The following is a 72089-nucleotide window of genomic DNA, read 5'->3' on the forward strand; positions in this document are numbered from 1 at the left end:
ACATAACTTTTTGTAAAAAGAGGTATCCCCAGGGGGTTGAATATTCAAGATTAACTTTATTTACATGAAAACAATGTAATTAATGCATGATATATATTTATCTAAATCAATCTTTTTTCTTCTTCTTTGAGTATACCCCAATCACTCAAAATTATCTTCGATAAGTTGATCCATGATGCCTCATCTTGTCTCTTCTTGCAGGAAGATTCACGGATAATTGAAAGTTTGGTTCTTTTGAGGTCTTTTGGTTTATGATGGTTTTGTATTTGGAAAGACAAATGTGTGACTTTTGAAGTCGTGTATATGGTGGAATGTTATAAACCAATCAACTCTACCCAAGAAGGTAAACGTCTGGATTTGGTGTCTCAAAAACAGGTAGAGACATGACTTCAGAGTCTCAGATAAATGTATGGTCAAGATTTGGTTTTAGTAAGGGTTAAGTAATTGGCATTGGATGGGATATGGAAGGTATAATTTTACCACTTGCCAAAGATCTATAATTCTTGAAAAAGAATATTTAATCTACTTGATATTAAAAAATTTCAAGATTAAAATTTAATTCCTTACTCATAACCATAAAAGCAACAAATTTTTTTATCACAACAAGACAGAGAAAGGAACAAAAACATGTTCAAACAAGATACTAAAAATAGAAAGTACTACAGTGGTATATAACAACTTCCACTTGTTTATTTAGCTTTCTCTATAATTCCTCGAATGTTGGGCGTGTACTTGGCCCAGGATTTTCATCCTTATTTTGCCCCCCATTTCTTGATCATTTCTTGTGTCAAGACTCCCTTGTCAACAAGCGTCTCTATTTATTTTAACAGTGACCAACAATTCCTTGTTGAATGCCCAAATACTCCCAAGTGAAAATTAAAAAAACTATTTTGATCATAGCAATGGGAATAAGGCTTTGGTGACACTTTCACCGATCTTGGTGTAATATATTGACCTTTAACCAAATAAGGGTACATATCTGAGATCGATTCTTGAAACACCTTCAGAGTTTTTCTCGCTCGAGAGATTTTCACTTTCCTTGATCGTTCTAAACGACTAAATGCTCCCCTGTGATCATGGGGGCTCTGGATGCTCATTTCAGCTATAATTGGGGTAGTATTCACCAGACTCCTTAAGTTGCCCCTTGGGACCAAATCTTGAAGATGTCTTGAATTACCATGCTCCCTAATAGGTTCTTAATCATTAGAAAATATCGCTTCGAACTCATCATTTCATTCAGAATCTCATTCAAAGCCTTCACAGCGGGATCCTCTAAGGGTTTCTCTCCATGGATCATATCATTCATCATGTCCATTAACGTGGTCATTTGTTCTTTTGAATCAGCCTGAAACTTTTTTGCATGATTAGTCATTTCTTGTTGAGTCTAGATAAGTTTCTCTTGCAGTTTCTTGATTCTACCAACCCTTGCTAAAATTTCATTCATGGCTCTTATCCTTCTTTAGGAAGATCAAGTTAGCTCCAATTTGATTTTAGAAATCCTGTCATGGAATCCTCCACGAATTATTCCCATGTTTTAATGATTAAATGCATGTAAAATGGTTTAAAACAAAATGTAATTATGCAAATATGCAAATGCAAAAAATGAAAATGTAAATACAAACGTAAAAATACAAAGATGCAAAATGCAAATGCAAAGATGTGATTGTAACAATAAGAATGCAAATTGTGCAATACAAAAGCAAACATAAAAGTACAAATGCAAAATGAAAATGCAAAGATGCAAAATGCAAATGCATGTATGAAAAGGTGTTACTCAAGAGTGATCATCTTAAAGTAGATTTCATTGAACACAAAAGTTTCGGTGCATCAAACAAAACTTTATATATAGGGGACAGCTTTTAGTCCTAACTTCAACAAAACTTTACATATAGGGGATAACTTTCTCATTTTCTTCTCTAAAGCCAAGTTAGTCTATCATCTTATGGGCCATATTGCTTGTCTGGACTACAGCTTCTTCCATGATATTCTCTTTTTCCTTCATCTTCTTGTGTCCATTCTCGGAGTTACTCATTTTCCCTTGTAAGAGAACCTTTTTGTTCAAGAAGTTCTTGGACAAGATCTTCATATATGTTGCAGTTCTTTTTTAGTTTGGTGACCCCTGTTATCCACTCTTCTGGGGTATTTCCTATGCCAGCATTTTGAAAGGCTTGGTTGAACTTTTGGAAATCTTCACACGTGATGCTCATCTTTGTGCTCAATTTCTTGTCTTGATCCTTCAAATAACATGCTTGAGCTTCATAAAAACCTCCTTTATTCTAAATGCCCTGACTGATACTCTTACCGTAGAATGCTTTTGGTATCAATCTAACAGGATCTTTGTGGAGTACTTTTGGTATTAATATAATAGGATCTTTGTGTGCATCGCTCTCTTCTATCCGTGAAGTTTCCTCAGGATCTCTTTCATTGGCTGCATCATATTTTGTTTGATCATAAAACTTTTTGTCCATTTATGAAAACTTTTCAATTTGATGAACAGTCTTTCAAGTCAACACCTTTTGGTTATTCCATGATCATGTAATGCAGACAAAAGAAACAAATTAGAGCAATGTAAAAAAATAAAATAATAAAATAATAAGAAAAAAATAAAATGGTTAGTACCAATTAATGGAAAGAAAAGATTCTATCATGGTATATAATATATCCTAACCTCATGCTTTCTAGTTTCATGCTTTGTTGGGAAAAATTAACCTAACCGCATGATTTATAGTTCGCATGTATTTATTCAGGAAAAAGAAAAAAATCAAATAAAATAAAAGCTAGAGCTTATTTCTCCTTTGTGTTCACCTATAGACAGGGTTTCAACATTGTCTTAGATCAGGAGAATTTCTAAGGTTTATTATATGCAGGGTTTCAGTTCTAAGAGTAAAGGTACTCGAATTGTCCTTACAGACTTAAGCGGATTGAGTTCAATTCGAGGGGACACATTTCCCTATGCCTGACATGCAGAATAAATTCTCAAGAAGACATAGAGCATATGAACCCCGAAAGCTACTTGCTAGGTCTAACACGGAGAATAAATTCTCACTAAGACGTCGCTTTCACTTCCACTTAAAAGGGACAAGCTTGATTATAAAGCTTATGTTATGCAATGCAAGTGTTGTGTGTGAGGAGAAATATTCAAACCTTTGAAAAACAAATATAAAATGAAATTTAATATCTAAAAATAAAATAAAAACATTAATAAAAAATATAATAAAATATTATGAAAATCATAAGTAATAAAAAAATTTGACAGAAAAGAATTATAAATTAAATAAATATGAATTTTTAATTTCTAATTGATAGAGACAATTTATAATTGATTTTAAAGCTTGACCAATCCCCAACGGAGTCGCCAAGCTGTCGTAACCAGTTTTCGCCCGAGTATGAATTTTTACTTGGCGGGAAAAGTAAAATGAATAAATAAATGATTTTAAAAAATGTTTTGGGAGTCGTCGTTGACCTATTTGGGTTAGGTAGGTCAAATATCTAAAAACAATCTTTTAAAATAGTTTTTAAGAAAACATAATTTAAAAGATAAACTGATCTGCGTATAACCAAAAAACTTTAGTAGTAAAAAAAATGATTCGTGGTCAGTTACGTTTAGGGAAGGATTAACACCCCTATAACGCCCAAAATTGATACCCATTAATTATTAATTGTCTCTATTATTGGAAATTTAAGAATTCAAAAATATATTTAATTCATAATCCTATGATTTCAAATTTATTAGTATAATTCCAAGAAAATATATTAATTTTTATAAATATATATTTTTTATATTTTTATAAGTAAGATATTTATTTACTTAGAAATATCAGAAAATGACTTCTAGTTGCTTTAAGACAACCCCTTTCTTAATATTAAAAAATAAATAAATATCAATAAAACATTTTTCTAAAAATAATTAAAAAAATAAATTATATATAATTTATAAAAGTAAGATATTTATTTATTTAAAAATATCAGAAAATGACTTCTAGTTGCTTTAAGACAGCCCATTTCTTAATATTAAAAATAAATAAATAAATAAAAACATGATTAAAATAATATATATAAAATTAAAGCAAATATGTATATTTTATAAGCATGATATTTATTATTTTTAAAATACCATAATAGGACATTTAGTTATTTTAAGACTGCCCTTTCTGAGTATTTAAAAATAAAAAAATATTATTATTTAATTAAATTATGAAATTATTATATTTTATTTCATAATAATATTAGTGAATAAAACATAAATAATAATAAACAAACAAATAAATAAATAAATTACTAATTTAAACATATTAAAAAAATAAATGATAATAAAAAATATAATAAAATTGCATTAAATAATGACTAAAATAAAAGAAATTAAAACTGTGGAATTAAATAAAAAATAAGAAAACTTATAGTAAAAATTAAAATAAGTGATTAAAATATAAAATATTAAAATTAAAGGACCTAATTCGAAATAATATAAAATATGAGGGTTATAGTGTAATTTAACCTAATTATTTATTCGGGATTAACAAATAAACTATTAAAAATTACAATGTCTAAATTTGTTATTTTACATAAAATATATAAAATCATATTAGTGACTAAATTATATAGAAAATAAAATTAAGAGACATAATTAAAATGATTATAAATTGATTTTAGTGATCAACTCGTAAAGTTACAGACTTAAAGGGATTGCGGAAATGGTTGTTCCACTTTGGAAATTACACAGGTACCCCTAATCAAAACGACGTCGTTTTGATGAGGGTATAAATACCCTTTAATCCGACCCCCTAAGCCATTTCTTCTCATTTTCTTTCTTCTCTCTCTCTCTCTAAGGAGAGATTTCCTCTCACTTCTCTCTAAATATTTCTCTCGCTGGAGAGAAATTGATCACCGGTCGGCTGCCTTGCTCCGGCGCCGGCAGCCACCGTCGCCCACCACCCACGATTGCTGAAAATTACAATATTGACCCAAATCAAACCTCTTTCGACACTAAGGCCGAATTCGGCCTCCCCTTTTCCTATAAATCCCCCAAACCCCGAAGATCTAGGTTTTATTTACCTTCGATGTTTATCTCCGGCGACGTTTGGGCTCTCTGAGGGCTAACGAGGCGTCAAGGGTAAGGCTTTTGTACCTTTTCTTCTTTCTTTCTTTTCGAATGATTATTTTTTGGTGTGATATTTGGGTTCTTATTTGTTGTTTGGTATTATTGGGGTTGTTTCTGCCGTTCTTGCTCTCTTGTTGCTCTCTGTTCTTGGTGGTTCTTTGCTGGCAGGGAATCGGTGGCTTTTATAGACACCACCAGGGATGCCTTCGGACCGGTCGCAAACAGGAGTTTCGATGAGTCACCAAACTTGTGGTGACTCACCGAAGAATGGTGACGCGTGTGCGGCTTGCAGCGTCTTCTAGACCCTTCGGTTGGCGTCGTGGCAGCGGGTAGAGTGACGTTGGAGGCGACGGCCACGTGGTAGCAGAGGAGGGAGCGACGTGGCCCTAGGGTATCATAACCCTAGGGTTTCATCTGGATGTCCTTGGACTGTTGGATCTCACAAGATCCAACGGCTGTTGTTTGTTGGCGGCTGAGGCATGAAACACAAACGCTAATCGGGTTTAAGGTTTCCTTTGGGTCGATTTGGGTTTATGGGTTATGTAATTGGGTCGGGTTCTGGTTTGGGTCTGTAATAATAATAATATTAATAATAATATTATTATTATTATAATTAAAATAATAATAATAATAGAATAATAATAAATAATAATAATGAATAAAATGGAGAAAAAACTGATGTCTACAATAGTGTTAATCTTCATCATCACATAGAGAAAAACGAAACTAACAAGCGTCGATTCTTCAGTCACAGATTCGAGGGTCGAACATAAGAAGAGAGATTCCCTCCATCTCCCCATAAAAAGTAAAAGAAAGATGAAGATTGCAATTCCGGTGTCAAAGCACTCAAAACTCTTCCTCCCTAAACCCCAATCGGAATCTTACATCCTCACCCGTCACCTCTCCACCGAGACTAAACCCCAACAACCTCCGCAAGAGGATGATTCAAAAATCAACAGAGCTGTTCAACTCCTCCTCCAAAACCCACATGAAGAGTGGCCCTCCAATCAACACCTGCAGTCTCTGCTCTTCTCCTTCATCATCTCCTTTTTTTTCTCTACAATGTTACTCGCAACCTTGCTTCCTCTGCTCTGGCCCTTAATTTCCTCAAACACCTTCAACAAAACTCCCCTTCTCAAATCACCCATTTCCTCTCTTACCCATTCCAAGCCCTTGTCGAGCTAGCGGGTCGAGAACTCGATTCTGGGTCTACGTTATCCAAACTGTACCGAGCTTCGAAAGAATGGGAAATTCCTCTTACTGTCAACGCTGCCGCGATTTTCATTCGGTATCTCGGGAGACACAAGATGGTGGATGAAGCTGTTGTACTTTTTAACGAACTTGACCCTTCTCTTAAAATCACGCACGTTCGTAATGTGTTTATTGGTGTTCTGTTGAGAGATGGACGTTTCAAAAACGCGCTCCATGTGCTCGATGAAATGCATCAACCATTATCAGAGGTTCCGCCTGATAAAATTACTGGTGATATTGTTCTGAGCGCGTTGTTGAAGGGAGATAGGAAAGGGAACAACTTAAGCGAGGAAGATATCATTAAGTTGGTTTTAAGTTTTGGGAAACATGGTGTTTTTCCAAAGACGTTTTGGCTGACCCAAATGATTTCTAGGTTATGTAGGAGTGGGAAAATCAATCAACCTTGGAATGTTTTGCATGAACTGCTGACACTGCGAGCGCCCCTTGAAACTCCTCCTTTCCATGTACTTTTGACCGGCTTAGGGTGGAGTGGAGATATTAAAAGAATGAACACACTTTTGGCTGAGATGAAGGAGAGCGGTATTCAGTCCGATGTTGTAACTTTTGGGATTTTCATTAATCATTTATGTAAGTTCGGGAGGGTCGATGATGCAATGGAGGTGTTAAACAAGCTTGGTGAACGAAGCAGGAGCAACGGTGTTTCAATTTCAGCTGATGTTGTCTTGTATAATACCGTGATTAATGGACTTTGTAAAGTCGGGAGGCAAGAGGAAGGGTTGCATTTGATTGGACAGATGAGGTCGATGAAGGGATTGGAACCTAATATTGTTACTTATAATTGCTTGATTGATGGATTTTGTAAAACGGGAGAGATTGAGAGAGGGAAGTTGTTGTTTGAGCAGATGATTGAAGAAGGGATTTCACCTAATGTGATCACTCTTAGTACATTGATTGATGGAATGTGCAGACATGGGATGATTAATAGTGCACTAGAGTTCTTCAATGATTTGCAGGGAAGAGGGTTGGAAGGCAATGCAGTTACTTATACCACCCTAATTACAGCTTACTGCAATGTCGACCATATTGCTAAGGCAGTTGATCTGTTCGATCAAATGTTAACAAGAGGATGCTCTCTGCATCCGAAGGTTTGCTACAGCTTGATCTCTAGTTTGTGCAAAGCTGGAAGGATGGATGATGCCAGCAATGTTTTGTCGAAGCTAAAAGAAGCCGGGTTCCTCCCCGACATTGTATGCTACAATTCGCTTGTTAGTGGGTTCATTAAGGAAAACATGGTAAATAAAGCTTATGATATCATCAAGGAAATGCTGGAAGCAGGGATGAAGCCTGATAGCGTCTCGTATAACACTTCGATTACTTATTTTTGCAAAACTGGGGATTTTGAAATTGCCGGCGAGGTGATGAAACAGATGATTAACCAAGGTGTCATCCCAACTACCGCGACGTATGGAGCTCGAATGGAAAGATTGAGAAAGCAACAAAGCTCTTCAACGACATGATTTCCGATCACAGGTTCCACCAAACACTCTGGTATATACCAGTCTTATAGAATCTCTATGCAAGAACAATGACATCAAAGGTGCGCTCTCTGATGGATGATATGAAAGCAAAAAGGGTGAAGCCTAATACCACCACATACAACGCAGTGCTCAGAGGCCTTAAAGAGAACAATTTGTTGGAAAATGCATATGGATTGATGGACAGTATGATTGAGAATGCTTGCAATCCAGATTCTATAACCATGGAGAATTGGAGATCCTCAGGGAGTTGCTTTCTGGTGTTGATGGATCAAAAAAATTAAAACGCTTCGTACAAAGAAGGGTTTCTCCCCTTTAGTGCGTTGAATGGCTGCAAATTATAAGGATTGTCTTTTGGCCTTGTTTTGATGAATTGATTCAGAAGATTGCTTTCTTTTTGCTTTCAATGTACCATTTTTAAATACTTGAGAATAACTGAGGTTTCTTTTGTCAAATAACCCATTTAAGTATACAAAAAGATGGTCCTGAATCATCCCAAAACTCAATCTTCGTTTCCAGTAAAAAATAAATAAAAACTGTAACTTAACCTAAAGACTAGAAACAAGAAACCAACTCTTTTTTCCTCTGCAAGACTCATTAATGGAATCCTATAAATTACAGAATAAAAGCATTGTTGGCTTAGATTCTACCAAAAAGGGTATGACATGTACATGATTTTTTAAAGGGTAAACTGTATAAATAGTCTCCAAACTTTTAGGTTGCTTACATTTTGGTCACTCAACTTTTGAAACATGCAATACAGTCATCAAACTTTTAGTTCGTTTTCATTGTTACCTCCCGTAACTCCCTTTCTTCTTCGTCTTATTCTTCAGTAAGATCCATGGCTATGGGTTGATTCAAGTAAATAGTTTTTCTTCCCCCACCCCAACCAATTCTGTCTCTATAAAAACAAGTAAAGGTAGAGAGAAGAAAAATATCGTTCAGAGTGGAAAATTCCAATTGGCTTTCATTTTCTCCCTTTGCCTTTTGAATACCATCTCAAATTTTTTAATCTTCTTTGAACAATGAACGTCTTGTCAAATAGCTTGCTTCCCGGTCCCGGATTCACCTTACTCTTTCTCCTCGCTTCTTCTTATTCATAGTTCAACTCATTCTGCAGTTCATCGCCTTGTTTTATCTTCTGCAAGTGTAATTTTCCCTTAAAGATTCGTTGGCGTAAAACTTCAGAGCATTTCAATAGTTTCCCATTCATCCCGGAAACATTATAGTTCGCCAGCGAGGAACTCGGTTTCATCCCGGAAACTATGTCGGGATCGAGAAAGATCACACCCTCTATGCTCTCAAGGAAGGTTGTGTGAAATTCGAGACGCATAAGCTTAGCGGGCAAAAATGGGTACATATTGAACCGAAGGAAGGACATGTCCTTCGCCCTCTTTATGCAACTGCTGCTTCAGGAGCTGAAGACGGCCACGTAAGGTTTGTTTGCTCCATACTTTGTTTAGGCAATCAAGTTTGTGTTTTCCCTGATGACCTTTGATATTCGACTATCAATTGTATGAGGATTTTTGGAGATGCAAATTAAAAGAACCATGAGTTTTGCTCTCCCATGTTTTGATTATAACATGGTTCTTGTTTCAGTTCCAAAAAAAAATTATCTTCTATTTGATACGAAATTGGACGACTTTGTTGCTGTAAACCATCATTAGGTATCCTAGCTATATACTCTTTAAAGTTTCATTTTCCTAGCACCAATTCTTTCTTTAGAGTTTATACGATTTTCTTTTTCCTTGCTTGTTTGGCTTTATTGAGAACAAGGCGAGAAACTAATGGAAATATACAATAAGATAAATGAAAATAGTACTCCAAGGGGAAATTTCTTGTACGCATCCCAAGTTCTTGCTTCAAATTCTTCCCCGTATGAGAGAACAAGCAGTGGCTCCAACGTGAGTAATCAGCAAACTCAGAGGCCTTACTGATGATGAAGAAGAAAGGGAGTTAACCGCAGTTAAGTGTCACGGCCTTAAAAATTAAGGGGAGGCAACGGCAGGGATTTCACTGGAAACGAACTAAAAGTTTGATGACTGTATTACAATTTTCAAAAGTTTAGTGACCAAACTGAAAGAAGTCTAAACGTTTGGAGACTATTTACATAGTTTACTCTTTTTTGAATAAATTACACATTCAGGCAAGTTTTAGACTCTACCGGCGACAGTAGCTGCCCTGTTAGCAATCAAAGAAAGGTCAAAACTTGCCGGGAAATTATCGGAACAACAATCTCCGGCGACCATTTCAGCGATTCCTTCTAAACCCTCGAAGAAATCATCACTCACTGCCGTGTCCATCCCAAACTCATCGTTCCTTTCATCCTCGACCAAATCCTCTATGTTGTCCACCTTTTTACTTTGAACCACAACCCTTTCATCCAAGTAGACGGAGGTCGCCGGAGACGAACTATTGGCGGGTTTATCAGAGGAAGGTTTGATCGAGTCACCGGCGGCGTCCGTTTGTGGAACGAAAGGCTTCTGGCGGGTGCTGCCGGAGAGTGAATTCCTGTTCGTCGGAGCAGGGTGGCTGTGTTCACCGGCGTACGTGACAATGAAGAGATTGGGGTCGGATCTTTATCTTTCCACTTGTTTCCGAGCCAAACACCGCTTTGAGCTGCTACATTTGTAATAGCCCCTGTTATACAAACCAAAAGCATTAATTGAATGCAGAAACAAAAACCAATCTTTATTACTATGATCAAATTGAAGAGACAAAACCACATGATTTACCTTGGATAAGGAGAGCCTTTAACGGGTTTTTGACCATATTTTCTCCACGCCCACACATCTGAACATAGACCCTCTGCCGGAATTTGGCAAACCCTTTTCAGCTGATTCTTTCTGTTAAACAGGAAGCAAAAAATTTCAACATAATCGACAAACAACAGATCCAACTATTGAGCTGGTTATTTGAAAATAACTAATTTTAATGCTGAAATTTACCTTCTTTTACATCGAGAATTATGAGAACTGTGAGTCCTACAAGTGCTACTAGCTTTTGTATCAACGCTTGTAAGAGAGACAGCTTGTGACTGCTTAGGCTTATGTTCTTGCTGTTGTTTCAGTTTCATCTGCGAGGGGAGAGGCTGAGATTTGGGGAAGAAAGGCTTGTGAAGCTCATGCAGTTCCTCCATATCATTTATTGCTTCGAACTGATTTGGGAAAGACAATATTTGGCCCTGAAAAGGTTCTTGACTGGACAAAGTTGAAAACCCGGATTGAGGGTGCAAATCCGCCATGAAAGAGCTGTCTGCGGCACCACCACTGCCTCTGGTTGTGACGGTAGCGCAGCCTCTCACCACAGCATGCAAATCCCAATCAACATCCATGAGTTTTGTATCCTTTTTTCTCTCTGTTACTGACGCAAAGCTCAGAAAAGGAAAAATGAAATCTTCAGCTGGCTCTCTGAAAAGATAGAGAAGAATGTGAAGACAAAACAAGGCGCTGAATTATGATTGTTGTGGAGATAGGGTGGTTTGTATTTGTGTGGGCTTTTGCGATTATTCATATATATAAAAGAACACGAAAAAATTAAAATTAAAATTAAAATTAAAATTTATAAAGAAAAGGAAGGGAGGTTGACAAATTAAGCATCTTAAAGCCTTATCGTTTGTGATTTGTTCTTTCTATAACTTCGTGATTCCGACATTGAAAACGGGGTTGACTTTTGAATAATGTCAAAGGATTTTTAATTGTGGGGGAGTATACAAAGTCCACGCGGTCTGTTCTTTCCATTTTTTTTTTTTACTTTTATCCCTTCTAGGTGTCTCCTCGTGAATTGCCAACAAAAGGGTAAGAAACATAAGAAGAAGAAAAATTACATTATATAGATGACCACTCAACTATTTCGTATTTTCATTTTAATAATTATATTTTGATTTAATCAATTATACTACCTAATTATTTAAATGTTATAATTAAGTCATTGGCTATTTACTTTTAGCTGATAAGTTAATGGAACAGTTAAAAAAAATTAGTATAGTTACACATTTAATTCTTAGTGTTTACATATTAAATGATCACCTAACTATGGGATTAGTATTAATATGACCACCATTTTTAAGATTTCGTCAATATGACCATGTAACTATTAAATTGATTTCAATATAGTCACCTACCGTTAACATTTAACGGAAGTACTGATAGTTAACAAAATTAGTATAATTATACATATAGTCCTTATAACTTATATATTCTCTCATTTTGATCCTAATTTTAATTTAATTTAATAAATTTAATTCTTTAATAAAATTATAATACATGTCACCGCATGATTAAAGAGTTTTTTTTTTTAATTTTAATCTAATTAATTTAATAAATTTTCAATCCAATAAGAATAAACAACTGAAGAATTTATTTTACCGATCAAGAGAATCAATTTGGGTCTCAAAGGGGGCCTTTATATGCACTAAGCCGTTCCCCATATTTGTTAATATCATATGAAATTATATAAATTGTTAAAGTTTAGACAAAAAAAAAACTAAAACAACATAAATTGGAATTTTAAGCAAGATCTATTAGAAAATAATCAAGTCTTAACTTATTTATAATTGGTTTACGATTTTAATATTTTTAATTAAATTTATTTTTTCATGTATATTTTTAATGATTATAGATATGAAATCATTAAAAATAATTTAATATTCAAATCATATTTATAAAAAAAATTAAGATTCAAATTATAAATTTATCTTTTGATTTTAAATTGTGTTCCGAGTATGTGAAATAGAGTTTTAAATTTAATTTTAAATATGATTTCATATATATATATATATATATATAATTATTAAAAATAAATTTAATTTAAAATATTAAATCAAATTAAAAATAATCTATTAGAGTTATTTTAGTGATTTAAGTACTATTACATCTCTAATTGGGTCAGGTTTAAAACCTCAATTATCCATTTTTATTTCTTTTTTCTATCATTAACTATAATATGTAATATATAAAATGTTGTGATTAAATCTCAAATATTAGATTTAGCTTATTGGTTGAGGTATGCTTGGTTCATAATAGATCTTGGCTTCAATTAGCTTTTTTCTTTTCTAAACTTAAACAAGTTATACGAATTATGTATTAAGGTAATAACAAATGGGGGAAATGACTCAGCGAATGAGGCGTGCAAAGGCTCATTTTGAGAACCAAGTTTAATTCCCTAAGCTATAAAAACACACCCTTTAATTATTTTTTTCTTCATTTCAAAAGGTGTGTCAGCTTTTAACTGGATTAAAAGTTTATTAAATTAATCATATTAAAATTAAAAATCTCTATAATCAAGTGTTGACATATGTTACATTAGAGAATTAAATTTGTTTAATTAAATCGAAATTAGAACAAAAATAGAAAATATATAAGTTATAAGGACAAGATATGAATTATACCACTTTTGTTACTATCATGTCAACACTTCGATAATTATGATTAATAAGTTAATCATATTGATGAAAATTTTAAAATAATGATGACACCATCCTCATAATTAGATGGTATCCAAGTAATTTGCCTTTCATTTATTTAGTTTAATAAAAGTTTCTTCGTGAACCAGGGTCATCGACGGCCACTCCCCTCTCTTTGACAGCGCCCCCACGACGACCCATGACTACACACAAATGGACATAGCTACGCCCATCACTAACACAGTGACTTTGCTCCACCCCGGCGAAGGCTCAAGTTAACCACCGCAACCTCCCGGCGATGGCCAACCATGACAGCAGACAAAACTGGACTCACCAACGGCTTATAATCGAACCAACAACCATCGGCGGTGATGACCACCACGACAGTCTCTCTCACCGAACAAAATCCCTCATTTTTCTTTTCAACTCCAATGAACCAAACAAAAAGAAAAATTACCTTGCAAATATAAAGAGGGAGGCTACCAATACAACGACGACACACGATCCAACAGAGAAAACAGGTGCGGCGGTGATGGCAACAGGACCCAAGCAACAACGACACCTTCTCCTTTATTCCCTTTCTGGTTCACGCAAAAACCAATGAAAACCCTTCCTTTTTTATTTGATTTATTTCCTTTTTCTTAATTTGCTTTGTTTTCTTTCTTTCTTTATGTTTTAAATTAAATAAATTAAAAAAAATCTCCAATAAAATGCTGATGTGTTAATATCTTATTAAAAAATTTAAATTTTTAAATTAAATTAAATTAGGATTATGTTGATAAAATATGTTAATATTAAAAACTAAATATATAATTATATCAAATTTTTAACAGTCAAGTTATTTCATCTATTAAAAGTTATCAATTAATGACTTAATTAGAGTATTTAAATAATTGGATGATAATGAAATCAAAATATCAATGGTTAAAATGATAAGGAGCAATAATTGAGTGGCCACCCATAAAATTTACCTTAAAAGATGTAATGATTGTTATTTTTAATTTTTTAGGGATAAAATTAGAAAGAAACTTGAGTATGAACCAAATAAAAAGACTTAATATAAAAATATTTAAAATATATATTTTTATATAGGTGTTTAAAATTTTCTCGTTAATGTAGTCTTTTAACATTTTCGATGTTACGATTTTAAGTATATAGTTTTTAAGATTTTAAAAAAAAATTACTAAAAATCAATTAATCAAAATTTGATATGACATGTTTATAAAATTTTAAAAATTTATTTAAAAATTAAACAATATTATATATATATTTTTTTAAAAACTCTAAAATTTCTCTAAAATCACAAAAATCTTTAATACTAAAAGCTTCAATTTCATTCATCGACTAATCATACCGTTGTTGTTCCTATCGCCAACCGATTCAAAATATGATTAAATGTGGATTATGTTCCTGATTTGAAGAGTTTTTGTATTCAAAATATTGGTTAAATTTCTTTAATAATTTTTTGGGTCTATATTAAATGTTTACGGTTTTAAGAGTTGAGATCCACGAAAAATCTAACAGGGATTATGTTCTTGATTTAAAGTCCCATGCAATCACCACCGAATACCTCTCTCTCTCTCTCTCTCTCTCTCTCTATGTATATATATATACTTACTATTAATAACCTATGAAAGAGTTTATGATAAATTCTTTAAATATTATTTTGGCCTGTGACTCGACTCGTGATTTGTTTATTAAGATTCACACGTTTTTGAAGAGAAAGAAATATTATGCTCATGTCATCTATATTTAAAGATAATTTATTTTAGTACTTCATTTACAATTTGTTTTCTTTTTAAATTTTGCATGATACATTTAATTTTTTTCGTTCGTCCACAATTGATTGATTAATGCTATGAATCTTTATTTTTAATTTTTGAGGGGACAAATCATGTGAAAGAGATCATACAAGGGGCTTGAAAACCTAAACGACAACTTTAAGACTATAATTTCGAGGTTTCGAATGGATGATTGACTCAATCTGAGGATGATGATGAAAGGACTCAAATTAAAGGCATGTTGAGAATAAATAAATCTACTTGGTTGTTACGTTTCAACCTATGAGGTCATATTATCTAGATTTATTGCCTTTATATTCATGTTTAATATCACGTGATTTTATTTTACAAAGACACATATGTTAGTTCTATGTAAAAGGGATACATTTTTTTGTCCATAATATTTGAAACCTTTATAATAAAAGTGAGAAAATTTATGGATGGTTAATTGAAAAATAGTGTGACAGAATAAGAATGCATGTCTATGATTGGTTTTGGAAAAGGCTTGGTATTTAAGTGCGCCTAGTGTACCACCTCTCTTTTTCATAGACCTACCTGGTGCACTATTTAGTTCTATGCTAGCTATTTTTCATAAAATACTATGACAAATATACACAATTTGTAACTTATAGAAGAAGTTAAAAAAGTGAAAATTGATAATGTGATTAAGATAAAAGTTTTGGTCACAGTAGTTGAGTTGTCAATGATCTTTTTTAAATTCAATAATTGACTAATATGATATTATTAATTTAGACGCCATAAGGTTAGAGAATGAGTGAGAAATTGGAAATAGTTCTCTATCCTATGAATGATATAAAATGTAATGTGTATAAAACGAACCCTTGATTTTATAATTTGTGTTGTGAAGCATATAAATTTATTTGTATGAGAATGACTATTTATATTGCATGAAACTCATATATTTTTTTCTCATAGTTTGGAAATCTTGGATGATATATGTGAAACCCTAGTGTTAAAAATTATTAAAACTAATAAAAAGATATTATTTGAGTATAAATCTTTTTACGTAGAAAATTTTAGTATTAAATGATTCTTAAAATAGCTCTCTTAGCATAATATTAACAAAGAGTTAATGAAAATAATGTTTGAATTCTATTTGGAGAGTTTTTATACTTGACCTGGCATCTATAACACATTTAGAATCCAATCCTAGATACAGAAAGAAATTTTAAGTATTTTCTTAAAAACTTAAAGTTTATAATGATTTAGTGATTATAATTTATCCAAAAATATCCTACAGTCTTGAAAGGATATTATGATTGTTTATTTGATAATACATCGATAAACTTCTTTTAGTGGTCATGTGTTTATCCTGGATAGAGCAGGTTTTGTAAAAAAAATTGTAAAAAAATATTTTAGTAGCCTACTGTGAAGTCTTAGATGCTAAGTCGAGACTTAACTAGGTAAGAGGTTGAATGCCTAAAGAATCAATCTTGTTGAAAATTCTTAAAGAGAGAAAAATCTTTATCCAGTATGATTTTACGTGACTTATATAAATGGTTTAAGAAAACTAAGCCTACAATAAAAAGATAAGGCATAAGCCGATAAGATAAAATGATAGTACTTTGAAGTATATAAGGATTAATGATAATTTATATAGATTCATTAACTTAAGAGTTAAAACGAAAAGTGATTCATGATTTGTCGAGGGAGATAGGTCTTAAGCCCATTTGATTGAAGAATTCATGGTGGACATCCAACTTAGTCAAACAAAGTCATAGAAAGACTCATAGCGTACATTTTTACCTATCCATATGGAAAATATTGTACAGTCTTAAGGATGAACTTTTTCTCATAATGGATTTATAGCCCAAGTTTTGAGTGATCCTTGTGAGAAGGACTTGATGAATTAAAAGGATGAGCTTTACACTCTCAATGAATTCATAGCCCATAATTTGGGTGATCCTAATGAGATAGACTAGATGCATTCACTAACTTCAGATGTTGAGTTTTAAGCTCTTAATGAGTTCATAGCCTATGATTTGGGTGGTCCTTATGAGAGGGACTTGATGAATTCACTGAATCTTAAAAAAGAGACGATGAGCTTTCTAAATGCTCTTAATGATTTCACATCCCTTATTTGAGTGGTCTATATTGAGATAGACTTGATGAAATCGCCTATGTAAATGTGAAAAACTATAAAATTTCTATGAAAGATATTGGGTTGTCTTTCTAGATCACTTACTAGCATCCCTAAGTATATTGCATAAATTGATTGATATATCGTGGAACTCAATTGGATCTAAGATTAGTTGTGTGTCATAAGTTTACTCTTATTTTAACAACTTCATTCACTTGTTAATAGAAGGTTTGCTAATTTCACTATGTAATAGTTCAAATCTAACATATATTAGTACTTAAGTGACTAATTTCATTGTTGCTCTTTTCTTGTTTTCAATAATATTTTTTTATTTGCTTTATTGGGATTGTTAGATAATGAAAATAATTAAATAAAAATAAATATCTTTTATAAAATATTTTTCTATATTTGGAAGATATTGAAGAGTGTTTGAGATTTTATGATAACCACCTCTACTTATTATTGATTAACCCCTTACTTTTCCTTATAAATATTAAACTTGTAACACCCCAAATTAAGGGATAAATTTTAGAAATGATAAAATATTGAATTTAAGTGATATTTTGGAAGAAATTGAGGATTAAATTGTAAAATCACAAAGTTGGCAGACCATTTTAGGAAGTATAGGAAATTCAGGGACCCAATCTTGAATTTACCCATTTTTCGTATGTGTTGAAAAATAAATTCCCCTCCCCCTTCTATTTTCCCAGAATGCTTCACTATTTCCTCTCCCCTTTCAACTACTTTGAGCTTCGATTTCTCTACCGTCCGGCCATCGTTCGTCGATTCGAAACCACCATCGTGTTCGTTGTTGACCGGTGAACAAAACCCGTCAAACTTCTCATTGTGAATCGTTGCCGTTCGCCATAAAATTCAACTCAAAGTTTCAAAGTTTTTAAACTCCACCACCGTGAAAATCGTCGATCGTTGCTCCGTTTTCGACACCTCCCGCACCATCGTGTTCCTTGCATCGTTCCGAGTCCACCGGTGCCCTTCTTGTCTCTGTCGTCGTCGGTGCGTGAGGGAGGTGAGGAAGTTAAAGTTTCTGATGTTTCGGAATAAAGCTCTACGTCGTTCAAAATTGTGAATCGAGCTTGGTAAGTGTCTCAAAATCCCTTAAAATAATTTTAGAAAATTTTATGGAATTTTTTCGACCCTCTACAGCCATGCACGCGCCCCCACGTGCCACCCCTGAGAGTGGGGAAAGTCTACTGCCTAGTGGACTGTTTGGAATGGGCCTGCCCGACCCGCTTGACCCGACTGAGTCAACTCGTGTTGAGTTAACACGACTGAGTCAACTCACTAGGTCAACTCATTGACTTTTACCGAGTCAACCCGTTGACCATTGACTTTGACCAAAAAGTCAAAATTTTTGAAAAGTCATATTTTATATTTTCAACGTCCTGAGTCTGATTCCGAGGACTGTTTCACCACATTCGAATCTGGTAAGCTATTTTTTTTACTGATTTACCAACCGATTCGATCTGTTTTTCGCAATTAAGATTCGTTTTTGATGAAATTTATGTTGTTATGTATCAGAGGAATTATTGGAAGTTGAATTAAAGATCAAGGGTGTTCGAATGAAGTTTAAAAGGTCGATCAGTATGACAAGAAAATCAAGGTAATACATTACTACCTCTTTGTATGCTTTATAGAACATGTGATAATAGATAATTGCATGGATGTATATGATTGAACTATTATGCATGTTTGATTATGGATGAACTCGAACTGATACGATTTAAGTGATAAATTAATTAAGACTCCATTGAATTACAAGTTCTGTGATTAAGTGATAAAGGAATCGATCCTGAATATGTAAATTATAATTTATCTCATTAAAGGTACTTGGATGATAAATTATGAGAATACTTCGATTAGGTAATATTTCGAAAATACCATTATGTTGTAAAAAGACAAAAATTGACTCTGGAAGTGGGAAAAGAACTTTTTAAAGACGTATTGATTTGATGAAACTACTAATGTGCATAGAAAATGCTAGTTTTCTTTAGAAAATCTGGATAATCGATTTCTAAACCCAAGATGGCTTGTACAAGATACTAGAAGTTTGAATTAAATAATAAGATCAGACATAAGGAAATAATTGAAATAAATTGGATATGTAAAATGACCAAAATACCCCTATAATGGAAATGACCCAAGAATATCACCAAGCCCAAGAATGAATAGATATCCTCAAACTTTTGAATGACTAGAATAACATCGAGCACTAAAATAACCAAAATACCCTTATGGAATAGACTAAGTAAATGTCTTGGATTAGTTAAGGAATCCAAATAAACATGGATGTTGTACTACCCTTAAAAGTTATGGAACATAGCTTAAGCCAGTGACCAACGCTAATGTTATGTCAGTACCTAAATGACATAGATACCACTTGAATCTTCGTTCGTCTCCTCAAGTTTGGATCGATGATAATTCTGGAATTACTCTACTCAACTCAACTCTAGAGCGCATTCAATACTAAGAAATGAATATTTGTTAGACAAATCAGCCACGAATACCAAATTGAACTGAACGAAAGTATAATATGTATCTGAAATTCAGAATCGTCCGAATTACTCTGGAAAACTCTGAAGTAACCATGATATACTTGACTAATAAATGAACTTAGCAACATTAATGATTGAGGATTAAGTAAATAATTTAGATAAGTCTGGAAACTCTAAAGAACTCACATGATGTAATATCTCTATGAGTTATAAACCATAAATCAAGTAAGTCAGTATTTCTTGATGCCGTTGAAATGTGGAAATGAAATAAAGATCTATGGAATATAGGTTTGTCTCCTTAATACATATTCACGATGATTCTATAGATGATATATGGATAAGAATTGTTGGTATTAAAAAGTGAATACCCTGGAAGGACAAAGAATTGACAGTCGATAGACATCAGTTCTGGAGTTGTTCGATAATTCGATCGATCAATATAAATAGTAAGTGTTTTGAATCTTCGTTTCTCTATTATCAGCTCAAATCACTCCGGTTATATATGAACACGTTAGTAACTCAGATGCAAAGGATTCTGAATACCCCTGATTATTGAGTAATGGAATCACTCTTAATAAATCTGAATCTAGAATTTATTCTGTATAAAGGTTCTTGAACACCTTCCGGATGCACCTGAATTATAGTGGGAGTCTAAAGTATCAACCTTAAATGTCTAATTAGATCCATTAGTAATCGATTCCCTTTAATAGGATCTTGTTCTTGGAATTCGATCAACTTACATCAGTTTTATGTTGTCCATTTTGATAACTACCCTACATCTCTGATAAATACTTGGATCCTCTAGTGTGTTCCACATATACTACATGACGGTTTTATATGTTTTGAAATGAGTTTTACCGAAATTATTGATTTACTGGTTTATAAACCATGACAACATGTTATATATTTTCTGATTACGGTTTTCACCGAAAAATATTAATTATTCCTGATTTATGACATCATGGAATCTACTGGTTTTATGAACTATGGTTACTTGAAATATATTATCGGGTTTCCTATTTTCACTGGAAAATATGATCTTGATAAATCACATACTGAATAGTTTTATGAGACAATACCCGATGTTTTGAATACAATTTATTTTGATATCTGATTTACCACATATTTCTGGCATGGCTTCTAGTTACGGTATTTTTTTACTTGATTTCTAAATATGAAACATTTTCATATTTTAATGGATTAATTACATTTACCGCAGGCTCCTTTGCTGTGTGCAAGGGTAAGCCTTACAGTTTCCTCATGTTTCTTTGTTGTGTGTAAGGGTAAGCCTTACATTTTCCCCCAGGTTCATGTACCGTGTTCAAGGGTAAGCCTTACAGTTTCCTCAGCTTCCTTTGCTGTGTGCAAGGGTAAGCCTTGTAGTTTCCCCCAGGTTCCTTTGTTGTGTGCAAGGGTAAGCCTTACAGTTTCCCCCAAGTTCCTTTGCTGTGTGCAAGGGTAAGCCTTACAGTTTCCCCCAGGTTCCTTTGCTGTGTGCAAGGGTAAGCCTTACAGTTTCCCCATGTTTCTTTGCTGTGTGCAGAGGATAAGACCTTACCATTTCCCCAGGCTCCTCTGTTTTGTGCACAGGGAAAATATGTTTTAAACTACTAATGTTTTAAAAAGATATGTATATTTTCACTGGTTTTACGGGAACACACTAATAACCTATTTTGATCTCTGAAACTCAGTCATCCAAAATATTTATCTGAACTAAAAGCTCACTGTTTGTTACTACCTGAAATATCAGTAGGATCTCCGCTCAACAGAAAGATCTGTAGATGTTTGAACTAATAAGAAAATATATGTTTATCTATATCTGCACATTCTTCAGCATCATCTGGTAGTTATGTATTACTGAGCTTTCCAAAGCTCACTCTGTTACTCACCTTTTCAGGTTAAAAGAATCGTACCAGTGCATTTATCAACATCAGTAAGGGAGTTTCCGGTGTTGCTTGTAGAGTATGGTACATGTGATTAGGGGGTATGTAGATTGTATTTTGTTTTATATATTAGTCTGAAAATCTGTTTTATTTCTGAATATTGGAAAATTTTACTTTTGTATTTATAAATGATTTTATGAGTTTACATGTTTTAATAAAAGTTTTAAATTTTCCGCTATTTTTACGGTGGGTCACTCCGGTGTCCCTAATGTGACACTCCAGATCAGATCGGGTTACCCACATCGGTATGAAGGGGTTACGTTTAGTGCTATCAGAGCCAGGTTGAGTCAAATTTTTCATGATAGACCGACCGGTCGAATTTCAAAAGGTGTCAGATCAGTACATGCCCTAGAATACAATCGTACCCCTCTGAGCCGAAACTCCAAGGATGAGTCCCTCTCTATAACGAGCTAACATAAGTTTTCTATCCATTAGGGCTCTACCATTGCAAAAAACAATACCAGTAACGTCTGTCTAAATTTTGTAAAATACCTTACTAATAATGTGAGAGTTACTCAATCGAGAAATTCTAAGCTAACTCCGGAAATGAAATTGAGATATGTTACAACTCTATGAATCTATTCTCGTAACCAAGGCTGAATTGATTCCACAAGGATAAATTCATTCTGATTTTTTTATTAGAATAAGGGAGAGTTCTAATGAGAATGTATACTCAACTGGTTAAAGATTAGTAGAGGACACGTACTTCTGTAGAAGTTACTTGAAGATATGAAAAAACTGATGGAAGTTCCATTTATGCAATTATGTGATATGAATAAATTTCAATGATGAAATTATTTTAAGGATGAAAGAATTATCATACCCCAATTTAGGGGCTAAATTTTAGAAATTATAAAGTATTGAATTTAAGTGATATTTTGGAAGAAATTAAGGATTAAATTATAAAATCGCAAAGTTGGCAAACCATTTTAGGAAGTGTAGGAAATTCAGGGACCAATCCTAAATTTACCCATTTTTCTTATGTGTTGAAAAATAAATCCCCCTTTACCGTTTGTTTTCCAGAAGGCTTCCACATTTCCTCTCCCCCGTCAACTACTTTGAGCTCCGATTTCTCCATCGTCTGGCCACCATTCGTCAATCCAAAACCAGCATCGTGTTCATTGTCAACCGATGAACAAAACCCCTCAAACATCTCGTTGTGAATCGTCGCCATTCACCGTAAAATTCAACTCAAAGTTTCGAAGTTTTTAAACTCCATCGCCATAAAAATCGTCGATTCATCATCGATTGTTGCTACGCTTTCGACATCTCCCGCACCATCTTGTTCCTTGCATCGTTCCGAGTCCACCGGTGCCCTTCTTGTCTCTGTCTTCGCTGGCGCATGAGGGAGGTGAGGAAGTTAAAGTTTTCAATATTTTGGAATTGAGCTCTCTGCCGTTAAAATTGTGAACCGAGCTTGGTAAGTGTCTTAAAATCCCTTAAAGTAATTTTAGAAAATTTTGTGAAATTTTTCCAACCCTCTACGGCCCTGCACGCGCCCCCACGCACCACCTCTGAGAGTGGGGAAAGTCCACTGCCTGGTGGACTGTTTGGAATGGGACTGCCCGACCCGTCTGCCCGACCTGCTTGACCCGACTGAGTCAACTTGCGCTGAGTTAACTCGGCTGATTCAACTCACTTGGTCAACTCGTTAACTTTGACCGAGTCAATCTATTGACCGTTGACTTTGACCGAGTCAAACCGTTGATCGTTGACTTTGACCAAAGAGTCAAAATTTTCAAAATGTCATATTTTATGTTTTTCGATGTCCTGAGTTCGATTCCAAATTCCGTTTCGTAAAATTTGAAATCAGTAAGCTATTTTTTTACTGATTTACCAACCGATTCGATCCGGTTTTCCTAATTAATTTTCATTTTTGATGTAATTTATGTTGTTATGTAACTGAGGAATTATTGGAAGTTGAAATAAAGGTCGAGGGCATTCGAATGGAGTATAAAAGTTCGATCAGTATGGCACAAAAATCAAGGTAATAGATTACTACCTCTTTGTATGCTTTATGAAACATGTGATAATGGATAAATGCATGGATGTATATGATTGGACTATTATGCCTGTTTGATTATGGATGGACTCGAACTGAATAATATTTAAGTGATAAATTAATTAATACTCTATTGAATTACAAGTTTTGTGATTAAGTGATAAATGAATCAATCCCGAATATGTAAATTATAATTTATCTCATTAAAGGTACTTGGATGATAAATTATGAGAATACTTCGATTAGGTAATATTACGAAAATACACTTATATTGTAAAAAGATAAGAATTGACTCTGGAAGTGGGATAAGAACTTTGTAAAGACATATTGATTTGATGAAACTACTGATGTGCATAGAAAATCCTAGTTTTGTTTAGAAAATCTGGATAACCGATTTCTAAACCCAAGATGGCTTGTACAAGATACTAGAAGTTTGAATTAAATAATAAGATCGGACGGAAGGAAAGAATTGAAATACATTGGATATGTAAAATGTCCAAAATGCCCCTAGAATGGAAATGACCCAAGAATATCACCAAGCCCATGAATGAATTGATATCCTCAAGTTTTGGAATGACTGAAATAACGTCGAGCACTAAAATAACCAAAATAACCTTATGGAATAGACTAAGTAAATATCTTAGATTAGTTAAGGAATCCAAATAAACATGGGCGTTATACTACCCTTAAAAGTTATGGAACACAGCTTAAGCCGGTGACCAACTCTAATGTTATGTCAGTACCTAAATGGCATAGATACCACTTGAATCTTTGTTCGTCTCCTCAAGTTTGGATCGATGATAATTTTGGAAGTACTCAGCTCAGCTCAACTCTAGAGCGCATTCGATACTAAGAAATGGATATTCGTTAGACAAATCAGCCACGAATACCAAATTGAATTGAACGGAAGTACAATATGTATCCGAAATTCAGAATCGTCTGAATTACTCTGGAAAACTCTGAAGTAACCATGATAGAATTGACTAATAAATGAACTTAACAACATTAATGATTGAGGATTAAGTAAATAATTTGGATAACTCTAAAAACTCTGATGAACTCACATGATGTAATATCTCTATGAGTTATGAACCACAAATCAAGTAAGTCAGTATTTCCTGATACCGTTGAAACGTGAAAATGAAATAAAGATCTATGGAATATAGGTTCATCTCCTTAAGATATATTCAGCGATGATTCTGTAGATGATCTATGGACAAGAATTCTTGGTATTAAAAAGTGAATACCCTAGAAGGGCAAGGTATCGACAGTCGACAAATATCAGTTCTGGGAGTTGTTCGATAATCTGATCGATCAATATAAATAGTAAGTGTTTTGAATCTTCGTTTCTACTTTATCAGCTCAAATCACTCTAGTTATATATGAACACATTAGTAACTCAGATGCAAAGGATTCTGAATACCCCTTATTATTGAGTAATTAAACACTCTCAGTAAATCTGAATCTAGAATTTATTCTGTATAAAGGTTCCTGAACACCTTCCGGATGCACCTGAATCATAGTGGGATTCTAAAGTATCAACCTTAAATGTATAATTAGATCCATTAGTAATCGATTACCTTCAATAGGATCTCGTTCTTGGAATCCGATCAAATTACATCAGTTTCATGTTATCCATTCTGATAACTACCCTGCGTCTCTGATAAATATTTGGATCCTCTAGTGTGTTCCAAATATACTACATGACGGTTTTGTATGCTTTGAAATACGTTTTACTGAAATTATTGATTTACTGGATTATGAAACATGGCAAAATGTTATATGTTTACTGATTACGATTTTCACCAAAAAATATGAATTATTCCTTATTTATGACATCATGGAATCTACTGGTTTTATGAAATATGGTTACTTGAAATATGTTATCAGGTTTCCTGTTTTCACTGGAAAATACGATCTTGATAAATCACATACTGAATATTTTTACGAGACAATAATCGATGTTCTGAATATAATTTATTTTGATATCTGATTTACCACATATTTCTGATATGGTTTATAGTTACGGTATTTTTGTACATGATTTCTAAATATGGAACATTTTCATATTTTAATGGATTAATTACCGTTACCGCAGGCTCCTTTGCTTTGTGCAAGGGTAAGCCTTACAGTTTCCTCAGGTTCCTTTGTTGTGTGCAAGGGTAAGCCTTACAACATTTTGCATCAATACTTTTTTCTAACAATTATAACCTCAACCCCCAAAATTTTTATAAATCTATAAATTCAAACCCTAAATCCCAAATCTCTTTACTTGTGGGATATGTGGGACTACGATGGTGGTCTATAAATGAGTGGGTGATCTTCGACAATAATGATGGTCAACAATATGATTTTAGGAATATTTTTTAAATTTTTTTAATTTTAGATATTTTCTAAATAATAAGGATATTTTTTTAAAATAAGAATTTTATTTTTATAAATAAAGGAAATTAAAATTTAGATCATAAGTCACAAATTAATTGGTTGACTGCTTTTAAATAGATTTTCTTACAATCGTGATAGATTATAAATTTAAAATGATAAAATCAAAAACATTAAGCACTTATACTAATTGGAAAATTTTAGATACCTAAATGATAAAATAGATATAGTTTGATTTATTATTTTTATGTTAAACCAAATACAAATAAGAAAGCAATAAAATGAATTAAATATAAACAATAAAGAAACAAAATGAATTAAACATAAATAATAAAGAAACAAAATGAATTGAATATAAATAATAATAAATAAATTTATATTTAAATATAAATGAATGAATATTTTTAAAAATATATGTCAGTATGAAATTCTTTAAGGAATTGAAAGAAGTCATCTACTATTGGCGAGAACTTTTTTTTTATAAATAGTCTTCTTTTAAATAAACTGAGAATAATTTTTTTTAAGAATCAAAAGTATCATTAATTACCAACGATTTTATAAATTATCATCACTTACGTACGATTTTGATGAGAAAAATCATCAAAAAAAACATATATTTTCTATTATGTCCTTGTTTTCTCTTTATTTTATCTATTCGCATAAAACACCAATGTTGTTTCCATTTTTTTCATGTAAAGCCAAGAAAAACGAAAAACTTGTCACATAGCAATTCTATTTAATTTTTCTGACAATGACCAAAACATAATATTATGTATGATTTAAAAAAATAATTAGATGATTAAAATGAAATTGTAAAAATAGATGAGTGACCAAATATGTAGTTTATCTTAAAATTTATTGAGAGAACCATTTCATCGAACATAAAATACCGAAGTTTTTGAAAGAAAATTGATGATGAGTGAATTTGAGTTAGGTTTATATTTTGGAAAGAAACTGAGTATTCTTGAAACCCAAATCTTTAAGTTGCTAATTATGGTGAGATTTGGATTATTGATATGACGTTTAGTAACAATGGTGTTTATCGTGAAATTCGAAGCTATCAAGGAAGATCATGGAAGGAGATATTCCAAAGAAGAATGTTTACTTGTAGATTGAAGCGTCAAAAAACCTTATTTAAAGTTTCGGTAGCTCGGAATTGTATAGTGTATAATTCTATATGTCTGTACGTTTCAAGCTTTTGATTAGCCCTTCCATAGTCTAAATGATGATATAGGTGTGTTATGAATTGAGGGGTGAGTAGATGAATTTGACCCTTATTGAAAATTTAAAATGATTATATATTTAAGATTTCTCTATATATTTTTTATTAAAAAATTATTTTTATTTCTTGAAATTTTATAAATTCATTCGTTTCCCTAACATAAAACCTTATTTCTGATTCACTACGTGTTTCGAACCAACTCCACGTATGAAATATGTCGCGACTTTTTTTATGTGAAGTATACTATATTGATAATGGGAAAATATGCTATACGACTAATTTATGGAGATTCTTTAGAAGGATACATAATTGAATGCTTATATGCTATTTGTCGTATATGCTTTACATAATATATGATAAGTTTGCCAGTATTATTATATGTTGTTTAAATTAAATGATATGTTTCACACATTCTTGATATGAAAATATTTGTGTATGTCTATATGATATAATTAATTTTAAACCTAAATTCATTTTTAGAATTTTAGGATTCATAAAAAATGAAATTCGAAGTGTTTTAGGCTAATTTATGTGATATTATATTTTTTAATATATTTTATATAAAATCTATATTAACTGTCACGAACACTCAAAATATGTTAAGAGAGGGGTGAATTGACCTTTCAAGATTTTGATGTGAACGTAAACGAAAAATAAAAGTTTGCACAACAATTTTAGAGTTGTTCGATTTCTAAATCAAATCTACATTCACTACCTAAGCATCTACACCAATGATTTCTCAAATTCACTAGATTTACTAACCTTTGAGGACAAAACATAACCTTATAGCAACACATAAAGTTTATACCCCGAACCTTGCTTACACTCTTTTCACAAGAAGAAATACAAATAAAGTAAATTAAAGAAAACTACAAATGAAAAATGTGTTTGCAATCAATACGCTTTCACCCAAATCATACTTGATCAAAATTAAATAATGTAGCTCACAAGTATGTTACAAAGAATATGACAAAATTAAGCACAAAAGGCTTCTTTGATGTTGATGCGTTGATTCAATATTGTTCTTGTTGTTCTTAAGATGTTTTGACTTTAAATTTATACATTCTCTATGAATTCTACATGTATAAAGCCATTGAGGATTATTATAGCAGAAACATATAACCCAAAATAACATTTAATGCATAAGATATCGGTATTTTGATGAAAGAGATAGATTTTCAAATAATTTGATTATTGTAAGAAAGATATCAATCCTTTAAAGGAATGAATTGATCCTTTTCATTGGGATCGATATTTTCCTCAAAGGATCGATCATTTGGTAAAGGGAAAGATCTATGGTTACTGGAATCCAAGGGATCAATCATTTTTTAAGGATCTTGATCCTTTGGTCAAAGGGATCGATCTTTATACTAAAAAGATCGATCCTTTAAGCCAAAATACCTTGGAAACTCAACTTTAATGCACGAAAATGATCGAGTATGTTTTGAAAGGTTCGACTAAGTTGGAAAACATTTAAAACAAATTTTCAAGTTAATTTGGATTTTGAGTTATTTTTAATAAATTTTATAAATTATTTGGTATATCAAAATATTAATTTCACAATCTCCTCTTTTTGATATAAAAAACTCTTTAAAATATAAAATATCATCTTTAAAAAATAATAAATGAATTTATGAATTTGTAAAAAAAAATTAAACTCCAATTTTAATTTTGAAAAATATTTTTTCAATTTATCTTTACTTCTCCCCTTTTTATTATATAAAAAATAATCCACAATGTTAGTAAAATATAACAAGGAGATAAAATAATATAAACATAAACCTAGAATTACGAATAAGCATAATAAGGCAAAAAAATATCAAATACATCATGGTACTTTAATAAAGATAAATAAAATTCATACAAGATAAAATATTCAAGTAAAATCCATAAAATATCAAAGAGATAATATCCAAATAAAAAATATCCAAGTACCAAATACTAAGCATAAAATCAAAGGTTCAAATGTAGTAAAGTCTAAAAATAAGAAAATGGAATGCATGCACTATTTATGACGGTGAAAAAGGAGAGAGAAAATTTTTCAAGCTAACGTTGGATCGCTCGAACCTCCTCGCCAAGATTATCCTGACGATGTTCAATCGCATCAAAACATGCATCAACATGGGATCGAAGAGATCTGAGAGATTGCATACTGACTCATGAAAATCACGAAGAGAAAACTCGAGAGGAAAAAAGGTGACTCTATTGCCCATAAGGCACATATCGAGAGGAAAATGGCTTTTTTTCGTTATCATCATCGGTGAAAGAGAGGTTAAAAGTTCAGACGATGACATCGACAATGATGGTGATGGTTTCAGGTTGCTTATGGAAGAATATATCAGCACCGTTGCTTAAAGAAGATGGCATTTTCTTGGAAAATTTCAGGTTGATTGTGGAGATGGGAGTAAAATAGATTTCTGGAACGACCATTACACGGAATTCTCTTCACATCGATCAACTTTTTCGAGAATATTCCGCATTGCATAACGTAAGTCGGGCAAAGTCAGGGATTTTGGAGCTTGGATAAACGGTACCTAGAATTGGAAAATTGAAATTAGAAGACCTCTTTATGAATGAGAAATCAGAATGTGGAATGATTTCTTCAACGTTCTGAATAGAGTGCGTTGTATGCATATTGTGAGGATCGACTGTCATGGGCAGGATCTTCAGATGGTATATTCTCGGCAAAAAAATATTGCTTATTAGTTTCTTGTAAAGAGTCAGTAGAGGATAGTATTTGGAAATTTGTTTGGGCTAAACTAGCTCCGCCAAAAGTTGAAGCACTGGTTTAGAAGGCAGTCCATCAGAGGCTTCCCACTCTGTCGGAATTAAAGAAGCAAGGTGTTATTATGGATGAAGCTAATGCGTGTTTTTTCTATAACATTGAACAGGAAACTCAAATCATTTTTTATTCCATTGTCCTGTTGTGTAGCGTGTCTGGCAGCGATGGTGTAAGATCTGGAAGGTAAACCTTATTTTCCCTAAAGATGTGAAATCTCTGCTCATCTGCTGGAACATTCAATATGTGCGTGGGAAGGTAAAACCTCTATGGTTAATGAGATGTTTTAGATTAATATGGACATTTTGGATATGTAGAAATGAAACCATCTTTAATAATTCACATTTATCGGAGGATAACAGTTTTGATTTGATGATAGTAAGGACGGAAGTTTGGACAAATTGCAAACTGGCCTTTAGAGTTTCCTTCAGTTCAAGAATTCATTTGCTGCCCCAGTTCAGTCATCTCATAATGGGGCTTTCGGGGTATCATGGGTTTCAATTAGATAGCAGAATAACATTTGTTTCTCTCGTTTGTTACCTTTGTTGTGATTTTTACATGGTGGTCATTGAGATGCATTTCTATTCAAGGGTAGTATGGACCACGATTAAGGGGGATTATGCTGCTCCTTTCGATGAAGCACTGTCTGGTACTAGTATAGGATTCGAGGGGAGGGTTTCTTGGCTTTGGTTAGCTTGGACCCAGCTTTCACTTGTGCAAATTATAGCTCGGGTAATAATTGAGACGATGAAGGTGATCTTCGCGCGTTGTTTCTAATTTGTATTTGATCAGCAGGTCATCAGGTCATTGGTATTATGATGCCAATTCCAAATCTTCAAAATCCATATGCTAAAGTCTTGATCTGCAGTACCTATTATGTTTTGAATAGTTTGTTTCTGCAGTAGGTCTTATGTTTTAATCAATATGTTGATGTAAAGATGATGTTGAGCTCTGGGTGTTGGGTTACAAGGTATTAGTAGGACTTATGTATGGACGAGAGGTTTGTTTGTGTCAAATTTGGGGAATATGGGAGCTATAATAGACGGCTTAAAGATGGTGGTGCCCGATTTAATGTCTATGTCAGGCATATTTCGTGTTGGCTGCTATTGTAAGGATGAACCTTTTTTGTTTTCATAGCCATGGTCACTTTTTTTCCTCCGGTTAGATTGGAGAGGTTTTTTTAGTGAGGACTATGGTTATGAGATGATTTTGTATGTGTTATTTCAATAAAATCGTACAAAATCGTTCCTTTCCCAAAAAGAAAAAGAATTCAATTAAGTCATATAAACATACAATGACTCTATAAGTCCTAAACATTAATTTTTTCAATTACACTTAATCAATACATTCTCAAAACCAACATGCATGATCAATTTAAAGCATGGAGAACATGAGCAACAATCAAAAATTGCAAATTTTAAGCTAAAATTGTGAACATAAACATATTAGGCCATAAATATGCAACTTATGCAATAACAACTCTCCTAACTAATTAAAATTAAAAACTACGTGGGAACACTCAATCATGCATATAAACATATAACATCACATAAATATATGAAATTGTATGAAATAAAAAACTTTTTACCACTTGTGGTAGCTTTATTGGTCAATCGAAATATGAAAAAAGGGGTGAACTGACTTTTAGAAAACTATGGTGTAAGCAACTCAAAAATAAAAATTTACACAATGATTTTAGAGTGGTTTGACTTCTAAACCAAGTCTACATACACTACCGTAACATCCACACTAAGGAATTCTCAAATCCACTACATTTTCTAACTTTTAAAGACAAGATGTAACCTTCCAATAAAACACAAGGTTTATACCCTGAAACCTTGCTTACACTCTCTCCACAAGAAGAATTACAAATTTCGCAAACAAAAGAAAACCTCACAAAGACAAATAGGTTTGCACAAATAAGCTCTCACCCAAATCACACTTGAGCAAAATAAACAATGTAGCTCGCAAGTGTGTTTAGAATAAATAATTTGAAAAATTAAGCACAAAAGAATACATTGATGTTTGGTAGGTTGGTACAATATGGTTCTTGTTGAACTTGGGATGCTTTGATCATTAATTTATACCTTCTCCATCAATTATATCCATTTGAAGCCATTGAGGATCATTATAGTCATTATCTACAAAGAAAAACAACATTTAATGCATAAGGAATTAATCTTTTGTGAAAGGGATTGATTCTTTTTCAAATAATTCGATCATTGTAAGAAAGGGATCAATCATTTAGGGGAAGGGATCAATCTGTTTCATCGAAGGCTTGATTCTTTTGATGAATGGATTGATCATTTTCCTCGAGGGATTGATCCTTTTGTGAAGGGATCGATCAAAAACTTATTGGAATCCAAGGGATGAATCCTTTTACAAGGGGATCGATCCTTTTGTTAAAGGGACCAATCCTTTTGCTAAGGGATCGATCATATGACTAAAACAAAGCTTGGATACTCAAACTTTAAAACGCGAAAACAACCAAGTATATTTTTGAAAAGCTTCGACTAAGTTGGAAAATATTTAAACATATTTTTCAAGTTAATTTGGACTTTGAATTATTTTTGATAAATTTTTTTGACAAATTTACTAAAATCAATTTTGCAATTTATTTTTATATCAAAATCTTAATTCAACAATCTCTTCTTTTTTTATATAACAAAATTCTTTGAATAAAATATTTTTGAAGAATGCCTCTTTAAAAATAATAAAATAGTTTGTGAAAAGTTTTGAGCTCTAATTTAATTTTAAAAGATCATTTTTCATTTTATACTTATACCCTTTTTGTTATGTCAAAAATAATTCATAATGTTAGTACAATATAACAAATGAGATAAAGTGCACAAAAATAAAGCTAGAATTAAAATTAAGCATATTATGGTAAAAATCAAGTATCATGGTACTTAAACTAAAAACATCTATATAAGTTAAAGTAACAAAACCATAAATATTCAAAACATCAAATTCATATAAGATCAAATATCCAACATGAAAACATCTAAATAATAAAACAATATGCAAATAAGTTCATAATACCAAACATCCAAAGTCAAAGGTCTAAATATAGCAAAGTCTAAAAATGTGATAATGAAAATTCATGTATGAACTAAGACGGTGATGAGGAAAGGAAAGAAAATCCATCGAGCTGGTGTTGAATCACTTGATGATCATCAATCATGTAAGTCTTAGTAGCATCCTGACAATTCACAAGCTCATCAAAATGTGCATCAACATGATCTTGAAGAGATTTCATAGACTAAAGTATCATCTACTAAAATCTTCAAAAATAATCTACAAGAGGTTTCAGGTCTACATGAGTTGCTCCCTCAGGCTCATCTCCATCACCATCATCGTGAGCATCATCCATCTGCTCATCTCCATCTTGGTCATCATCTCGAAGCACTCTATGGTGACTATGGATCTAATATATGGATCCCTCGGGATCCTCTATATAGCCGATGGTACTATCGTTAGAAGGAAATATGTCAGGCTCGTCAGGTGTGTCAATACCAAGAAGCTCAAATATATGGCAAAGATGCATATCGTACACAAAGTTCAGTTGAGCTTTAGATTTGATCACACTCACAATATCATGGAAGATCATGCTAGCAATGTGGAGCTTGTGATCTTTTTTAATGCAATGTATCCATCTATAGTCACTCTCGCAGATGTTAGAGAATTTTGTGCCACAAGAACAAATGGAAAGGGTGATGACTAGATGAAGTAAGTAGTCATGAAGGGAGAAAATTGTGGCTCTATTATTTGTAAAACACATGTTTAGGGAATAAGGCCTTTTTCATTATCAAAGTTGGTAAGGGGTAGTTTAAAAGATTGGGTGATAAGATCAATAATGACGGTGATGGTATGACTTATAAGATATGAAACAATGGTCCAATGAATGGTGTCATCGTGAGTAGCGTATGAGACTCGAGCATTTTAGTAAAAAACTCGAACCAAAGAATGATAGATGGGACCATGGAAGCTAAGAAATATGAGAGTAAAAGTATGATATGCGTGTGAAACATACTTTAAAGGGATCTTCAAACTATTTTGAATGACCATAAGGAAAAGGTTGGCTACTTCATCATATAATACCCTAAATCCTAGGTTAGTAGTTTCAAGTTTACCTAAAAGGCATATGAAACATGTAGAGTTGCAATTAAAGTTGTTGGGGGAAAGTTTGGGCTTAATTGGGTTGGAATTGAGTCCAAGAAATTACAAAAAGGGAATTTTTAAATATAAGGGAAAATGCAAAGGACCAAAAGTTTAATTATCATATTTTAAAAAAATAAGGCTTATTCTTTGGGGTTTTATAATAGCTTGGGCGTGAGGTCCTCTCACTTTGTCTTCTATTCCTCGTTTCTTCTTTCTTTTTCATCTTCTTCCTCCATATCATATTTTTAACTTAAGGTAAGTGATTAGGGTTTCTTTTATACCCCCTTAAGCTTCAAAATTCATCTATAACTTTCATCATTTTCATCTTGTATTAGGAAATCATTGATTTTCTTGTTGGTTAGAGAAAGTGAGTATAGAGTGCTCAAGTTCAAATAGAGATGAGAAAACAAGTGTAGTTGAAGAAAGGAGCTTCATTTCGGGATTTTTTAAATAAGGTAATGTATTTATAATCTTTTTTGGTGTTATGACTTTCATAATCATGATGTTTTGTTAAGATTTATGGGTTTAAGCATCTTAGGGTTTTTACTTGATTTATGACATATATGATGCTATTATTGTAAATAATATGTTTTTATGGTGTTAGATGGCACCATAAGACTCCCTTAAGCTTTATTTTTTTATTTGAGGTTAAACTAGAGTGTTTGGAGGGTTATTAGATGTTTCTCAAACCTTATTTAAGGTTTTCTAGGTTGTAGTATCGATATTGTTCTTGTATTATCAATAATTGTATCACTACCTGTATCAACTGTTGTAGTACCAATACTCGTATCAATACCAATACCAATATTAATACTAATATAGTACCTATACTACTTAGTAGAGTATCATTTCTATCCAATACCAAAAGATTTAAAACATCACTCGTTGCATCTGGATGTTTATAGATTGTTGTAAAATGTGCAACTAAGCTTAGAAAAGGTTCATAATTTATGGAATGACTTAAATACCCTTAAAGAGAAAAAAAACTTGAAAAGTACCCCTGAAGGTGCACTCAACGAAATATCCTGAACGGAGGAATGTATACAAGAGAGATCATATGCCACGCAAATAATGTGATTGAGGAATTGCATCACATGAACACCTATAATCAAATATGAGTGAGCTGCCCTATTGGTTTAAGGGTGAACTGATGGAAAGTGTGATGAGAGAACGAGCATTGAACTACCTTGTTTTACCTCGTGTGGTATTGATTGATATGTGACAAGACTTTTAGCTCTAGAAGGGCTTGATAATAAAGATGTGATAGTAATGTAGTAATAATGTTATATGTGTGATAATTATAAGAACCTTATGAGGTAAGATTCTATAAGACTTCTTCATTTGTTTGACAATTTGGAAACGATGAAAACACCCTTGTTACTTTTGTGTGTGTAGTGATATTTTAATTGTTTGAGAAATATCCAGATATATCCAATTTAGTGCGAGAACACTTTAAACACTAGAGGAGTAGACTAGCCTGCAAAGACACTGATGCTATATGACCTGAACCTAGCCTAGGGTACTGGTGAGATACTGATGCTATGTGGCCCAGATCTTACCCAAGATACATCTAGTAAGGAAATAGGGGTGTAAGTTTTGTGATGCTATGTGAACTTGAACTATACCATGATGCTTACTTGTTGTATGACTAGTACTGGACATCTATGTGACGTCGAGCACTAGTAGTGTATTGTGTGTGGCATTTAGAGAATGCACAGTAGTTACATATATTATGGTTAAAGACTTAATTGAGGTATACTTATGGCGAGGTCCTTAACAGAGACTATGGGAAGCGTAAGACTTACACTTTAGTGATAGAACTGTTAAACCTTAAGTAAGTAGTACTTGATTTTTATCATGCATGTACCTATTTCTTATTACCATTTCTTCTAGCATGATTATGTTTATGAGATTCATATGTTGCTCTAGATTAATGATTTTACTATTGGGCTTTGTAACTCAACATTCAGATGTTTTCGTTTACAGGATATTAGCCTAAGCCGTTCAATGAGCATTATCGTAATAGAATTTCCAGCACCTCTTCCAGAGTAATGTATTGTAGCTTTATTAGGCAAGTGTATTCATAGTACCCTTATTATTGCATTCAGTTTTTATAACTCTGAGTTGTATTATTTTGGTTTTAAATAATATGTTATAGAGCTCCAGTTTATAAAAATCTGTTTATAATTGTCATGTATATCTATCTTGATACCAATCAATATGTTTTTAAATAAGAATGAACATGTTTTGAAAATCAAGGGTTGCCTCGATAGCCTAATGTGACATTTTAGGCCCAATCAAGTTTAGGGTGTTACATTTAGTGGTATTAGAGCATCAGATTGAGTTGGTCCTAAGACCTAGTGGTCAGTTATAGTAAGGTGTCAATGAATACATACCCCTAGCTGCTGAAAGTACTCTTATAAGACTGGTATCCTGATAGTGCTTTCTCCTTGTAATTGTGTTTATGAAAACGATAAGAATTTTAGGTTCCGAGCGTAGTCTCAAGGGTAGGATAAAGAGTCATGTTTTTTATCCCGATAGTTTTAGTGAAGAATTCCTACTTATGTTAGAGGATCATAAGGTTCCAACTTTTTTTTATAGTTTTTAAGACGACCTTCTTTAGAGGTTAAACTCCGTTGCTCATAGAGGTAGTGGATGTTTTCATAGAGCACATATTGTTCAACTAGTTACTTTGAGTGTGACAACATCGATAGTCTTTAGTTGATAGATTTGAGAAGTATAAGACAATCCAATTTTCTTGTTTAAGTATTGATTACTCAATTTTATCCGTTTGGTAGTGGAGAGAAACCATGAGGTCTTTCAGAAAACTTCACCTTACCCCGAGTGTAAGCTAGAATGCACCACTGCTTTGCTCAGGGGTGATATCGTGGAACAATGGGAGACGATAATGATATATAATACCCCCAAACTTTTGTCTAGTGACTAAAATGTAAAATTTAAAAGTTTAGAGATTAAAGTGTAAAGTTGTAAAAGTTTAAGGACTAAAAATGTAAATTTTCAAAAGTTAAATTTTGGATTTGTAAATTAGTAGTTTAGCTTAAAAAATTATTTTAGTGAGTTTCATAATTTTGACCTGGAGTTTGCATAAAAGCCTATCAAATAACAAAGTTCGATATATTATTCGGATATCCGGATCGTATCATAAGTTTATAAAAATTTCAAGGAAGGTATATTTGGGTTGAAAAAATTATATGGATATTTTTAAATAGTGAAAAATTATGTTGGATTGGTGGAATTTGGTGAGAGTTGCACTATAAAGTGAGATAGTGCAAATTAGTGACTAAAATTAAATTTTGGAAAATTAGAGGGTCAAAAACAAAATTTGAGAGATGAGAATTTTAAAACTATTTAATAATATTAAAATGGAGATAAAATGATGACATTGTGGTAAAAATTAGGATTCATTAAGGGTAATTTTGACTTTTAGGCTAAAATAAATTTTTAATTCATTTTAAATTGGATTTTTAAAGTGATATTTTGTGAGAAATTTGAAGAAGTTCAGCTCATCTTCTCCATTCTGTCGTGACTCCATTGCCAAAATCATGATCATAACCAAGAGTGAAACGAAGTAAAAACGAAAGACGTAGTACAAAGTAAAAGAGAAAACGACAGTAATATTAAAGTGCAATGAGGTAACAGGTGAGTGCAGTTATTTATTTAATTATTTTGATCGATGATGACTTGCGATAAGTCAACCTCATTTCAATTTACAGTATGATTTTTAAATTTTATAAATAATATTTTTTATAATATTCTATATCAGTTTTATGAATGATTTAGGGTATGAACTGCCCAAGCATGATATTTTTATGATGGATTTATTATGATATATTAGCCCATTATATGTTATATTGAGAATTATTTGTACACTTGGCATGCCATTAGTTGAGTACTTATCAATTATCAGCTTTGATACATTCGTGTATCAGTGTTATCATATCAGCTTTAGTACATTCATGTACCAATGTCCAGCATCGTTGGTGCTCATTCAGGTTATGATGGCACTGAAGTGTATCATATCTCAGTATCAGTTACCATTTGCACCGTGTTGTGCATAGTGCATACCTTACTCACATATCTTATGTTCTCATAAATATGCATTGGGCTATGAAAATGAATATGCAAGTTGTAAATGATTTCCAGTTGATAGAAAGCATGATATGCTTATTTTATCAGATATGATTTATGAGAATTTTCATGAGTTCATGATTTAAAAAGAAATTTCAGGTCTCAGTGAAGAAACCGACTTGGATAAGTTGGTTTGTCATTTTCATGTTTTAATCTGAATTATTTTATTTATGTTTATGATATTTTCAGATTTTTCTCACCTTAGATTATTACTGCCTCACTAAGTTATACTTAGCACGTGATGATTTTCATGCGTAAGTTATAATAAGGATAAGTACGATCAGTAAGGAGCTATTGGAGCATCTTTTTTGAAAGACATACATATCATCAGTATCAGTAACACATCTATGATGTTATTTTTGACTTATAGTGGCATGTATAATTATGTCAGTAGTTTCTATTTATCATATTTATTTTAAATAGTATGCAATAGTAAACTAGAACTATTTTAGTTTATTTTATTTAGTTTAGTTTTATCAGTATCTATGCATGAAAAGAATATATTATGTTTTTAAAAGATTTCACGAAAAGACATGGTTTGGTAAAATTACTGATTAACAAATGAATTTATTTTCCTGTGACAAAGAAATAAATTATAAGTTGATATATACTTTAAAATAGATTTTAAAGTTATAATAGGTGTTTTCAAATGAAATAAAAAAATTTAGGTAAATTTCAGGTCAGTAAATATTTTTAAGTTAATGTGACATCTTTGACTCGTATATCGAGACGTATACGAGTTAAGGGTGTTACATGATAGATATATAACTTAGATGTGTACATGGGATTAGTCTCTAAGTGAGTATTGGGACATGCATATTGGTAAAGCATATGTGGATATCCTAAGGATGTAGTCTTCCCAATCGGTTAAAGAGATTGTATGATGTGTGAGTATAAGAGAGATTTCCTTTGGTGTACTCGATATGCTTTGGAATTGGATGCTAATAAGTCCTTGAGGTGTAGGAGGCCCCTCAAGGGGGCTTCGTATGGGTATTACTGCACAGTGGCTATAGACCATCTTAAAGTATTCTCTGAGCTAGTGCAACAGGTTAAGACTGTGGATATTGTGTAGAATGTGAGGATGAGTTGGTATACGATTCTAATACTCTGAGTATGAGAGCTTCAGTATTGGTAGACCTATCTTAGTTGTTTATCTAGGAGGGCTACAGGTTCTCATGAGCAAAAGAGGACTACGTCAGTTTAGCCGTGCCAATTAAGTTAGAGGTTTGAAGTAGGGTCTCATAGGAGATTGCTTGCTTCACTGCTTGTGGCAAGAGTGACAGGTCATGATAGAGTGTTGATGTATCCAGAGTGTGAGCATTAAGGCAAAAGACATCAAGAGAGATGCTTCAGACCCTTAAAGACATGTTTTATAGGTGAATCCTTATAGCATCTTGTGTGAGACTACCTTAAATTAGAGAGAGATTCTAATAGTCTAATATGATAGAGGGTTTACGCAAAGGGTATTAGTGATATGGTCAAAAAATAGAGCGGTGGAATAGATCGACATATTCCCACCTTAGTTACATATGTCTAAGCTTGTCAGATCACCATGAGGTATCTAGAGGATGTTGATGTCGCAGTTTAGATGTCGAGTATGTTTCGAAAGATTTTAGTTGATAATGTTGCATTAGTACACGTTTGTCCACACTTTTCTTCGGGGTGTCAAAATGAGTTATGTAGAAAGAGTATTTTCATACAAGATCCTAAATCTAGGATTCGAATACCTAGTTCGATATGTCTTACTGGAGTAGATAAGGTCTACCTTAGATGTTCATTGAGGGTTTGGGTTAGGCTCGATAGTTGTTAGTGTGAGTGTTACTTTGACCTTAGGAGTCATGAGTTTGGGTTGGGCTCGGTAGTTGTTAGTGTGAGTGTTACTTTGACCTTAAGAGTCATGAGTTTGGGGTTATAAGAATGTCATAATCATGTGAGAGCCTTTGATTGTTCATTTTTGAGTTGAGGGTCAACTCTAAAGAGACATTGGTATTAGATCCATCCACCTGAGAATGTTATATAACGAGTACATAAGTGAACATGTAAGGATAGGATTGAGACTTTATGAACCTATTTCTACCTTGAGAATCGTTGGTATGTTTGACCAACTTGGTAGAGCTTGAGTAATCCTAAGTTTGGATTTAGAGGTTAATATCTCCAAGAAAACTGGTTAGGATGTTAAGTCACTTACATTGTTGATTGTTTGTAATGAGTTACTCGAATTTTCTAAGAATAATGTAGAGACGTTAGTTGTTTGGGGCCTCGGGGTGTATGTTCTTGTCATAGTATCAAACTAAGTCTCATCCAAAGTACCTTTGTTAGTAGGCTAGTGGGGTGTAAATCCTGTGATACTTTGTAACCCCAGACTACACCATAATGTCTTCTTATGTGTTTGGATAAGTGTTTAAGCTTTGCAACTCAAACTTCGTCCTTGATGTCTTTGTGTTGGTATAAAAGCGTGATCTTTACACAACACCTAGTGTTATTCGATGTCGAGTAGTATAATGGATTATAGTGCTTTAGGCTATAGTATACCAAGTAATTTAAGTGCCAATTGTCTAGCGTTGATTGGCATTAAACAACACAGTTATGGTAAGTGATCATGGGTACAAGACATAGAGTCATAAAATCCTTAAAGATAGAGAACAGTTGCGAAGGATTTCTACTACGTAATGCGTGTTCTCTGAGAGATCCAAATGTTGCTACTCTAGCTAATAGAGTAATTGGTCTTCAATTGTAATTATCTAAGATGCACGATATGGTGATTATCACACTTATGAGCTACAAAGAAATGATTAAGCAACAAGGATGAATATCGAATCATATTTACGTAGCAAAAACATTAGATTAATATGTAGAAAGTCAGGAATCATCGTCATATTTGCAGTAGATGACATCAGGACCACGCATGAAAAGTGTATGTATGACTAAACGTGTAGTATAATGATATACCTATGTTTAGTTAGTAAAAATGATTTATAGAATTGTGCAATATGTTAACTCAATCGAGCAGAATTAGACAATGAAAGTCTTAGCGGGTGAAAATGAATTATGGAGAAGTGTTTTTCTTGGTGAAATATTCAAAGTGTTCAATGATAGAAAATAAGAATGAGATTCTTTGGGGTTTATGTCATTGGGTCAAACTAAGATTGGGTGCTTCTTTGAGAATCAGACGTGACTAGGTGCTTCGAGGACTCTAAGTGTGAGAAATAATATTAAGTTGTTATTCGACACATGAAATTTTGAAGATGCAATTTCTTTCAATGAGGGGAGAGTTGTAACACCCCAAATCTTGGGTTAGTAGTTTCCAGTTTACCCAAGAGGCATATTGAGTTGTAATTAAAGTCGTTGGGCCAAGTTTGGACTTAATTGGGTTAGAATGGAGTCCAAGATGTTATAAAAAGGATTTTAAATATAAGATACAATGTGAAGGACCAAAAGTGTAATTATCTCACTTTTAAAAACAATGCTAATTTTTGGGGGTTTATATTAGGTTGGACGTGGGGTTCTCCCACTTTATCTTCTTTCCCCTTTCTTATTTTTTTCTTTACTTTCTTCCTCCAAACCAAGTTCCTAACTCAAGGTAAGTGATTAGGGTTTCTTTCATACTCCCTTAAGCTTCAAAATTCATCCATAACCTTCCTTATTTCCATCTTATGTTAATAAATCATTGCTTTTCTTTTTTGGCTAGGGAAAGTGTGTTTAGAGTGCTCAAGTTCAAATGAAGATGAGAAAACAAGTGTAGTTGAAGAAAGGTGCTTCATTTCGAGATTCTTTAATTAAAGTAGTGTATTTCTAATCCTTTTTTAGTGTTATAGATTTCAAAATCATGATGCTTCGTTAAGATTTATGGGTTTAAGAATGTTAGGTTTTGTTTTACTTGATTTATGCCTTAGATGATGTTATTGTTGTAAAGAATATGTTTTTATGGTTTTAGATGATCCCATAAGACTTCTTTAAGCTTTATTTATTTATTTAGGGTTAAAGTAGAGTTTTGGGGGAGTTTTTGGGTGATTTTGGAGCCTCATTCAGGGTATTCAGGGTTTTAATATCGATAATGTTCTTGTAGTATCAATACTCATATCGATATCAGTATCAATACAGTTGTAGTAACAATACTCATATCAATACTAGTACCAATATTGTTTCAATACCTATATTACTTAATAGAGTATAAATATTGTCCAATACCAAAATATTCAAACCACCACTCATTACATCTAAATATTTATAGATTGCTATAAAATGTGCAACTAAGCTTAGAAAAGGGTCTAAATTTATGAAATGACTCAAATACCCTCTATGTGGCATAAATTACCAAAATACCCTTAATGAGAAATAAACTTCAAAAGTACCCTTGAAGGTGCACGTAACTAATGATCACAAACTAAGGATCATTACTTAGGAATGTATATAAACGAGATGGCGTACCACAAGAATAATGAGATTGAGGAACCATGCACCACATGAACACCTATGATCAAATATGAGCGAATTGCCCTATCGGTTCAAGCGTGAACTGATGGACAGTGTAAAGAGTGCCTAGGGAGTCGATATCAATGAACCAACCTCAAATCGAGTATTGAACTAGTACTAATACCAAGTGGGTAGAGAAGAATATTAACTAGATTAAGGGCATAAAACACTAAAAGACTAATAATCCCTTATATAACATTCTAGATGAGAGAACGAGCAAAATGGTAGTGAGTAAGAGGATAACGTCACCTGAATATGATAGGTTTTGTTAATGAGTAGTCAAACTACCTTATTTTGCCTAGCATGGCATTGTTTAATGTGTGACAAGATGTTTAGCTCTATAGGAGGGCTTTATAATAAAGATGTGATAATAAACTAATAATAATGTTATCTTTGTGATAATTATGATATCCTTATGAGAAAAGATTCTATAAGACTTATGACTTTTTTATGCTCGAAAAATAATTAGGACACCCTGGTTACTTGTGTGTGTATATGGTGATCGTCCAATTGTTTAAGAAAAATACAGATATATCCAAGTCAGTGCGAGAGCACTTTAAATGCTAGTTGAATGTTGTATTGATGCTATGTGACCCAAACACATTCCGAGTACTCTAGAAGAGTAGACTAGCCTGACAAGTTTCGATGCTATGTGATCCAGACATCACGCAGGGTACTGATGAGATGATGTTATGTGACCCAAATCTTACCCAATGTATCTCTAGTAAGAAAATATGTGGTATGAGTTTCATGATGCTATGTAACCATGAACTACATCATGATGCTTGCTTGTTGTATGACTAGTACCTGACGATTGTATGACATCGAGTACTAGCATTGTATTATGTGTAGCAGTTAGAGAATGCACAATAGTTACAGATGTTAGAGCATGCCCAAAGACCAATTATATGATGATTGTAATGATTCATTTTATTTATAGATTTTATTGAATAAATACATTGCAACTATTAATTTCAGTTATATAATTGTGTTTAACATAAACTGAAAGATAATAAAGTTTACATAATAATGTAATTATTATTATTAAAAGATCATTAGTCAAGTATTATTATGGGCATGAACAATAATAATACCCTTAAGACTAAAATGTTATTGATTGATGACAATGAGTTATCATTAACATAGAGATGCCATAATTGTTACATGCTTATATTTTTAGAGAACAATGTATTGGATTGACCCACTATGAGCATATGTCATGGATTATTATGTAACGATCACAACATTGCTAATGGTGATGACTATACGTATGATCCTCATACTTGAGATAATTACTATCTCTACATATATTGTTGTATGTTTTGATACAGTTAAACATGCTTCGTAACTGGTTGCACTATAAATACTGCTATTGAATATATCTCGATATATGTAGTGGGGTGTGTATGATTAATATAAGATTTGTCCTTCATACATAATAGGAAATATATCACATGCCACTTGATTGAGTGATACTAGCGAATAAGTTGATATGAGATATCACAAATTATTCGTTAATTATAGTCTAATCTAGATATCAAGAAACAATAGATGGGTTATACAAGTGTGACTATTCCAAGACTTGTGCCTATTCTAGATATAAAGGACAAAAGCATGTAATACATAAAAGAGTTAATCACGAAGATGATATGTCGAACATAATTTCTCGTATCATATGTGACAATGATATACTATTAGATGTCACTCATTGTTTGTAATATTATAATTGTTCTAATAATTACTTCCAACGTTACAAGAACCTACAGGGTCACACCCTAGGGTTGAAATGAGAAAAGATGTACAATTTGTTGTACGTTATTAAAATATATATCTAGAGTTAATATATGTATATTTGATATACATATGATTTTAATTATACCGAATATAGTAAGTAAACATTAAAAGAATATAATTCTGATTACAACTCTTTTAACGAATATTTAATTCAGAATAATTAAATAAGAGTTTAAATAAAATTAAAGAGTGTAATTCAAATTATAAGTATTTAATGAATATTTAATTTGAATTAAATAAATAAGAGTTTAATTAATTTGAAATAACAAAACCATAATATGTTAGGATAACTTGGATATTTAAAGATAAATGATGTCTAGCAGCCGCACTTAATCTTTAGTCATTTTCTCAAAACCGTTTTTGGGAAAATTTAAATTTTGCTCTCAATAGGATGAACTGAGTAGAGGCGAAGACGTTTTTTATGGAGGCTAGGATTCGAACCATTCGTGATCATCAATAGTCGTTGATGTCTTTGCTTATTTACAAGGAACCCAATGTAAGTAATCACATCATTTCCTCCCAGTTTTGAATTTGATGTACTTGGATCGCTAGTGAGACCATCATGTTTTGTTACCACTACGCCATGTGGTGTGCCGATAGTCGTAATAGTGGTATCAGAGATTCGAGTTAAATTCTTGGTTGATGCGATATGTATGAGATGCATGTTTTGGTTTTACTATTTTCGACAATTATGTGATATTTGTGTGAAATCAATAGTCGATTAAAGTTACGATTAATATGTTAATGGATTTTACAATCAGTATGTTGCTGCAAGGATTTTAAAAAATTCGTATGTCAATCGTTGACATAATGATTGACCGGTACGTGATGACAGATCATATCTAGCAGAAGAAAATGGTTGTTCCGAATGCGGGAAAACCTAAGGGATTGAAAATCCCAAAAACACGATTTTGTTGATAAATGTTATCAAATCATGAATTTTTCCCATATAAATAGTAAGTATTGTTTGGAGTTGAAAATTGTGATTGGTATGGAATAAAAGTGATTGGTAGGGACTAAATTGAGGATTTTCAAATTACGGGGATTGATTTAGAAGAAATGCGTAAATGTGGATTAATTGTTAATTTATGAAAATTTAAGTGAGTTATGGTTAAGAAGTATTATTTCAAGGACTTGGAATGGATTATTAAAAGAAATAAAGTTGATTTAAATTAAGGGATAGAAATTAGTTTCGAATATGTATCAATTGTATTTTTTTAGAAATTTGTTTGAATATGCAATTATAATATTAATTTAAGTATTAATATGTGTTTGAAATTGTTTATATGTTGGAAATAGATGATCGAGTAGTTCGTGATTATAATCGAGATCAAAATGAATCGTATACGAGGGTTATCAAGGTTATCGTAGAGTAAGCTAGTGAGGCGCTAGGTGAGTGCAACTTACTTATTTTATATTCGATATGAGAACAACTTGCGATGAGCCAACCTCGAAGGTTTTTGATTGAAACAATTTGAATTATTTTATGAAATATCTTTATATTGATTTACCAAATGGTTTTTATATGATTTTGGGTTTGAATAACCCAAATTATTTTATTCGATATTTTATTTCATAGCATGTGAATATTTTTGGGTATAAACTACCTAGATCTGGTTTTATATAAATGGTTTTATATTTGATTATATGGATGAATGGTTTTATATGCAAATTAGTAACTAATTTTGAATAAAGCCTATCGTATGGAAATAAGGGTTAGTTGTACAATGGCATGCCATGAGGTGGAGTGAATCTGAATATGTTTCTGATATGGAACCAATGTGGATCACTAGTGATCTGACTCGGTGTAACTTAGTGGTACATGAGGTGGAGTGATTCGATGCATCTGATTAGCTATATGTGCATAATATGGCACCAAGATAGGTCACTCGTGGTCTGACTCGGGTGCCTTAGTGGTATATGTGGCGAAGTGACTCGGTGCAATTTGTTATAATAATAAATTTGGTATATAACGCGTTCACTCGTTATCTAACCCACGTACCGCGTATTCTCATGATAATACGGTGGGTAAATATTTGATATGAATAAGAAAAATATGGATTTGAAATGATCAGGTTTTGAAAAGAAAAGTACAATTATGCATTGATATGGACTAATATAGAAAAGCACATATCTAAAATGGCACAATACAATCTGAGTTACATATTTTTTTAATAAATTATTATTACGAGTTGGAATATGATTTTATACATGTTTTATTTTATTAATGTCTTTATACGATATTATATGCTTTATAGGTTAAATATTTTATTTATTTTATTTTACTTGGTTACCTCACTAAGTGAAAACTTAATGTGTGAGTGTTTCACACATAGGTGCAAGCTAGAAGTAAAAATAGGGAGTGCATCAATATCATTTTCGAAGAATCATTTCTGCCAAGGATATCATGTCTGTTAATTTATTTGGTAGTGGCATGTATATTAAAGAAGTTTCTAACTGTTCTGATTCGAATATATTTAAGATATTTTTTGTTTAAGTTATGAAGGTTTGGTTTTACAAAGGAAATTTTAATTATGAATATTGGTTTATTAAATCATAATTATTTATGATAGAAACGATTTTCAAATCAAGCAGTTTCTGATAGTTTTGATTTAAGATATGTTACAGTACAAAATTGCCTAAAATGTTATTAGAATTGAATTTAAATTTTCATATTTAAATATTGAATTATGATTTTGTGCGATTATTAGTTTTAAAATAAAGAAATGCATTTTGAGATTTTAAAGAAATAAATTTTTACTGGTTTTTAAATAGTAAATATTTCGTATGACTGATGTGACATCTTTGACTCGTATACGTGTACATATATGGGTTAAGGGAATTACATTATAGCTTTAGTGGGTATATTTATTCATAGTAACCTTATTATTGTATTCCTATTTTATAACTCTGAGTTGTATTATTTTGGTTTTAAACAATGTGTTACGGATCTCCAATTTATAAAAGTGCTTTTATAACTATCATGCATGTCTATCTCGTTACCATTCATGTTTTTAAAATGAATGTGCTTTGAAAATTAGGGGTTACGTCAGTAGCCTAATGTGACACTTTAGGCTAATCGGGTTTAGGTTGTTACGTAACATATTCATCATCGGTGATGTTTTTATCACTCTAAGTAGCAATAAAAGCCTTTTTCTTTCACTTACTTGATCCGTTCTTCTTCAGTTGGGGATAATCATATTTCACATGTCTCGGATTTTGGAAATTGTAGCATATGATGAGATCTTTTTCCTTCTTTGACTCGTGTTTCATCTCTTTATCTTTTGATGACATGAGTCATTTGAATCTATTAAAGAGCTCGACCAACTTATTTTTTTTTATCTTTTTTATCATCCTCTTTATTAGAATTATATTCTTTATGTGTAGATGATCTTAAAGCAACACCAACTTATTCTTTATTTTCTTATTTCTTTTCCTCTTCTATCTCTTTCTTTTTTTTATCATCAACTCATGAGTGGACAAGGAACCAATAGCTCATCAAGAGTGAGAGACTTTAGGTTATTTTCTTCGATCATCACCGTCTTCTTTGATTGTCAAAACTTTGGAAGAGGGTAAATCATCTTCCTCATAAGCTTTGCTTTAGGGATGATTTCTCCTATCCCTTGAGACCATTGGTAATAACAGAAAGTCTATCCTTCATAGATTTAATGTTTTCATCTGATTTCATCTTACCTTTTTTTCATAATTATGGTTGAGAAAACCAATTTTTGTTTCCCTCACTTCATCGATTCCTTAATGAGTAAATTGGAGCCTGTCCCAAATCTCATTGGCATTTGAGCAAGATGGGACTCTTCCATATTCTTCTAGGCCTATTGCACAAAATAAAATGTGCATAGCCTTGGCATTTTGTTGGAACTTCTTCTTTTCTCCTTCACTTTAATCTTCCATCTCATTAGTTGGAGTAGAGTGACCTTTAATGATAGAGTTCTAATCTCCTATATCATTTGATTGAATGAAGAGCATCATCTTATTCTTCAAATAGCTATAATTTTCTATATTGAAATATGGTGGCTTATTGGTCGGTTGTGAATCTTCAATGTAGTAGGAGACAAAGGTTGAAGCCATCTTTCTCGGTTGATTGTAAAAGTTGATAGAGCTCTCCCATGACCTTCTCAAGGTTGTTAAATCTTCGATAGAAACTTTCTCTAATAACAATTATTAGCTTTATTGATCAACCCAATTATGCCAAAAAATGGGGTCAATTAGCTTTTAGAAAACTTGGTGGAAGAAACTCAAAAAATAAAAATTTAGCATCCACACTAAGGATTTATCAAATCCTTTATATTTGTTAACCTTTAAGGATGATATGTAAACTTACCATATAAATACAAGGTTCATACCACAAAACCTTACTTATACTCTCTCCGCAAGAGGAATTACAAATTTAGCAAACAAAAGAAAAGCTCACAAGTGTGTTTACAACAAATAATTTGACAAATTAAGCACAAAATAATACTTTGATGTTGGTAGGTTGGTTTAATATGGTTCATATTGACTTTGAGATGATTTGACCTTCAATTAATACCTTCTCCATCAATTCTAGTCGTTTGGAGTCGTTGGGGATCATTATAGTTGTTATCTAAAACCAAAACAAAATTTAATGCATAAGATATCAATACTTTTATGGAAGGGATCGATCATTTTTCAAATAATTCAACCATTGTAAAAAAAAGGGTCGATCATTTAGGTGAAATGATCGGTCTTTATGGTGAAGGGATTGATACTTTTCATCAAGGGATCGATCCTTTTATGAAGAGATCGATCCAAAAACTTACTAGAATCTAAGGAATTGATCCTTTTCAAGGGGATCGATCCTTTGGTCAATGTGATCGATCCTTTTGTTATGTGATAAATCATTTGAGCAAAAAATGCTTGGAAAATCAACTTTAAAGCACGAAAACGATCGATTATGTTTTTGAAAAGGTTTTACTAAGTTGGAAAACATTTAAAACATATTTTTCAAGTTAATTTGGACTTTGAATTATTTTTTATATTTTTTTCGACGAATTCAATTAAGTCCAAAATTTAAATTTTTCAATTTATTATTAATCAAAATCTTAATTCAAGAACTTGAATCAAGGTTGATTTTTAAGTCTTCCTCTCTTGAAGCGTCATTCTTTAGTGTGTCTAGAGCTTTCAAATTGCTTAGTTTTTGTCACCATAACTCCAACACACCTATAATAGAGATTCACTTGAATTTTACTAACCAAATTGCTTTGGGTCCTTGAAGATTAGTTCTAATGTCTTTAGTTTCTTTATAACACATACTTTTCTAATTTTATAAGATTTTCTTTTCTTAATAGGAAAAGTATGCAAAGCATGACCATGATAATGACGATGTAAACATTTAGCCATTATTAATTTAGATGATTTATTAAAAATAATTTCTTTTTCTTTTATTAAGTTATCAAACTTAATTTTCAAATCAAAATTTTCTTGTTCAAACTATTCATTTTTCAATTTTGAAAGCTTCACATCATTTTTCAAAATCTTATTTTTGCTTTCGAAATCCAATTTAGTTTTTAAAAGAAAATACATTTTCATTTTTGAATTCAAAAATTATTTTCTTGTATTTGAAATTAATGGTCTCGAATTTCAATATCATTCATCATAAGCATCTTGTAACTCATCAAAAGAGGATGAATTTGATTCATTTGAATTAGAAAATACCTTTAAGTCTACTTTGATGGCCATAAGGACGATGGCCATAAGGAAAGTGTGGCTAATTCATCATCTTCATCCTCAGTGATGTTCTTATCACTCTAAGTAGGAACAAAAGTCTTCTTATTTGGATTGCTTGATCCACTTTTCTTCAATTAGGGACAATCATACTTGACATGTCTCTAATTTTGGCAATTTTAGCGTCAAATGTGATCATTCTTTTTCTTCGGTTCATGTTTCACTCATTTTTAGATGACATGAACTGCTTAAAACTTTTAACAAGCTTGGCCATCTCTTCACTAGAGTCATCTTCAATGTTATTGCTTGACTTAAAAGTAATGACAACATCGTTTTTTATTTTGTCATTTTTTCTTAATTTTATTTTGAACACTAATCTTATGAGTGAGCAAGGAGACAATAAGCTCATCAAGAGTGAGTTCCGCTCTGATACCAACTTGTTCCCTGATGAGTTATATCCAACTTGTCTCAAATCTCTTTTTCATTCAAGCAAGATGATAATTTAATGTATTTATCGAGGCTAAGTGCATAAAAGAGAATGTACATGGCCTTAGCATTTATTTGAATAAATTTTCGATCTTCATCAGTCCATTCTAATTTTCTGTTTGGTATAACAATATCTTCTTGTCTCTTTGAGGAAAATGATAAAACATCAATGATGACATCCCAAACTGAGTAATCCATAACTTGAACGAACAACGTCATCATATTCTTTCAATATGAGTGGTTGAAACCATTGAAATAAGGAGGTATTGTGATTGATTGAGAATCTTCAACACAGTAGGAACTGAAAGTTGAAGTCAACTTTATCAATTAAATGTAGAAATTGATAGAGCTCTTTTAAGTCCTTCTCAAGATTTTTAAATTGTCGATTGAGATCCGCTCTGATACCAATTGTTAGCGCTTATGAATAATCAAAATATAACAAAATGGGGTGAATTGACCTTTTAAGATTTATATGTGGAAGCAATCAAAAAATAAAATTTTGCACAATGATTTTAGATTGGTTTAATGTTATCTCCAAGATCAAGCCTAAACGTTACAATCAAATATAGAACATTACATTAATCACTGAAGCGATCCCAAAAAAAACAATCCAAAAATTTTAACAAATATAAAAATCATTTTTTATATAATTTATACACTTTAATCCTTTAATCAGAAAACACTTTAACAAAATAGAATTTAAAATCTAGACTTCAATCCTTGAGTTTTTTATCTGATCCTAATATCCTCACATATATGAAAGGGAGAACCATGTGAGCTATAGAGCTTAGTGCGGTCAAAATGTGTGAATAAACATAAAGGTGGCAAAGGGGACATTCAGAAGGAGTTCGGTTTGGGTCATTTATGTTTGGATCATTTTAGTTTAGACTTAATTCAGGTCAGATCTGGGTCGGTCATTTTGGGTTTCAGGTTTATTTAGGTCTATTGTAAGTTGGGTTCGGGTCGAGTTGAATCATTTCGGGTTTCAATTTTATTCGGGTTGGTTCGGGTATTGGGTCAGGTCAATATCATATCGATTGATTTTGGGTCGGATTGATATCCGATCAATTATTTTCGGTTTAGGTCAACTTTGGATCTTCAGGTTAATTCAAGTTGAGTTGGGTATAAGTCAAATCAAGTATGTACATAATTATTGATATTTTTTTTTGCAGAAATGTGTCTTTTTCAAAAATCTAATCATTTGTATTCAAATATATTCAAATTCAATTATCATTTAGGATTTATATTTTAATTCAAACTTAATCTATAAGATATGTTAGAGTTTTGATTTTTTTATTGATCCAGGATGAAAAGTTTATGGTACCATCTATTTGATTAAAAAACAAAAATTTTAATTATAAATTTTATTATCTATTAAAAATTTAAATTAGATGCTTAACGTTTAATTATAAAGTATAATATTTTTTATTAAACTTAAAAGTAATAATAATATGTTTGAATAAATATTATTCTAGATATTTATAAATGATATTATATAATTATATCATCGATAATATTTTTATTTTAATTTATAAATAAAAATAGATATATTTATATTGTAAAAAATAAGTTATTTGTGTAGCATAAAAATAAGTTATTTTTTATATTAAATTTAAATAACTATATATTTTTCATATACAAAAGTAAAATAATTTGTAAAATAATTTAATAGTTTTATTTTAATTTATAAATAAAAATAGATATATTTATATTGTAAAAAATAAGTTATTTGTGTAGCATAAAAATAAGTTATTTTTTATATTAAATTTAAATAACTATATATTTTTCATATACAAAAGTAAAATAATTTGTAAAATAATTTAATAGTTTTGGAAAGTTATTTTAGTTGTTCCAAAGTAAAATATTAAATTAATAACGAGTTAATTGTGTCATATCTCCCTAAACTATAACTCTTATTTTAAATTAGTCCTTAAACTTTTAAATATTATAATTTCATCCTTAAATTATGAATCTCATTCTAAATTAGTCCTTAAACTTTTGAATATTCAAATTTAATCCCCAAACTATGAATCTCATTCTAAATTGGTTCCTAAATTTTAGATCTTTCAATTTCATCCCCAAATTTATCCAAATATGTAATCCATTTCAAACATAGTTTAACCTAAATTCTTTTTTCAAACATATAATAATATAACTTGCCTAATGATTTTATTAACAAGAGGCGTGATTAGTATATACGAATAATTTAGGATAAAATTGAAATATTCAAAAAGTTTGGGGACCAATTTAGGATGAAGATCGTAGCTTGGGGATGAAAATGAAATGATCAAAAGTTTAAGGACTAATTTAGAATAATAATCATAGTTTAAGGATGAAATTGAAATATTTAAAAGTTTAGGAACTAATTTGAAATGAGGGTCATAGATTAGAGACATATGATGCAATTAACTCATTAATAATTCACAATTTGATTTGAAAATTTTGAAAACCAATTTATTAAGTTATTTTAGTATTTTTATACATTTTAACTCAATTATCGGGTTAAAATTGTGTCAATGTTCGATTCAGTTCAAGTTTGGATAAATTAAATTCGGGTTATTTTCGGTTCGATTGCTTTCGATTTCGTTTCAGGTTAATTTCAATTCAGGTTACTTCCGGTTTGGCTAAAATTCAAGTCGGTTTCGGTTCGATTCAATTTTTTCGAGTTTCGAGTCAAATTTGGATCATCATGTTTGGGTCTATTTTGGATCTCGATTTGGTTAATCGAGTTCGGGTCAAATTTGTCAAATCTAGATAAACATAATATCTAGACATGTTTAATAACTAATCAATAAATTAAACAATACATAACAAAAATCTTAATAACACATACAAAGACACACGTGAATTCAGATACATCACCGTGACGTCTTCAACATTTATTTAACTCCAAATTTAACAAAAAATATTAAATAAAATTAAAACAGTTGTAGTACGATAAAACACACACCTAGCCATAACTAATTTAGAAATCAATGTTTCGTTCGATCATCACTTCGTCTTGCTGTCAATTGATACTCATACAAATATTATCAGACTTTTTCTTGCTTCAGACGTACACGGTTGGTAAACAGGTTTAAATTGAACGAAGGTAATATCAGATATGAAAATACGAATTGACTTGGTGCAGGAATTTGGAGAAAGTTGGGAATCATAAACAGAATAGCGGCAGCAGAAACTTTCGAAATAAAATTGACGAATTAAAGTTTGGGTTGAGAGAAAATATGGCGGAAGAATTGAAATACAATTTATAAATTTTTTGAAATTATTTTTATTAAAGATAAAATATAAGATAAATAAAATGAAAAATTAATTAGAAAAGCTTTGGATCAGAGTTTCGGTAAAATTGAAATTCAATTTTGTTCATAGGTTAACACAAGAAATGATTCCAAAGTCTATATAGTTTATGAAATTGCCTCTAAAAGTTTTAAGGTTTTCTAAAAACATCTCCAAAACTGATAATTATTCAATTTAATTTCAAAATTTTGAATTATCAAAATAAAAATATTAACCTTGATTTTGGAGCGTGACAACTCTCTCATCCTTATTGAAAATTCATCCTCAAAATTTTTCACTAATCGAAAAAAAGATTTACATCACTTACCTAACTAACAAGATTTTATCTAAACATAGACAAAAATATAATAGCTAGAGTTAAAATCAACATCGAAATCTTGGAAGATGTCAAAATAATTTCAAACACTTGTGGCATAAAAACTAATTAAAAATCTTCTTTTTTTTCAAAATTTCAAATCAGAGTTACAAACTATTTTTATTTATCAGTTCTAAAACTTATTAATCTAGTGAGCTCCACATTCCGAGGTTAATAAACCAATAGCTCTGATGTCACTAAATGTAACTCTTAAATCCAACCTAGATGTTACGGTTGAATCTAGGAGTTCACATTGATCATCAAAGTGATCTAGAAAATCAATTCAAAATTTTTAACAGATATAAAAATCAATTTTCATACAATTTATACAGTTTAATCTTTTAATCAAAAAATACTTTAACAAAGTAGAATTTAAAATCGAGACTCCAATTCTGAAGTTGTCGATTTGATCTTAACACCATGACATATTTAAAAGGAAGAAATAAAGTGTATGAGCTATAAAACTTAGTGTAGTCAAAATGTGCGGATAAATATAATATTTATAAAATGAAACAAGCATGCACAACTAATTCGAAAATACAGACAAACCAAAATGCAGACACGAGCTAATAAGCTCTTAACTACCCAACCATCCGCTAGGCTTCACGGAAGGAGTTCCTCAGAACCCGTTATCAATCGCACGCTAAATAGAATGCGATGAATCACATAAACAAGAGGGGTTAATGGTAAAATTCAGAAAAATAGTTTGTGAGAATCGTATAACAGTTACACCACCGTAAATAGTAAACATTTAAAATTTTGATAAAATGCCTTGAAAATTCAACTTTAAAACGAGAATGATCGAGTATGTTTTTGAAAATGTTTGGCTAAGTTGAAAAACATTTAAAATAAAATTTTAAATTAATTGGACTCTGAATTATTTTTGATAAATTCAATCAAGTCCAAAAATTAGTTTTACAAATTATTTGTTATATCAAAATATTAATTCAACAAACTATATTTGTTTTTTTTTAATTTTTAATATTTAGGGTACAAGTGGTTGTAAGGACAAAATGGACAGAGAATCCTACCACCGTCATTCTTGGTGGACAATCTGTAATTTTTTATGTAAATCTCAATTGAGTCTTAAGTATACCCTAACTCTGAACTTGGGAAAGCCATCATTGACCTAAACTTTTGTAATCCTAATAAAAGAAAAAATAAGTATAATAATAAATTTAGCTCTCAATATTTTTATTTATTTATTTTATCAATTTGAAAGAGCGACAGGCAAATTAATTTTTTTTAATATTAAGATCAAATTGAGTCCTAGAAATAGTAAGATCCAAATTGGTGATATGTATAAACATAAAAGACTATATTTAATATTACGTTAAATAATGATATCAAACACTAAAATGAAAAGGAGTCAAAGTGTAAATATTTGAAAATACATATAAATGTCAATTATCTTTTTGTTAAAATTAAAAGAAAGAAGAGAAACATTAAAACATGGAGACCGAAACATCGCCCGCTTCCATTGCATCCGCTCCTGGCTGCAAGGCATGTGTCTGAAAGTGAAAGTGAAAGTGAAAGTGGGCGTGGGCCGTTTGTTTTCTTGTATCATTATGCAATGAAAGTGATGATGGCAGCAACTGGCAAAGGCAAATGCAAGTATGGTTGAACAAAATTTGTTTTGACTTGATAAATTAATTTTCTTGACTGAGTTTAAATTAATTTTCCGTTGTAATTTTATAAATTCGATTTAAAATGATTTTAAATTGTAATTTCATAAAATTAATTTGAAAAAAAATTCAAAATTCATGTCGACTTATAAAATAAAATACAGATAACACAAAACTTTTAATAATGTATATTAATTTTCAAATTTAAAACTCGACTCAAAAATTTTTTAAATTAAATTTGAGTTTAAAATATAGTTCATCAACTCAAATAACTCATTTTTTTCCCGAATCGATTTGGCTCTATTGTATCCATCGCTCACTCTTAAAGGCAAGTATGACATAATTATCATCATCAAGTCTTTTCATTGTATGTAGTATAACAGCTACCAAGGTTTGATTCTCCTAGGATCCTGTTATATTGTGGACAAGAAGAAATCAAAGTGAAATATATAAAAGCAGTATTATCAATACCGGATTGACCGGTTCGATCGGTTAAATCGAAAATCAATTACTTGTACAGTCAGATCAGTCTCTAAAAACTAATTTTATAATAAATCGATTGAAAATTAACAAAATCGATGTGAACCAGCCGATTCAACACGATTCTTGGTTTTTGACTTGGAGTGGTATCCAACCTAGGGCTGTAAATGAGACGAGACAGATCGCGAGCTACTCGAGATCGACTCGATCAAGGCTCGATAAATACTCGGATTGAATGGACTCGACTCGACTCGAGCTCGAGCTCGACTCGAGTTCTTAACGAGCCGAAACGAGCTACTCGATACTCGACTCGAAAAGCTCGTGAGCAGCTCGAAAAAATATTATATTATAATTTTAGATTTTTTAAAATTATATTATTAAAAATACACTATTGATAATTATAAAATTTTAAAAATATATTAAAAATTCTATAATACAACTACCTCAAAATTTTAATAACTAATTTTTAAAATTATTGTTATAATTTGAGGTTTCGAGTTCAAATATCATAAATATCAAGGGTTTGAGCATTTAATATCAAGATATTATATTGTACTTACCTCATAAATTAGTTAATTAATGTCTTTGCAATGAACCCTAAACCCTTATCTCTAAACCCTTATCTCTAAACCCTTAACCCGATTATGTGATATGAGTTAAGTTATGCACATGAAGGTAACGTACAAATTATGCAAAATGATGTTATGTGACTCCTAAATAAATCATTTGCATACTTATACATAAACATATCAACATACAAAATAAATATACACAACTTGGTGATTGAGACATGACTTTATCATATCTTAATGATGACTATCGACACCGTCATTGCTTTCAAGCACTGGCTCACCAACATATTATTTCAAGAACTGACTCGACTACATAATGTAAACGGAGATTTGATGTACAAATACAAATAAAACGATGAGATCATATTTTATCATACCCTAGTCAACAGGTTAACATCAATATCATACAATCACCAATTTTTTAATGGAAAATGACGAGTTTGAATCATATAAATAGTCGAGGTAATACATGATAGGATTATGATATATATAATTATAAACAATTAAAGTGTTTTAGAATGGAAGTAGAATTTGGGATAGTTATAAAGTAATATATGTTTAAAATTTTCTTAATCAATTAACAATGCTCACACATCCTATAGATACATTTATTTAAACTCAAAACCTTTATGGAGAACAACATTTCCTTTTGTTACAAAATTATTGATATTTTGAAAAATATACTTGAAATGTGTTATTTATTTTTACCATTTAGTATCCAATGAACTTACCATGACTAGCTGAAAAAAACATTTCCCAGATGCTTTTACATACACAAGCAAGAAAATTTCCTAAATGTCTTCTTTGGCAGTGGTTGCTACTTCCAGGTTGGGAACTCAGTAAAGCTTGGAATATCAATTCCTGCTGCCTATAAAACAGCATTAAGTGCTTGGGCATCATGGGTTGAGAACACGATGAGACCCGATTGCCATTGTAACAGACAGAACTGTGGGGCATGGCAATAGGAATTCCTCCAATGAGTAGTACCAGCAAATTGTCGATTCCGGGACGATATTCACGGTGTTGAATTGGGTACATGACGATGATTTCAGTTATCATTCCGACCGCAATGGAACATATACAGAAATTACCAATGGCAGTCAACACCTGTTTAACAAAATCGGGAACCAAAGCATTTCATGAATGAAACAAATGAAGAACATGCAAAATAATAAAAAATAAGCTGATCTTAGGACCTTTTGAAAATGTCCCTGTTGATTTGTAGAATCAACAAGGTGAACAGCTTTTCCAAAGAACGTATGAACACCGGTGGCGATCACGACAGCTTCAATCTCTCCTTGTTTGCATGTAGAACCCGAGTAAATAATGTCACCGGGGCCTTTTGTTACTGGAAGAGACTCACCAGTTAACACTGACTGGAACATGGAAAAAGAGAATTAACATCAAGAAAACAAAGTTCAACACGAAAAAAAAATGAAACAGTTCAGGTTTCAGAAGAACCTGATCGATTTTCAACGGATCACCGTCGAGGAGTCTAGCATCAGCCGGAATAATGTCACCGAGTTTAACACTGATGATATCACCAGGAACAAGAACAGATGCATCTTCTTCAATCTACTTCCCATCTCGAAACACCTGAAACGATTCATTTATTAGTCAATTTTCAGACACTAGAGCAACATACTCTAGGTTTGCTTATGTTCATCTTCGATTCTCGACACTATTTTTTTCAACAAAGATAGTGTTGATTCATGGAGTTCCATGCAATCTTGCAATGCTCCTCTTTGTTTCTCGACGATCACGTTTCCATTTCCGCCATTGGAGAATAAACTTGTTAGCTTCGCAGCCTCGGATAATGCAGTGTTGAGGGTTTGAAGGAGGTAGAAAAGCATGTTGGGACTGATGTTTACTGAAATGGAAAGCTTCAGTGAATCGAAACAAGAACCTGGGTATGGAGTTGATTTGCAGAAGCTTCGTATGGAAGTGAGATTTGGGTTTAGAGAATTTGTTGAAGAAACGTTGAGAGAGAAAGTTGAAGAGAATAAAAAGAAGATGAATATTGGTATAATGATGGAAGCCATTGAAGGCTTTTGCTGAAGCTAATAGGATCTTTTTCTGTTTTTATAGACCAATGTTAGATCAGATAAAGTAAATTGTTGAGATTGTCAGACTTAGCGTTGAACTTGAGTTGGTTTGATATCTCACATCGTTGGTTGTTAGGGAATAAGAGGTAAAGTGAGTGTATAAAAGTTGATGGGTTTCAATAAAGGAAAATAAAACCCGCTAAGCTCAAAATCGAGCTCAAATCGAGCTTGAATCGAGCTTGAATCGAGCTCAAAATCGAGCTTTAATCGAGCTTGAATCGAGCTCAAAATCGAGCTCAAAATCGAGCTTCAATCGAGTTCGAGTTTCGAGCTTTAGTCGAACTCTTGAATTTTTTTTAGTTCGAGCTTTTTCGAGTTCGAGTCGAGTTTTAATATTATCTTTCAAGTTCGAGTCGAGCTTAAAAATTTTAGGCTCGCGAGTTTTTGAGTCGAGTCGAGCTGAGATTTATAGTTTTCGAGTTCGAGTCGAGTTCAGTAATACTCTAGCTCGACTCGACTCGTTTACACCCTAATCCAACCCCTAAACTGTATTCATAATATATATATTCAAAGTGGGGCACGATTCCATTTGTTTCTTCTTTTATTTTTTTTCCTGGCTGCTTGTCCCATCCCATGTTGTCTCATTACGACAAAATAATAATCATAAATAGTGTTTTGTATTAAAAAGAGTTTAGTTTATATAAGGTAGTGGTGAGGAAATTTGATTAAAAGGCATGGGCAAGGATGTGTTTGATTAAAATATAGTGTTTCTGTAATTTTAATGCTTCAATTAAGTGTGGGTTTTAATAACTAAAAAATTAAATCTGGTCGGGTTAGATTAGGTCGAATTTTTTTAATTGTCTATCGGGCCAGGTCGGATCGGATGAAATTATAATTTTATCGGGTCGAGCCGGGTTACGGGTGGAGTACCCTTTCTTATCGGGTCGGGTCGGGTGGTCCAAAAACCCAACCTGACCATACCCATGCCCAACCCTACTTAAATATTATGTTGTAGTTAATTTAAATCATTTTACTTGATTTTATAGTATTTAACTTATATATGTTATGACTTGTGATATTTTTTTACCTTTTAATATTGTGAACTTAAAAAGAATATTATATATATATATTAATATTACTTTGAATATTATGTAAAATTTTAAAAAAAATATTATTTTATATAAATCAATTAAACCACGATTAAATCAATAAACTAATACCTTTACCGATTTAAGTTCCGGTTTGATTTTAAAAACATTGTATAAAAGGCTCCTTTTACACCAAAGACTATGATTTGTTTTACACTGTTTCAAAGGCATTTCAGATGTCTTTTCAGAATGAAAGAGATAGAGTTGGTTTAAGATTAGATGATTGAGACATTTGTATGAATGGATACAACTCTACAGGGTTCACAATTCCATGCCCCAATATGTGGTGCTATTAGCTTTTCCAGCATTTTAGCACTTGTAGAGGACGACGAAATACACGCCCCCTACCATCAGAAACAACACTTGATAGTGGGTGGGGAAGGTGCCACACTACACACCCAATAAGCACCACAAGTAGGGTAAGTAATGGCAAATAGCCCGGACTAAAATCATAACTTTAGAGCCGACATTATTACAAATTTATAAACTTTAAAATAATAATAATAACCCAACTCATTAAACAATTTTAGCAGTAAAATAAAGGGAGTGTTGTTAGGGGTGTTCAAAATTCGGTTTTAACCAAATTAATCGATCGAACCGAATTAGTTCGGTTAATTCGGTCAGCCACTGAATTAATTCGGTCGGGAAACGGTTAAGGATTTTTTTGAAATTCGGTTAACGGTTAATTCGGTTCGAAATCGGTTAATTAACCGAATTAACCTTTAAATATAATTATATTAAGAGGCTCAATCCATTTAAAATCCATTTAAAACTCAAATCAATATTAATTAATTAAAATAATATCAAAACTAAATGCAAAATGTTTGAATCAAATTAATTAGATATTATTTATAATTAGATATTATTTAAATTAATTGTAAATTGTTTTTTTAATTAAAAAAATTTTAAATTCTAAAATTCTAAAAAAAATCGGTTAATTCGAAAATTAACCGAATTAACCGAAATTTATTCGGTTCGGTTAATATTTTCGAAAAAAAGTTCGGTTCGGTTAACGGTTAAAGAAACAAAAAAGTTCGGTTAATTCGAAAATGGTAGTTCGGTCGGTTCGGCCACCGAATTAACCGAATGAACATCCCTAAGTGTTGTTATTTTTAAATATTTCAAATTCGAGTAACTGTATTTATAGAGTGTGCACATTGTTAATGTCTTAAAAAATTCTAAACAAGTATTATATTGTATTCACTATAGACTATTGAAAATAATAATAATAGTAATAACAATAATAATAATAATAATAAACTTAAAGAATAATTAAAAATATTAAAATATAGAACCAAAACAAGGAGGATAATAGCAAGTAGACCAAAACATGCTATTGATGAAAATAATCTTTTATTTAGAATAATATTAATTTATTTAAGTACTATTATACCTCCTCTAGATCTATCTAGAAGTAATATGCTCATTGCCATTTCCCCCCTAAGTTGAGTGTTGAGGACTGTAGAGTTCTTCAAAGCCTTTAAAATTCCACTTCTTCTAGAGTTCTATATCTTTTTAAGTTCCTTGAAGTCTTTAGAATTCTATGTATTCCAAATAATTAACAACCCTTAATATGATTATTAGTAAACATATGTGATATGTGAACGTCAAATATGCTATATGACAATTGTACGCACAATTTTTTATCCTGGGAATAAAAAATGGTGTGTACAACTTGGGCAAATCCGCTATAGATGCATTCGACTTCCTCCATGGATGAGGGTTTTTCTACTAACGAGATAACTTCTATGATTGAGGCTCTAAGTTTTGTGTTCAACTTTCTTCTTGGCTGAGGATTCACCTACTAACGAGGTACCCTCCATGATTAAGGCTCTAGGTTGCATTTGACTTCCTCTATGGTTGAGGGTTCGTCTACTAATATGGTGTTCTTCATGATTGAGGCTCAGGGTTATGTTTAGCTTCCTCTATGATTAAGGGTTCTCTTACTAACAGGGTATCTTCTATGATTGAGGCTTAGGGTTGTGTTTAGCTTCCTCCATGGCTGAGGGTTCGTCTACTAGAAAGGTATCCTCTATAACTGAGGCTCAAGGTTGTATTCAACTTTCTTTATGGTCGAGGGTTTGTTTAATAATGGGTGTCCTCCAAATTGAGGCTCGGGGTTGCGTTTGACTTCCTCTATAGTTGAGAATTAATCTCTAGCAGAGTGTCATCCATGACTGAGGCTCAAAATTTTCCTACAATTTTAATTAAATTATCTTGACAAGAAAAGTATATTCAAGATAGAAGAACAAGTATGGATTAACTTGTAGGGAATACCTAAATCAATTATTCAAATAGAACGAATGAACTGAAAGATGGAAGAAGCGTCGAAATCATACCTGATTGTTGAAAGAAATCCAAAGTAAATACTCATCAAGTTACAAAAAACTTCTTTTGAAATTTCAAAGTGAATATGTTGAACCAAAATACATGATGGATATGATTTGCTCATGAGATGACAAGATTTATCTTCAAAAAGACACAAATGTCGACAAGCTACCATATTGGTACTATGAACAATTTTAAAAGGAGATGATCAATAGAGGAAGATCAAGGTCTCCCTTTTAAGGATAAAAAAAGATTGACCAACAGTTGAACATACATTTATACATCACGTGTATCGACCATCCATTATTTCATTAACACCAACAAGAAAGTCTTTGTTTCCTCAGCTTCGAGGGCATCCCTAAAGTCTCTTTTGAGAAATCATTTTCCTAGTCTTCCTTAAGATTGTTTCCTTAGAAACCAACTTTATCTTTCTTAAGACTGTTTCCCTAGAAACCAACCTAGTATTCCTTAAGACCATTTCCCTAAAAACTAATCTAGTCTTTCTTAAGATTTTCTTCCTAGAAACCAATATAATCTTCCTTAAAACTATTTTCCTAAAACCAACATAATCTTTCTTAAGACATTTTCTCTAGAAATCAAGTTAGTCTTTCTTAAAACCATTTCCCTAGAAACCAACCTCATCTCCTTAAGACTCATTGCTCTAGAAACAAGTTTCTTATTTTAAAATTGTTTCCTTAGAAGTTATAACTTTGTCTTAAAGACTTTTTTCATCTTCCATGAGGATATTTTTAGAACCTTTCCTTTCTTAAGGGAAATCTTCGTAATATTTTATTTTCTTAAAGACCCTTTTCTCTGTTTACGAGGACTTCCCTTAAGAGATAAATGAACAACACTCATATTCATTTAAACATCCGTAGATTTATAAAATAGATGCATATCATCATATAATTTCATAATTTGATTGAAGAAAATATTTAAAGAATAAGATAAAATCAAGATACTCTTGTAATGTCATAAAGTCGGGTCTGGTAGTTAGGGTCGATTTCCAGATTTTCGATAAAAATGAAGAAAATTTTCTAAAATTTATATTTTGGTTTTAAAAATATTTTGAAAAGGTTTTAAGTGGTTTACAATGATTAGTTTTAATTATGGAAGTTTAATTAAATTATTTGGTGATTGAATTGAAGGAATTAGAAATTATGATTTCTGTGATCATTTTGTAATTTTTCACAATGTCCAAAATCTATGAAGCAACTATACCAAGGCTTACGTTTAGAGTTTTCCCTCCTAAATTAAAATTTTTTAATTTTCCCTTTTTACCTTTTTTCATCTATATTCATTTTAATCTAAATTATATTTCCTTATTTGCTTGTTTTTATTCATGTTGTTTTCATTTCCTTATCATTTTACATTTTAGTAGCTTCTCTTAACTTCCTCTATTTTCTCCAAACAAGCTCATCAATTCCTTCTCTTTTTCTTCTTGATTTCTAAATTCACTCATCTAATTCTTTATTTTAATTCTCAAGTTTCTCTTTTATTCTCTTCTTGTTTTTAAAGCTTGATCATAATGGAGTTCCATTGATGATCTCAATTTCACTTTATTTTCCAGAAAGGTAAGGATCTTTTCCTTGGTTTTCTTTCAAGCTTCGAGGGCAAGTGACTAAGTGTTAATGATTCTATTGAATTGTTGATTTAATTGAAATGATTTCTAAGATTTCAATTGATTTTCGGAGCTAATTAATATGTTGATTTATTGAATTGGTTTTGAGGTTTTGCTAATGAAATTGAGTTATATTTGGAGTGATTATAATCATATTAAATTAATTTTTGATTGCAAATGATTTGGATATTGATTTCTTGAAAACAATATCGATTTTTGGTATTTTTGGGAATCCAAGAATTTAGGTTTGTAGATGTTAATTTGTGCGATTGTAGCTGAGTTAGATGTTGATTATAGTTATTTTTATCACATTTTAGTGTGGAGATTCATCCGTTTCAGTTTGCAGCTTCCAGAGTGACTTTTCGGCAAGGTTTTCGGTGCTTTCGATGTTTGCGCTCTGTTTTAGAAACAAGGGATTATGCTTTGTGTTATATTAGATTTTGATGTGTTAATTTGCTTTGCAAGGTTCTTATTGTGTTTTCGATTGAGGAAACTTAGTGCTTTGAGTTTGGTGATGTAACACCTATCTCCAGTATACATTTCCGTATACGATATACAAATGTCACATCACTTTCAAAACAATTCCTCATTTGTAAACCAGTAAAATTTTGTCTTTTTTTTAAAACATTTTAATTTACTAATAATAAAACTTGCATTAAACTTAAATAGACAAACAAAAAGAGTTGTTCAAACACTTCATCGTTTTACATCAGTTTAATTCAAATGCTTTTCATAATGTTTTTACCAAACCCATTACATGCCAACTAAATACATCAAAAGTAGACATGAATGTCGTATTGTTACTGACGAGGCGATACTTGCTCGGTGATGTCCGATGATCTTCTTACTAAAACCTACGTGTGAAATCAACCCACGTTAAGTAATACCTTAGTGAGGCCTAAATAACCATAAGCAAACTTATAAATATGAGTATAGCATAATACTTCTAATATTGAGTAACTCTTTTAATTTATTATAAACCTTATAAATTTGCAACCTTAGTGCTAATACAGTAATGTACCCACTTTCTAGTAATGTTCATTTTATTAAGATGCACACTTAATGCCTATACGGTAGTTCATCAACTCCTGATGAATTTCGTGGTTTGCACACATAGTACCTGTACGGTTGTTCATCAACTCATGATGAATTCCGTGAATTGCACACATAGTGCCTGTACGGTTGTTCATCAACTCATGATGAATTCCGTGAATTGCACATATATTGTCTGTACGGTTGTTCATCAACTCATGATGAATTCTATGAATTGCACACATAGTGCCACTACGGTTGTTCATCAACTCATGATGAATGTCGTGAATTGCACACATAGTGCCTGTACGGGTGTTCATCAACTCATGATGAATTCCGTGAATTTTACACATAGTGTCTGTACGATTATTCATCAACTCATGATGAATTTCGTGAATTGCACACATAGTGCCTGTACGATTGTTCATCAACTCATGATGAATTTCGTGAACTTCACACATAGTGTCTATAGTACACATAGTACTGATATACAATTACAACATACACTTTTAACAACATATATTTATAACTCTTAATGTACATAATAAATGCACTCACCTGGCTTACCTCGCTATCGTATCCAAAATGCAAAGTTGATTACTGAGGTACTTTGCCTTTGCCCTTCGTTTTGTTTGACTCGGGAACTTGATTTCGATATACTCAATCACCCATTAAAGACACGTACAATATCAATTATTAGTATATTTCCTAACTATTATACTTAAACAATACTCAATAGTACTATTATTATATTTTCTATAACAATCTCAGCCTATCTTCACATTTATGGCTCATTAGTATCGATACCCCTACCATGGTATTGATACTACTATACTATGGTACCGATACTCTATTACAATACTGATACCAATTTTGAATTCTTTGATCAATGGTTTTGATACCTACCTCACAGTATCGATACCCTTCTCTCAATATCGATACGAATTGCATCAGTATCGATACTACTCAGCTGATTTCTTCCAATTCTAAGCATATATTGGTACTGTTCTACTAGTACCGATACTCGTACCCAGATTTTCCATTTCTTACCCTAATTTTTTCCCAAATTTGGTCAAACTTCCTTATGTTTACACCCAACAATACTATTAAACTCTTTTTTACTTATCTATATTAATTTTCCCTCATTTAGCTTCTTAAAACATCTCAAATCTCCCAAGAACATTTAAATATAAGAATCACACCACTTTTTCTAACATGTTCTTAATCCCATATAATGCTTTTAATATCTTATTTACATATTTGACAAGTCAAAAATACTAATAAACATCAGTAAAAACTCATATTCTAACATAATACTCAATAGCCGATTTTCTTCAATCTCAAATATCTCATTCATCTCTTAGTTTTGATCCCATTTAATCATTCCTTAAGTTTCTATCATACATAATGCTTCAAAATCAACCAAAAACGAAAGAATAAACTAGCAAATTGAAATCTCACCTTTAGCTATGGAAGAGAGCTTTCCACGTGAAAGAAAGAAGAAGAAAATGGTTGACTTAAGCTAACACTTTTTCCCTTATTTATTTACTTTAATACCTTATAAAGCATAAATTTTAAACTCCTTTTATTCTAAATGACCAACACATCCTTTTAATCATCCCTTGTTACAATTTAGTCTAAACCACTAATCCAAATCATTTCTCATCTTTTATTATTTAATCACTTTAATCCTCAAGTTTTAAAAATTTTCAATAAAGTCCTTAATTCGATATTTGGGCATTACAATTCTCCACTGTAAGAAAATTGGTCCTCGAATTTAAAGAAGTACATGAAACGAAGAGGTGTGGAAACTGCTTTCTCATATTCTCTCTTTTTCCTAAGTAACGTCTTCTACTTTATGCTTCTACCATAGTACTTTAACCAACGAAATCCTTTTGTTACACAATTCCTTGGTTTCCTTAGCCAAGATCCGCATTGGTTCCTCCTCATAAGTTAAATCTGGTCGGATCTCTATTTCTTCAAGAGTGATAACATGAAATGGATCTGATTTGTACCTCCTAAGCATTGATACGTGAAAAACATTATGGATCTTGTCCATATCCGGAGGCAGAGCTAACTGATAAGCTACTGGTTCGACCCTTTTAAAGATCTCATAAGTTTCAATGAATCTCAGACTTAGCTTTCCTTTTTACCCAAAACGTAATACCTTCTTCCAATGCGATACTTTCAAAAATACTTTGTTCCTCTCTTGAAATTGGATTTCCTTTATTTTCAAATCAGCATAAGATTTATGGCGATCGGAGGCTATCTTTAGATTGCTCTAGATAATTTTCACTTTTTTCTCCATTTCTTACATCAGATCCGGGCCAACTAGGTGTCGATCTTTTAGTTCAAACCAATTTAATGGTGTTCTGCACTTCCTCCCATACAAAGCTTCATACGGGGCCATATTAATACTCGATTGGTAACTATTGTTATATGCAAATTCCACTAAAGATAAATACCTTTCCCATGATCCCATAAACTCAATCATACATGCCCCTAGTATCGCCTCTAGTATCTGAATAGTTCGCTCTGACTTCCCATCTGTCAGATGAAAAGTTGTACTAAAGTTTAATCGAGTACTCAATGCCTCATGTAGAGACTTCCAGAATCTTGAAGTAAACCTTGGGTCTCGATCGAACACTATCGATATAGATACTCCATGAAGTCTATCTATTTTATATATAACTCCGCATACTTATCCATCGAGCAGTCTACTCGAACTGGAATAAAATGAGCCATCTTGGTCAATCTATCCACTATTACCCATATCTAGTTGGTGACAAAGGTAGCCCCAAAACAAAATCCATTGTAACTCGCTTCCACTTCTATTCAGGGATAGATATTAGTTGTAGTAATCTGGAAGGCATTTGATGTACAACTTTCACTTGCTGACATGTTAAACATTTTGACACAAACTCCGTTACAGATCTTTTCATACTAGGCCACCAGTAACAACTCTTCAAGTCCTGATACATCTTATTCCCACCTAGGTGCATCGTCAAAGGGCTATAATATGGATCACAAAGAATATCTTTCCCTAATTCCTCATCATCGAGAATGTAAAGTCTTCCACGATAATATAAATATCCATTATCCTCATTTCAAAATCTTTAGCCTCTTTTTTCGACTTACGCCAATCTCATCAAGCATTTCTCATCTAAACCTTGCAGCTCTTTACCCGATCTTAAAGCATCAACTTTAACTTTAATTCAACGATCAAAGAACCATCTTCCTTTAAAGATACACGTGCATCTAAATCCTTAAAGAGGAAAAAGTCTTTCGACTGAGCGCATCGGCTACCACATTAGCCTTTCCCGGATGATAGTCAATAACTAAATCATAATCTTTTAAGAGCTCAATCCATCGTCTCTATCTCAAATTCAGCTCTTTCTGAGTCAGTAAGTACTTTAAACTCTTGTGATCTGTGTAAAAATGGCAACGTTCCCCGTACAAATAATGGTGCAAAATTTTCAAAGCAAACACTACGACAGCCAATTCCAAATCATGTGTTGGGTCATTCCTCTCATGATTCTTCAGCTGTCTTGAAGCATAAGCCATAACTTTCCCTTCTTGTATCAACACACATCCCAATCCATTATGGAATGCATTACTGAAAAAGACATAATCCTTACCTGACTCAGGTTGAACAAACACTAGGGCCTTTGTTACTATTCTCTTTAGCAATTCGAAACTTTATTGGCATTTTTTCGTACAAACAAAATGCACATCTTTTCGTAACAACTTAGTTAGCGAAAAAGCTAACATTGAAAAGTTCTTCACAAACCGCCTATAATACCCAACAAGCCCCAAGAAACTTCGAACTTCAGAAACATTCTTTGGGGATTGCCAATCCATTATGGCTTAAATCTTTTTGAGATATACTCTTATGCCTTCTGCAGAAACTATATGACAAAGGAAAACAATCTCAACTAACCAAAATTCGCATTTGGACAGTTTCACATACAACTTCCTTTCACTAAGTATCTGAAGAACCACTCAAAGATGAGCATCATGTTCCTCCCTTGACTTGGAATATACCAAAATAACATCTATAAATACTACCACGAATTGATCCAAGTACGATTGGAATACTCTGTTCATTAAGTCCATAAATGTTATAGGAGCATTAGTCAATCCGAACAACATTACCACAAATTTAAAGTGTCGTACAGAGTCCGAAAAGTCGTCTTGGGAATATCCTCATTTTAAATCTTTAACTGATGGTACCTTGACCTCAGATCTATCTTAGAGAACACTGTTGCGCCTTTCAATTGATCAAAAAGGTCATTAATCCTCGAAAGAGGATACTTGTTCTTTATCGTTACTTTGTTTAATTGACGATAGTCAATACAAAACCGTATAGAACCGTCATTCTTTTTCACAAATAACACAGGTGCTCCCCAAGGACAAACATTGGGTTTGATAAATCATTTATCAACTAGCTCTTGCAACTGTGCTTTTAATTCCCTTAACTTCATTGCAACCATTCGATACGGAGCCATAGAAACAGGTTCGGTGCCCAGGTAAACCTCAATCCTGAATTCTACTTTATGATCTAGAGGTAAACCCGATAACTTTTCTGGAAAGACATCTGTAAACTCTTTAACTGTTGGAATATCGTGTAACCTCACTACTTTCGACACTCGAGTATCTATCACATTAGCTAGAAAAGTTACACATCCTTTTGACATCATTTTCTTTGTTGTCATGGCTGATATCACATTGGAGGGTGATTTTTCTTTTTCGCCAATCATCATTATTTCGGAGCCTTAACGTCCTTAAAAAATAACCGCTTCTTGCGACAATCCACCCATCCATGATGTGGAAACAACCAATCCATGCCTAAAATGATTTCAAACTCGCAAAAAGGGAACTCCATCAAGTTGGTCGGAAACACAACCCCTTGAATCTTAATCGAACATTTCCTACACACCCGTGTTACCATTGCACTATGACCCATAGGATTTACCGCTACCATTTCACTAAAAATTGATTCTAAAAGAATTTACTCTAGTTCTAACCAACTTTGTACTAATATATGAGTGCGTAGAACCATGATCAACTAGAACAAAAATAGGCTCATCATAAAGGTGGAATGTACCTCTTATGATCTCCGGATCATCCCGATCCTCACTGGTCTTTATGTTATAAATTTGGGCCACCCCTCGAGTCTCTCATCTTTGGCTAGCCTCAGATTGACCGCCTGATCTTCTTTTTTCTCTGCTTCTACTAGGGGCTGCTACTAATCGCTCAGATTGCACTGACCTATCCTCGGACCTTTGCGGACAGTTCCGAGCATAGTGATCCATTTCTCCACAAACAAAACAAGCGCCAAAAAGCACTCTACATGTTCCCTAGTGAAATCTGCCACATGTCTGACATTGATTACTTCTTTCTCCATAAGCTTTACCCGAGTTAACAGGAACAAATTTGGATTGTTTAATTTTCTGAGAAGCTGCAACAGAACCAGCTCTATCTGTATGTTGGGAACCTGAGCCCTTACCTCTCTTCGCATGGTGTGAAGATGAAGAAATTCTAATCCTTTTACCCGTCTGCAAACTCTGATAAGCTACTAGAGTTTCCACTTGAGCTCTATCAATAGCCTCAGCTCTATTAATAACTTCTTGCAGGCTAGACAAGTTTAAGGCCAACATCATCTCTTTCAACTTAGGCCTCAAACCTTCGATAAACCAATCTTGTCTAGCTTTATCATTATGAACCACCTTGATAGCATAACAACTGAGCTTATTGTATTCAGCCTCATACTCATGCACCGCTCGATCGTCTTGTTTCAAGTTAAGAAACTTTAACAACATTAACCTCATAAACTACTCCCCGATATACTTGTTCTTGAACTCATCTTGGAAGAATTGTCAGTTCACTTGTTCGGGTTATGCATACATCATCGTATTTGTCCACCACACTTGAGCTGATCCTCAGACTAATGATACAACTCTGCCCAATTTTTCATGATCAGAGCACTGTAAACTTTCTAACATCATCATAACTTCATTAACCATAAATCTGCGTCCATCGGACCTTCACCTTCTTCTCCCCTGAACTTAGGAGCTCCCAAACTTCTTAACTCTATAGGGATTAACATTCGCGATGCTGGAAGAGCAAGGGAAGACAGAGGAGGTTGGAACCTTGTTAAAATAGCATCGAGAGCTTGCATAAAAGCTCCAAACTCTAGAATAGACATACCCTGAAGTGTCGATGCATTGACGTTCTCAGACGGAATCGGATGTTCACTATTCTCTTCATAACTTTGACTACTCGATCCATCCCCACTCTTTCATCCAGTCGCTTTTCTCGAATTCTTAGAATCTGACATCTAATATAACATACATAAAGATAATACTTAAATTAGTAAGGAAAAATATCTATCATTTTCTTTATATACCTTATTGATAACTAACATCTTAATGGCATGTAAACTCTTTTTACATCAAAATACACTCGATTTCGATCGAAAATCAATTAAACATGTAGCTCTAATATAAAAAATGTAACACTCATCTCTCATATACCTTTCCGTATACGAGATACAAAAATCACATCACTTTCAAAACAATTCCTCATTTGAAAATTTTAGGTGCTTAATAGGATTGTAACCATATTTGTTTCATTTTGAAATTCGAGATATAAATCAAAGCCTAAATATAATCCAAAATCCAAAATTAAGTGTCTAGAGTCCCTTTACAACATACACTCTTTACATCTTACACAAATCAAATCCAAATTAATTACAACCCAACCCAGTTGAAGCCAAGTTACATCCAGAGCCCAATTGCAACAGTGGAACCTGAAATGGCCCAAGCATGCCTAGACAGGTAGCAGACCAT

The 72089-nt window shown here is 32.3% G+C and overlaps 1 protein-coding gene and 2 pseudogenes across 1 annotated transcript; 1 reads left to right on the forward strand and 2 right to left on the reverse strand.

Moving 5' to 3' along the window:
* Positions 1 to 5866: 5866 nt before the first annotated feature.
* LOC120182966 lies at positions 5867 to 8287 on the forward strand (annotated as a pseudogene).
* A 1691-nt stretch (positions 8288 to 9978) lies between these two features.
* Positions 9979 to 11194, reverse strand: LOC120182813 (annotated as a pseudogene).
* A 21890-nt stretch (positions 11195 to 33084) lies between these two features.
* On the reverse strand, positions 33085 to 58489 carry LOC120183107. Its single transcript, XM_039187875.1, has 4 exons — positions 58261 to 58489; positions 57839 to 58171; positions 33274 to 33399; positions 33085 to 33174 (listed from the first exon to the last, which is right to left on the reverse strand). The coding sequence occupies exons 1-4, from the start codon at positions 58447 to 58449 to the stop codon at positions 33085 to 33087; spliced, it is 738 nt and encodes a 245-aa protein (XP_039043806.1). The 5' UTR covers positions 58450 to 58489.
* Positions 58490 to 72089: the final 13600 nt, after the last annotated feature.

Source organism: Hibiscus syriacus, unplaced genomic scaffold (genome assembly GCF_006381635.1).
Source record: "Hibiscus syriacus cultivar Baekdansim isolate YM2019G1 unplaced genomic scaffold, ASM638163v2 tig00112738_pilon, whole genome shotgun sequence".
Lineage (NCBI taxonomy): Eukaryota > Viridiplantae > Streptophyta > Magnoliopsida > Malvales > Malvaceae > Hibiscus > Hibiscus syriacus.

Bases quoted from the DNA above. Each gene is read 5' to 3' on its own strand.
- LOC120183107 (XM_039187875.1), bottom strand. From the start codon at position 58,449: ATGTTCCAGTCAGTGTTAACTGGTGAGTCTCTTCCAGTAACAAAAGGC. The intron at 33,400-57,838 runs GTATGTAAAAGC...TCCATATATTAG, and splicing joins TAGGAAATTTTCTTGCTTGT to ATCCATAGTCACCATAGAGT. The intron at 33,175-33,273 runs GTAGATTATTTT...GTGAATTGTCAG, and splicing joins ATGTAGACCTGAAACCTCTT to GATGCTACTAAGACTTACAT.